Raw genomic sequence first — 72,089 nt, forward strand, 5'->3', positions numbered from 1 at the left:
GGGGAGAAACAAGATCATGTTTCTAATCTCCTTAAAGAGAAACTAACGACTGCACCGATTCTTGCATTGCCTGACTTTGATAAAATGTTTGAGCTTGAATGTGATGAGTCGGAAGTAGGGGTAGGTGCTATTTTGTTGTAGGATGGGAAACCAATCGCTTACTTTAGCGAAAAATTGAAAGGGGCTCAATTGAACTATTCAACATACGATAAGGAGCTGTATGCTTTGGTGAGGGCATTGGAGACGTGGCAGCATTACTTGTGGCCCAGAGAATTCGTAATTCACACGGATCATGAATCTCTCAAATACCTCAAAGGTCAAGGTAAGCTTAGCAAGAGGCATGCTAAATGGGTGGAATTCATTGAATCATTTCCCTATGTGATCAAGTACATAAAGGGAAAGGAAAATATTATGGCTGATGCGTTGTCTCGAAGGTATGCTTTGATCACTACTTTGAGTTCTAAGCTTCTTAGTTTTGAGATGATTAAGGGATTGTATGCCGAAGATTCTGATTTTGCTTCTATTTATTTAGCTTGTGAGCATGCTGCATTTGACAAGTTCTATAAGCATGAGGGCTATTTATTTAGAGAAAATAAATTATGCATTCCTAAGTGTTCTTTGCGTGAGTTGCTTATGCATGAAGCTCATGGTGGTGGTTTGATGGGGCATTTGTGAATCCATAAGACTTTGAAAGTTTTGCATAAACATTTCTTTTAGCCTAAAATGCGTGTTGCTGTTGAAAGAATTTGTGGGAGGTGCATAACTTGTATGCAATCTAAGTTTAAGTCACATCCACATGGTTTATATACACCTTTACCTATTCCTAGTGCACATTGGGAAGATATTTCTATGGACTTTGCTTTGGGTTTGCTTAGAACAATAAGGGGTAAAGATTCAATTTCTGTGGTGGTTGATAGATTTTCAAAAATGGCACATTTTATCCCATGTCATAAGAGTGATGATGCAACTCATATTGCTGATTTGTTCTTTAAAGAAATTGTTCGCTTGCATGGTGTGCCAAGAACAATTGTGAGTGATCGAGATGCTAAGTTTGTGACTAATTTTTGGCGTGTCTTGTGGAATAAATTGGGAACTAAACTTCTATTTTCTACTACTTGTCATCCACAAACCAATGGGCAAACTGTAGTAGTTAATAGAACTTTGTCTCAATTACTTAGAACCTTGATTCAAAAGAACTTAAAAAGTTGGGAAGAATGCTTACAATTTGGTGAATTTGCTTATAATCAAAGTGTTCATTCTGCTACTAACTTTTCTCCTTTTGAGGTTGTTTGTGGGTTCAATCCCTTGAGTCCGCTTGATCTGATTCCCATACCAATTGAGGAGCGCGCTAGTCTCGATGGAAAGGTTAAAGCCGAATTGGTGAAAAAGTTACATGAAAATATGAGACTCAACATTGAAAAGAGAATGGAGCAGTATGTCAAGCAAGCCAACAAGGGATGAAAGCAAGTCATCTTTGAGCCGGGCGATTGGGTTTGGTTGCATTTGAGAAATGAGAGATTTTCTTCTAAGAGAAAGTCCAAGTTGCAGCCTACAGGAGATAGACCGTTCCAACTGGTTGCAAGAGTGAATGCCAATGCTTACAAACTAGACCCGCGGGTGAGTATAATGTAAGTGCTACTTTCAATGTTGCTGATTTGTATCCTTATTTTGGTGATCTAGATTCGAGGATGAATCCTCTCGAAGAAGAAGAGAATGATGGAAATGCATCCAAGCTGCCCAAGGACATGAAGATGGATCCATTGGTTATTCGAAGTGGGCCAATTACAAGGGCTAGAGCTAAAAGGATAAATGAGTCCATGATGCTTTTGCTAGCTGAAATAAGAGCTCAAGTCCAAGACCAAATTACATTGGGTCAAATGGTGAATCTTGTGCAAGTTGATGTGGGCTGCCTAAAGGGGATTCGTTTCTATTACAAACTGCAGGCGTAACTGCAAACGGTTTAGAGCAACAAAATTCGTGCATATGGAAGTTACCTAATAAAGAATGAATTTACTTATTCACTATGTGTTAAATAAAGTGACTTTTGGAGACCAAGAGTTATAAGTGGTCATTAGTAGTTGATAAGTTGTGTTAAATGAGACTATTAAGAGTCTTAAGTAGTGGGGTTTGTCAAGAGTCATTTGCAGCCTATAAATAGGCTTGTAATCATTTGTAACAAGACACTTTTTTGATCAGGAACGAAAATTGGCTTTGCCTACTGTGAGTGAATTCTCCTTGTGGAGTATTTTACTTGAATCGAACTTATCATGATTATTGAGCAAGATCTTGTGGCGTTCAACCATATCAAGGTTCTTGGCTGCATATATAGCCAACGGGTCGAGGTTTCTAAGCTCTTGGGGGTGATCAAACTGGATTCTGGATCTAGGCAGACCGCTGCCTAACTCTTATACGTGGGGTTCTTGGATCTGTATATCCAACGGGTCCTTCGTCCGTATCATTTTTTTTAATCTAACGGTTATTTTAACTGAAGTTTAAATTTTTTTTTGCAATGGCCATAAACGGCCAAATTTGATTTTTTTTTCCTTTTCACTCCTATGTAAATCCCTATTTCCCTTTCATTTCTTTTATCCTTTTCACTCTTTCCCTTTCATTTCTTCTTCATATTGTTTTTCTCTATCACAAAATGACTCCGTGGTTCGATGATACTTCGTCTTCGTCCGATGGAGAGACGAAGGAAATCATGGACATCATCGTCCAATCGCAAAATACTGTTACTCAATTTTTCACTCCCCAACTCCAACCCCAACGACGGATTATTTCCAATAGAGGTTTCGTTCTCTAAATAATGAAATTTTAATTTCAAGTAATTGTATTATTTAAGTTGGTGCAATTTAAATTAAATGAAAAATACAAAAATTAAAATTAATGGATATAAATCAGTTGGATAGTCTTCCCATTGCATGCTAGTGACTCATAAGTAGTCTCTCCTTGAATGAGTCAGTAACTGACTCAGAGGATGTGGATGCTTTAGAAGCTGGGACAGAGTAAGTATATAATAATAACGATTTTGTTCTGTTTTACATGCCAACAAAATATATAAAAATAAACAAAACCCTCGTCATATTTTTTTGAATTTCGTATGCAGCTTCAACACATTTATACCGATCGAGATGGTTGACAATGTTTGCTATTTTCTCATTGTGACATTCGTTGTATATTGTGAAATTTTGACTTGATCTATTCACAAATTTTAACCCCGTGAAAGATTATCGTCATGTAATCAATAAGATTGAATATTACTACATTCTATTGTTATCTTTTCGAAGCGGCACATTCTTTTTTTTTGGGGGGGGAAGAAGCGTGGGGTTTGAACCCTAGATCTTAATATTCGTAGATAGGAGTTTGCATCGTTTGGTGTCCCGTTAGAGACAATAGCGAGCACATATTCTATTCCCACAAAAAGCCTCCAAATTCATGTGTGACGGAATATGAGTCGAACCCCATTGTTGGAAAAGAAAATACAATTTGATTTTAAAGTACAAAATGAGAGGCTTTATAATATGATGTGTGTATCGTATCACACACCCGAAAATCTGATACGGTTAGTGGAACAAGAATCAAGAGATATTCCATCACCAAATTAATCAATGATTCCATCTCAATAATATATAGTTACAAATGTGTGTCCATGCGTGTGGAATTTTACGTGGCACACGTTGGTATGGGTCCCTATATATTGGTAGTTTTCGAAAAGTGATAATTGGGAAAGAAAGATTGGTATAAGAGTTAAAATATATGAATATCATTTTTTATGACATGGTGAAATTTCATAACCAAGAGAACTCTTCTAAAAGGTTTTGACTATTAATTTATGAATTATTAATTATTAGGATATGAGTGTGAAAATGTTGAGGGAGGAATCTATTAGAATATTGTGAAACTTCTGTATAAAAATAAGACAAACATATACCGTCCTAAGGAAAAGTTTGTTAGCTTAAAGAAATATACTGCACTAAAAAGGCACAACTTTCTGTTGCTAAAGTTAAAGTAATGATCCACTATAGCATCAATTTAATTAAGAAATGCAACGTCGTTGACCATGGCACGACCATGCTAACTGTTACTTTATAAAAGATGCATTTAAATTATCATTTTTTTGTATTCAATCGTGAGCTATCAAATTTTATCAATTATTCTAGAAAATTATACAATTTTTTCACGCATAAATTTTTTAATACCTAAAAATTAATGCTTTTGGGAGTTAGTATATTTTTTCTTAGTACTTAAATGGATGATAAGGAATATATTAATCTACTGTCATAGATTGCTCTAGCAGAAATATATGGTGAGTTTTGTGAACTTTTATCAAGACTTGATTAATATTTGGTAATTGAATTAATAAGTTAATTACATAGATTTAATTGTAGTCATTATATTCTCTAGAGCCAGTATTTTCTTCCTAAGTTTTATCTGCGTTTTTATTTGCTTTTAATTTTGTTTTGTCTAGATTTAGATAACCTCATTATTTGTCTTTAGCCTGAATATGAATTTAGAGTCTACATCTCGTTATTCATTGTGGATACAGTACTCGATCTACTATTTATGCTATAATTGCTATGGTATTTTATTGCTAGTAGTATTTTAGTGATTAATATTATATTTAAAGTTTGATTTCAATATCATTTTTTTAACTAGGGGCACGACTAGACTAACATAAACTTAACATATAAAGTATTTTTCAAAAACTAGATAGCTTGAATATTAAATAATTCATAATTTTAAATAAATAATTTAATTTTGAGTTGTCATAATCCTACTCACTAAAAAGAATTTTTGTCCTCGAAATTTAACTTAGTTCATGTCTAGTCCTCTGAATTTTGACCAATGGTATTTCCCGACCACGTAATACATGCACCTTTCAATCTAGGATAACGCTTGACTATTCTTTATATGTTAGATCTTTGTTGATTTGGAGATGTTCATGATGGACGATGTGATTAGGATCATGCAAATACTTTCGCAATATAAAAGCGTGGAACACATTGTGTATAACAGACAACTCCGGCATCAAAGCTAAACAACAGGCAACAGGCAACGTCCCCTATACGTTATGTGATTTTATGACTTATTCAATAAGAAATTTGTTAATAGAGGAAAAAGAAAATTGTTAATGTTAATTACTTCCTTAATAAAATTTAATATTTTTAGATTTTAGAAAAGTTCGTACAAAATCCTAAAGAATTAATATGAAAAAAAATTGATTACATGCATGTGAGAATGTTAGAGAAATTATTTTGTAGAAAAATATTCACAAAAGTTTTGTAATAAAATATAAAATATAAAAATCATAAAATTATATGATTTTAAAAAAAATATATAAATAACTATGTTGAGAAAATTCTTCTGCTTTGATTAGCTACCAAAACCCCCTGATAATGATGGTTATCTAATGTAATAAGTCATTTATAATAGGCAACTTGCCTTTAGTTTTACAAGAATCTGTAAGGAAGAATGAGTAGCTGAAGCTTGTGAGCCACTCAAAGTTTCTAAATACTTTTTCAACTTAAAACAAGAAATCTACTGATAGTGTTGGCTGATCAACATACCAATTAATAGAGAAAGGTCACATGAAGTTCTTGAAGAATAAATTAAGTGAATGACACAATTAGTCGACCTGCGTCAGCTACCCAAGTCCTAACTCAAGAAAAATGTCGCAAACTAAAATTTAATAGCGAATAAATTGAAAAGTGACGAAAAATAATTATTGTTAGACAAATCTTTTAATTATTTTCTGATCAATGAGTTCAGCCATGGCCCATGGAGAATAATTAGTGAATTCCAATCTTAATTTCAAAAAAAAAAAAAAAAAAAAAACAAACAAACAAATGGAAATGAAAATTACTAAGCAAGTTACTCTTTTATTAAATAAATAAAAATTAAATATCTAGATTAACAATATTATGAGAACATAAGATAAATAGAAATAAAGAATGAAGATAATGTCCTGTAAGCACATGAATTAACATGGTGCTTTAAATTTATTACTAAATTAAATACAAGTATAAGATAAAATATATTCCCTTCATCCCACTTATACTATAAGTGGCTCAAAATTTTCGGCAGGGAAATTAAGAAAAATGTGTAAATCGGTTAAAGTGGTAGGGCCTATAATTTTTTAAGGGTTAAAATTTTTCATTTATAAAAACATGTCATTTATAATGGGACAATTCAAAATGGAATATATGACACTTTTAGTGGGACAGAGAGAGTATAATTTAAGAACTATATACTGAGTAATATTTGCAAAGAAAGGATAATTGAAAGATTTTGAAATAATGGGATTTGATGGTGCCACTGCCACATAGGATGACTTCATTTTCCTATTATATATAAGATGGATGGATGGATATTAATATAATCAAATGATTGTACTGTTTATATTAATATTATTGGTATGCTTGAGATGTGAATAACATTTTTTTCTTATTAATTTGTGATATATTTTAATTGTTAGGACATTATTATATTTATAAGACGTTGTTGACAAGGTAAATATGTTTTAAATATATAAGTAATCGGTAATACTGTATCGAATTTTGGCAATGACCAGTATACTGTAATTTCAGTATAAAATAGGTAGTTTAGATATACCGTTTATTTTGGTATATTGTTAAAGTGAGGTATATCCTGAAAGTGTAGTATACTAAAACTTGGTATGGTAATACCGAAATAAAGGTAACGTAAAAATATTGTATACTTTATACTGTAATTAAAGTATATCAACTTATGGTATATTGAAGGTAAAGATAAAGACAAAAATATGATATTTCTTTATAGTAAAGATAAAGATAAGGTAAGGGGTATGATAATTTTAATAAGGTATAATTTAGTGTCCACCCCTATACATGACAACAATTAAATTATTGGACAAATAGCGTCAAAATCCACCAAGTTTGAGCACGTTCTTATTTTTTCCATGACTTCCGAATTTCTTGTAAAAATTCATAACCGTGCAATCGATTTTTAATTTTCCCTTAATGACATTTTCCAACCGTACAATTAATGACGTGTAACTGACATGTCTTACTTATGTTGAGTAGATTAAATTATGATTAAACATCGTGTTTTTAAGACTGAATGAATTAACCCTAGTTTGATCTCAAATTCGAATTAATACAATAAGGGGGCTTAAAACTGAACAGTCGCTTCAGAGACTTACAGAACTTCGAACTCATCTGAGAAAGAACCGTTGATCCTTGAAGCTTAATAGTAAATATTGTTAGAGGTTTGGGGTGCACGAAGCTTCATTCATCACTGGCGATGTCTAATCCGTAAGTCTGCATTGATCCTTGATCTTTGATCCTTGAAGTTTAATCGTAGTTGTTGTTAGATGTCGACTACTGAAACTGCAACAGTGGCAAGGGAGAGGAATATTTCCAAGAAAGGAGATTGAGTTTATGTTAGTGGCTCAGGAAACATATATTATAGAGTAAGATATACCTCAAATTAGGTTATGAAGCAGTGTTCATTTGCCTCAACCCCTAACTCTCTATTAATCATTTGCAACGATCACCACTTCAAAGTGGAGTCACTCATGTGAAATGGGCTAGAGCTTCAACCAGCAAGGAGGGAACATCTACTTCAAGATTGGCTCAAACTCAAGAGAGTACAGCTGGGCACGAGGGATAAATGAAGATAGAAGTCTTATTGTAGATGAACCATTTTCTGTTTCAGAAAACAAGTCTACTAAATGGGGAATGTTCCTGCATTTATATTGTTTAGGTTGAAAACAATATATGGAGCTTTTGTTAAGCCTTTTTGTTATGAACATCTTTTTGGAACTTTGATATGATGTAAATGAAAACTGAATTTTGGGATACTTATTTACTTAGTATATATTGCAAGAATTAGAATACTAAACATGTTTATTCCACTCCATGAGAAAAACCAGTACATAACATAATGCTGATTGAATGCATCTATCACCTTACAACTCACATAATTTTAGTCATTTGAGTGCTTTTAATTACTTCCATGGTCGTGCCTCGTGGCACGGCAGCACCCGTACTATTGAAATGGTTCGTCAGTAGAGATGTTCCCACAGGTGCCCCTTTTTCCAATGGTACTATAATTCCTATTCCTATCCCTTCATTCCCTCTTTTGGTCTATCTACATTCAAGGAAATTCATACGCTCCACAGACAGAGCAAAAAGTAGAGTCTTGGTCACAGCAAGCCGTCCTATTCTATTACCAGACATAATTGGGAGAAGCTCATCCGAAACTAGAGCTAGAAACGCCCTATTTCGTTTCGTTCCCGTTCTTCATTTCCTTCTTCTCGAATCCAAGGGGGACAACTCATATTTAGAATCTTTCTGCGGTGTGCTCGGTTTACTATTCTTTCGTACTTTCTTCTTTTTACCACGCGATAGGTCAGCGAAGCGTGAGCGGGCGCGGAGAAGGAAAGGCCAAACACTTCGGCCTAACGGGAATAAGCAAGGACGAAATGAGAAGATGAGGTGCCCCGGGCACCCCCAAAGAAGGGTCGAAGCTTTTCGGCCTGTAGCTTTCCCCGTCCCCCCTTCGTCGTGCGGTGTAAACAACAAACAAGACTACAAAAAATCCAAAAACTCGATACATATACTTCAGTTTGAACCCTATTCTTGAGTTCATCTTGAAGCTGTTGCACCAAAGTCTTCAAATTTGAATCATCTTCTCTACAATCCATTTCAGTGTTTGTTTTTTTCCTTCAATTTGTTGTTATTGAGATGCTTTAAGGCATTGTCCCTCTAAAGCTTTAATGTGTTGAAACTTAGCTTATAATATGGAGAGAGCTTAGGGTCAATCCACATTCTTCCCACTATATCAAAAATTCAAAAAAAGCTTACAGAAATCCATATGAACACGACAAATATTACATAAATCGAAAACTTACTGAAGCATGAGGACATGTATGAAATCAACGCTCAAGATTTTTCTCTGTGTACGAAATTCGAATCACAGCTGAGAGCCCATGGCCACATAGTATTCGCGCGTCAGGATGAGAGCGAGAGCTTGATGATGAGCGTGAGGTAGACATGTGAACTCCAGATTCGCATTCAAGAGATTTTTAGAATTGAAAAGGAAGAACCCTAATTTAAAGAATACTTGTTCAATTTCTAATTCAATCCACGAATTTAGCCCAAAACGACGACGACGTTTAAATGTGAACTAAACGACGTCGCTGTACTCGCCGGACGACGTTGCTTACGTGTAATTTCTGGTTGCCAAGCAAGCATTAATTTGGGGGAATTTTTAATTTAAGCGAAAATTAAAAATTGATTGCACAGTTATGAATTTTACAAGGAATTCGGAAATCTTTGAATTCTAACTAGGGCTGTCAATTTTCGACACGATACGAAAACATGACACGGAACCGCACGAAATTAATGGGTTAGTAACACGCACGATAAGGTTTGGGTCCTTATCGGGTCGACCTGATAAGGACCTGATAATTTCGGGTCGGGTTGGGTTAGGTTCGGGTCGGATTTAGGTAACCCGATAGTGATATTATTATTTTTATTAAATATTAATTTTAATTTTTTAATTTTTGATTTCTAATTTTTTATCTTCACTTCAGTTTAGGGTTTCAATATCTTCCATTTTTTAACTATTGTTTCTTTTATTATACTTTTATGTTTCATTCTAAATTCCTCTTATGTCGATTGGATATGTTGAGCATATGTGATGAATCTTGTATTTTTTTTTTATTTTTTTTTTATTATTATTGTTGTGAATGAATCAAATCAAATTTGTGTTGTTATCAGGTCGTAATCGGATCGTGTCGTTATTTTATCGTGTCAACCCGATTCAAATCGTGTTGTTATCAGGTCGTTATCAGATCGTGTCGCTATCGTGTCGTGTCAACCCGGTTCAAATCGTGTTGATATCGGGTTCGTGTCGGGTTCGGGTTTAGGTGTATCAGGTCGGGTTCGGGTTGGGTTCGAGCATTCCCTTATTAGGTCGGGTTCGGGTTTGGCCTTATCAAGTTGGGTCGATATCAGGTCGACCCGATAACGACCCGATCCGCACGATTTGCCAGCCCTAATTCTAACGCTATTTGCCCTAAATTATTTTACATGCGATAGTACCAATTTAAAGAGCAGTAAAATAAATTAGAAAGAGTTTGCTATAGTAATAATTTTACTCGTAAAATTTATCGTTGAAACCATTCGCACTTTAAAATTTTCATTTTTTTTAGGTAAACTTTTTTAAAATTTTGTTGACAATAGAAATGATTGAAGTCGACCATATAAATTGGAATGAGTATACATGAGTGACAGACGTTTTTCCTCAACAATTTTTTCCAATGGATTTCTATTAGCTTGTTGATGATGTTAATTTAACGCAAAGAAGATATATTCTATTAGGATCTCAATTCTCAATTAATGAGATATAATTAAAGGTTTGATTAGATATTGATGAGGACTGTAATACTCATCAGCGTTGTGCTTAGCAATACATGGACATTTTATCTAATTATTATTATATATTATTATTATTATTAAGTAAACTAACCAGCGCAGGTTTAAGTGAAGACTTGGGATAATAAAAGGTCAACTGAGCGCCTGCGCAGCTCAAACAGACTATTCAACACGGATAAAGGGTGAATTCCACTTTCCAGCCGAAAGAGTAAAAGGACCCGAAGCCCTGCGCAGTCTAGAGGACCCGAAGCCCTGTGCAGTCGAGAGAACTCGTAGCCCCTGCGGAGTCACAAGATTACGAAGCTCCCGGCACTGAAGGCTCAAGTTAGAAGCTAAGGTTAAATGTACTAAGGCACTAAGGGGCTTTAGGCCCAATTATCTTAGTGAATGGGCTTAAGGCCATAGGGTTTACTCCTATGTCTATAAATAGAAGCTTGGTAGGGAGTTAGGGGGGAGATTAATTATTCTTTCACACACCACTTGTAAAATGTAAACACTCTTGATATAGTGAAAACACTCGAAGATCTCCCGTGGACGTAGGTCTTAATGACCGAACCACGTAAATATTGTGTCGTTTATCGCTTTATAGATTAGGTATTGATTTCATTCATTATCAGATATCAAAATCTTTATTGGAATATTTGATTTTTAATTTTACCCCAATGTAGATGATGAATTAAAGGTGTTGCCTAAACGAGTCAAGATAATGATCTCAAATGTTAATGAGATTAAGGTTGATTTGAAGATGTTGACATGTGGAGAAGCATAACTCAATAAGCAAGACTGAAGAAGCTAAAGTCAGTCTGACGCTTGAAGCCAGCACCCAATTTCCTAAGCTAATCAGTGCAAACGTCAATGCAACAGAATAAACAAAAGCCTGCCCCTCACTAAATTACCTTAACGTCTACGTCCATTACTGAGAATACGTACTCGTATAGCTGAGCAATAAAATTCAATTTTCGGCCACCCATCTGAAAAATATAAATTATAGCTACTTTTTATAATTTTGGTCTAAAATATCTTTTCCCGCGTACCTCTTCTCTCCCTCGCTAACTACCCCGTTGGATGACCACTATCACAATTGGCACGAATTGCACCAAATGTATCTAATGAATGACACAATTGGTACTAATAGTGTCATTTGTACCAACTGCCAGCGGCTGCGGGAAAGTCAGCGGCTGCACCTCTCTCCGTGGCCGCGCCCTTTGTATTGGCACAATTGACACTAATTGTGTCAAGTGTACCTAATGAATGACACAATTGGCACTAATAGTGTCATTTGTACCATCATAACCCGCGAGCCCAACCCGCGCACGTAACCCTAATCTAGTCCATCTAAATTAAGGGCAAAATAGTCCTAAAACGTAAAAAAAAAATGACCAAAATTTGTGTTTTTTAGATGAATGACCAAATATTGAGTTTTATTGCTCAATATGTCTATCTCACAATGTAATTAGAGAGACAACACTTTACACATTCTTAACATGTTCTGAAAAAGTAAACAATTTAATAGCACTCAATCAAAATAACGGCAAGATGATCTAGCCTTTGGCCTGACGGATTTGGACAGAGTGCTCTCAAATAATTCAAATTTTTAGATTTTCTTACACATTTATGATACAATCAAATATATGTAAGATTTTTCTCAAAAAAAAGAAGCAAAATCATCAATATCTAAAGGTATTTAAGTTCGTTCATTTAATTTGATCATAGGATGCTTGTGTTTATAAAAATGAGCATTATTTTTGCCTATTAACACATCAAAATTCTAATCTCAAAAGAAAAGGGATATATTCCGATGATGAAAATATCTCACAAGGAAATAATAAGAACATACATTCCTCTCTTTTCTTATTTTTTATACATGTCTAGTTTCTTGTTATTGAGTAAACTTTTATTATTTTATGTAGTTTTTATTTGCTTATAACTGTATTATACATGTATATACATACGGTAGACGCATATATCTTTAGTAAAATTATTGGATGTAGTTAATGGTGAGTGGATGATTAAGTGGAATTTTCATAAGATTCCACCATGAGTGGAAGAAAGGGTTGGAGAGAAACAAGTGGAGGAGGTACATGGACACGATATATTAGATTCTTTTTAATTTTGGTGTTTTATTTTGTATTTTAAGTTGGGGCGAAACGTGCATGATGTCATGTTACTATTCCGAATTGAATGCGGATAACCCACTTGATCAGAATGCGGGATTTAATTTCCACAAAGATTTGGACTCATCATATAGCTAACGTAACTATATCTAGTGATCTATCTACATGTCAGTCCGATTCAGCTTTCAATACATGGAAAAACTACGATAACGATATTTTATTAAAATTGACCTTTACAAACTATAGGATCAAAATAATTGAACATAGTGGGCCTTGCTTGTATTCAGCGTGCATTAGTTTCACTATATATATTCATAATCTATCTATCTATATATAAAAGCTGGTCCATTAGCTAAAAGATTTTCCCGCCTTTCTACTCAATCTATATTTAGAAGGTGGATTAATATATGGAACAGTTACAATTTTGAGAGCGGTTACAATAGATCTATATATAAAAGCTGGTCCATTAGCTAAAAGATTTTCCCGCCTTTCTACTCAATCTATATTTAAAAGGTTGATTAATATATGGAACAGTTACAATTTTGAGAGCGGTTACAATAGATCTAACAAAAGCTTATCTGTATAGATGTACATATTACCCCATTAATTATGCATGCGAATCAATACTAACTTTCATTATCTCATTAATTAAATTTTGAGTACTGCTAAATACACATAATATGTGCACACATAATTCCCTTGAAAATTTATTACCTAATTTAAAATTATTAACATTACTAAATTACCCTTAATTTACATTGGAAAGATTCTAAAGATTTTTTGTTTCTTTTTTTACTTCAACAATTTTGAAACAAATGATTGACATGCCCACTAATCACAATCTACGAATCTTTTAAAATATAATTTTTTTCACTAATCATGATCTATCCATGATATATTTTTTAAATAAAAATTCAATGATAAGATAATACGACTTATTGTTTTTACATATCTAGCTCGTAAAAAACATCATAATATTCCTCTAATATTTAATTGTACTTATAATACTTTTTGTTTTGTTTTTCTTTTCATTTCCTTTTTCATTTTTGTTTTAATTTGTTTTGTTCTTTTTTTATATATATTTTTACATTTTTATTTTCACAATTATAGTAATTCCTTTATATTTTATTTATTTCGAATTCATTAAATTTATTATAATGTCATTTGTTTGAGTAACTGAACGTTGTGCTCAACGTATGATATTATTTTCATAATTATACTATTTTTTAAATTTTTTAATTTGTTATATCAAATTTACTAATTTATTATATAATATATTGTCTTATAGTATTTTTTTTTAGTTATCGATTGATGTACTCAACATATGACATTATTCCGACAATTATAATCATACATTTATATTTTATAAGTTTTATTTTAGTTTCACTAATTTATTATTATTTGTTCATTAACCTATACTTTTATGAAATAATCAAAGAAAATAGTTAATGTATGATATTATTCTAAACATTTTACCTATCCCGTCGTATTTTATATTTTTTATTTCAAGCTCATTAACTTATTGTAATATAATGTCCTATAGTATATTTTCATTTAGTAATCGATCAATGTGTCAGCATATGACATTATTTTCACTATTATATTAATTTATTTTTATGTTTTAATTTTTATTTCATATTCACTAATTTATTATGATATATTGTCATATAGTATATTTTTGTTGAGTTATTGATCAATGTGCTAAACGCATAACATTATTCTCACAATTCTAGTCATTCATTTACATTTTTTTATTTTAATTTTAATTCCACTAATTTGTTATGATTTTTTTATTAACTTGTACTTTTATGAAAATAATCAAAAAGTGTAACTAACGTATGATATTATTCTAACTATTTAGGCATTCCTTCGTATTTTATATTTTTATTTCATTCCTTGTAATTTTTTCTTATATATTAATATATAACTATTTTAATGTTTGTTAATGTAAACAAATGATTAATCAATTCAACAAAAATGGATCCACATATTATTATCTTAGAAATATTCGCAAATATGAAATATTCTCTTGTAATGTGACAACTTTATACTTTTCCTCTTGACATAAATTAATAATTAATAATAATATGTAATTTTATGAAAAAAAATAAAAATTGCAGTCAATGTATAACATTATTATCACCGCTATTGTCATTTCTTTATATTTTTTAATTTGTTATTTCAATTTCACTAATTTATTATTATACTTATTCGCATAAGAATTATTGTGTGGAATATGTTTTGTTGTTATTATTGAGTAAGATGGTAAATGATTATAGTAATATGTGTGATATGTCATCGGTTCCACTTCTTTTGAAACATATGATTAAATTCTATAGTATTATTATTGATTTATCGATTTGATGTATTCAATGTCTGACATTATTCTCATAATTATAGTCATTCATTTATATTAATTTTTTATTCTTATTTCAATTTCACTAATTTAACATCATTGTTTCATTAACCTATTATTTTATGATATAATCAAATAATGTAGCTAACGTATGGTACTACTATAACCATTATAACAATTCCTTCCAATTTTATATTTTTTTATAACTATTACTTTTCATAATTTTTCTCATATGTAGCTAACGTATGATACTACTATATCCATTATAATTATTCTCAGATTTTTTTACTACTATAACTATTATTTTTCTATTATATTTTTTATTGAGTTATCGATTATTGTGCGCAACATTTCCATAACTAAAATCATTCACTTATACTCCGTATTTTTTTTTCTTTTTTTCAATTTCGTTAATTTATTTTGATTTTTTCATCAGCATATAGTTTTATGAAATAATCAAAGAATGCAGTTAATGTATGGTATTATCCTAACCGTTATAGTAATTCATTCTTGTTTTATATTTTTATTTTAAATTCGCTAATGTATTGCAATATAATGTCTTGTAACTATAAGAGTAACTGTGTTCTTCATTATATTGCAAATGTTACTATGGGAAAAGGCAAATGAAAATTTTAAAATCTTGGGACGTTGACAGTTCAAATTTCTTTATGAAATTATTATTATTTTTTGTTATCTTTTCTATTTTATTTTATTTTATTGCAATTTATTTCCATTAATATTGAGATACTTGAGTTTTTGTCTTATTATTATTTTTAATATATTTTTTTTCTTCAGAGATCCTATATTTTTTATATTGAGAGGGTGTTTGCCAAACACCTAATAATATTATAATATATTTGAATTAAAATTTTTTATATACATATTTCAGAGAAAAAGCGATTATCACTCATAATAATAAAAAAAGCATTCCTAATTTCCTATAAATAAAGACTTATGAAAAAAGAATTAGCATGAAAAAATTTGGCACAAATTTTTTCGTGCATAATAATAAAAAAAACATTCCTAATTTGGCACAAATTTTTTCGTGCATGAAAAAAAGAATTAGCACAAAATTTGACATTTATTAAGTATGAATTTGAAATAATAATTTAACCTCACTTTATAATTTATGCATTCCGATTTAGATTAATTAACGAAAAGAAATATTGTATGTTTTATAGGAATGCAATTTGATTCTTCCCGTAGGATTTGACTTCATGATATATTAATGTCTTCGGGAGATTGTTTCGGATACCTTCTGCACGATTGGGAATGGTGATACGATTTATTTTTGGAGAGATAATTGGCTCGGGTATCGGCTGATCGACAGACTTCATATTCCGGAGTTCATGACACCCTATTTTTCTCAGAAGATTTCAGACTTCTACTTTAATAATAAGTGGCACCTCACTTATAGTTTTATTCAGTCTTTCCCGCGCATTGCTCTCGACATCATATCTACCCCCATTCCTGGATTGGCGGACGATAGATCCTGGATTCACTCGGGTTTCGGGAAAATTACTGCTGCTTCGGCCTTTGCTCACATACGACCTCAGTTCCCTAAGGTCGACTGGGGATCCTGGATTTGGGCCCCTTTTATCCCCGCTCGACGATCTCTCTTTGTCTGGCGCACTATTGTTGGCAAGCTCCCTACCTTTGATATGAATCGCCTACTTGGTTTTCAGGGGCCTAACCGCTGCCCTTTATGCTCGGCAGCAGAAGAGACGATGGATCACGTTCTGTTGAACTGCTCCTTCTCGGCTTCTATTTGGGCGGATGTCTTTCGTTGGTTTTTGATTGAGCAAACTTTGCCGTTGGATGTGGCCAGCATGATTCGCTTCTCTATCCACCAGAAAAACAGCAAACAAGTTGGCAATTTGTGGAAAGTTGGGGTGGTCTCTCTCCTATGGAGTCTCTGGTCTCACCGCAACAACATCATACACAACAATTTAGCACCTTCGCGCCAACTCATTCTCAAGCAGGTCAGGGTTTTTCTTTGTGAAGCTGCCAACAATTTCGTCCTTGGCACTATGGCCAACTCGGTTACCGATCTTCTCATTCTTAAGAATCTTTCCATCGCTGGACAACCCAGGAAGCCTTTCTCCTTTATTTACGTTGCTTGGCACCTTCCCCCGCCGTCTTGGATTAAAGTTAATACTGATGGCTCGGTACGGGAAGGGAGGATTCATGCGGGGGGCGTCTTTAGGAATGCCTTCAACGACGTTCTTGGTTGTTATCATTTTTCAGGCGGCCATGGGGTTGCGTTCGAAGCAGAGCTTTTAGCTATTATTATTGCGATTGAATCTGCACATCGCGCAAAATGGGAGAGAGTTTGGTTTGAGTCGGATTCTTCTTACGTGGTTCAGCTTCTTCAGTCGCTATCTAAGACGGTTCCTTGGAGATTCAAGCCTCGGTGGCAGCTTGCTCTCTCCAAACTCCAGACTTTCACGTGGCGCATTTCTCACATTTTTCGCGAAGGCAACAGATCGGCGGATTTTTTGGCTTCTCAAGCTTCGGAGGAGGGTTTTTGGCCTAATGCCATTGCTGGTCTTAATGATTTTGTCAAGGAGGATGTTTCTATTCCCTATTTTACTCGTTTCGCTTAATTTATTGGTTTTTTTTTCTCTTGGTTCTGGATCGGTTGTGAGCCGGGAGGCCTAAGGGTAATGGTTCGGCCGGAATCCTTGAGACCTCCTAACTCAGCTCTGTCAACCTTGGTCCTTGACGAGTACTCTTTTTCCTCAGCTGTTACGAGGTTTTAACGAGGCTCGGCCCTTAGTCTGCAGCTTTGTGCTTTCAAGGGTTTTTGGTTCTCCGTTGTAAAATTTCTTTTCTTTTAATAAAATCTTATTTCAGCAGATATATTAATGTCTAAAAAATTAATATTTGTATAAATTAATTAGAATGTAGATAATAGGTTATTTCAATTTAAGGAAATAAAATATTTTAATATTAAGGAAAGATATAGCATTCAATGAGTTGTCCCTTCCTTAATTATCGCTAGAGGATAAATATGTAAATTACAAATTCAATTAAAATTTGATTATTTTCTTAATTTATGAAAATGTGTAAAATGACAAAAAAAATCCAATTATGTGCGCACATATTATGTGTATTTAGCATTATTCTTTTTTATGGATTAATATTTTATTTAATTACCCCATTAATTATGCATACGAATCAATACTACTAGAATTATTTAGTTAATTATCCATTAATTATGCATAAGAGTCAAAGTTACTACACGTTATTAATGTTTGAGGGATTGCATTGTTCAAAATACTATTTTGAACGTCAGAAAATTTGCATTGTGCGTTTTACTGTTATTTAATATACAAATAATACTTCTTTTTTTATAAAAATAATATACAAATAATAATTCAATCAATAATGTTTCAACAAAAAATTCTTAAACTAATAATAAAATAAGATACTTCAGATAAAAGCTATAAATTATTTTTTTAGTTCTTCTTCCCTCATCTAATTTAGAACACAACACAACGTCCATATTAGTCATTCTTCCAACTTTTTTGGACATTCTTATACTTTTGATAAAAGATTTTAGTCAGCCTAATTTTTTTTTGCCAAATCACACAAAAATTTCATTAATTAATTATGCGTAACAATCAATATCATACACTACTTAATATGTACTTCATAATTTCATAAATGGTAGTTGATTGATTTTTTATTTGTTAGATACATAGAAACTCAATCAATTTGGCTTATGATTTGTGAGGAAGTTATCATTTTGGAGGATCTATATATTGTGTCGTGTTTAGCATTATAGTTAGATTATTTGTTTCCTTATTTTATTTGTGCTCTATTTGACTTGGGCTAAGTTACCTTCATCTTACATTGCCAAAATCACGACAAAATTAAATTAACAGTAGCAAAAAGCAGTGGTCAAAATTAACAACTTCGATAAGAATTTTATATTGGTGTTTCAATATGAAAACAATTACCTATACAATCGTGTGACATATATGACACTGTACATCCAAGAATCATGAAGAAATTGTCAAGCAAGGTTCAAATAGGCAAAAGAAGGAAAGAAATTCTATGCCCTTAGACGGGTAATATTCCAGTTTATATATATATATTTTTGCTACCTTTGGGATTCGAACTCAGGACCATAAATCCATCCAACAGGATTACGAATCAACCGTAGATCTTAATGATCTAAGGGCTGAAAATGATTCTTATTTTATATCTTAAGAAATGCTCTTATTTTAGCTCTTCCCTATATATATATATATATATATATATATATATATATATATATATAGGGGAGGGCTAAAATAAAAACACTTCTTAAAATATAAAATATAAACAATTTTCAGCCCTTAGATCATCAAGATCTACGGTTGATTCGTAACCCTTTTGGATGAATTCGTGGTCCTGGGTTCGAATCCCAAAGGTAGCAAAAATTTATTTTTCACAATTCGTAACCCTGTTGGATGAATTCGTAATCATGTTGGATAAAATTCGTACATTAAAAAATGTTTATATTTATATTTTAAGAAGTGTTTTCACTGTAGCCCTCCCATATATATATATATATATATATATATATATATATAGGGGAGGGCTAGAATAAAAACACTCTTAAGTGTATAAAATATAAATGATTTTCAGCCCTTAGATCATCAAGATCTACGGTTGATTCGCAACTCTGTTGGATGAATTCGTGGTCCTGAGTTCGAATCTCAAAGGTAACAAAAATTTATTTTTCGCAATTCGTAACCATGTTGGATGAATTCGTAACCCTGTTGGATAAAATTCGTACATTAAAAAACGTTTATATTTTATACACTTAAGAGTATTTTTATTCTAGCCCACTCCTATATATATATATATATATATATATATATATATATATATATTGTTGTTTATTAATATAACTTTTTATTTGTTTGTATGCTTAAAATAGTAGAAGACTTTATGTTTTGAATATATATCATTAATTCATTATATAAACTTGCATGTTGCGTTTCAGGTATAATTATTTTCTTTCATTATCTTATTGTTATTTTCTCTTTAAGTTTTTAGTTTGAACGAGAACTTTAGTAATTACGTTTTCTTTTTCTTTCTTTTTTCTCATTACACTTTATACAGCCTTTTCAATTCAATATATAGTGTGCTTAGTGTTAGTTTGAATTAGCATCTCAGATTGTGCTAAAATCACTCTAAATAGTTTATTGTGGATATTTCATTAACAATCGAGCTCACTAAGATTGCTCGAATCTCTTCTTTTTTATTTATATCTGACTTGGTTCTAAGAGTTTAAACAGTGTCGCACATTTTAGTTGAATAGGTTGTATGATTTCAGAAGTTTATATTTTAATCTATAATATCCTTCTGGGTTTTAATTCTTTTAGATGATTGACTCCAATAGTAAAGTTTCTCTGCTTTTATTATATTTGCGTTAGTCATACATTTGAATGAGTTTAATAGATTCTAAAATTTGCTGAGAAATGACAATGGGATCAGAAGCAGTAGCCAAAATTATCAGCTTTATAGCTTGATATTGTATACTGCACCCAAGACTCTGGTACACATATTTTGGAAGGGAAAGTTCTCATAGGCCATAATATATGCAGGACATCCTGATATCAAGGATGAGACTGACACCAACTGATCCAAGACTACCGTTCAAGTTTGAACGATGACAGTTCCTTAAGCAATGAATATAAATAAAAGTCAAGGTCAATCACTTTCTCACGTGAATTTGTTTTTGAAGAAGCCTGTTTTTAGCAACGATCAATTTTATGTAGATGTTTCTAGAGTTACAAGCCGAAGAGGTCTGAAAATCTTGGTATGTGATGAAGACAAGGTAGATTGTTCGTCTACTACAAATATTATATATAAAGAAGTCTTCCCAAATTTGTAGTAATAAGATGACAAGTTTGCAGTTGTCTTTTAATATGTTATTATATTTACATTTTTTGAGGAATTTTAAAATGTTAGTCTTAAAATATATATTTTTTAATACTAATATAACTTGTATAATAAAATATTTTAGTATATTTATTTTAAAAATTATACAAAAGTGTGTTTCAAGTTTAATAATAAAAGCCTTAATTATTCTACGTCTTACTCAACTACGTATAAATGTACTATGAACTTTTATGTAAATAGATAAATTTTAAAATAAATTATGAATTTTTTAATATTTTATAACTTGAATTTAATTTTAATAACTTTCACAAATTTTATATTTATGTATCTTTTAAAAAATGAATTAAGCAGATGAAATTTCAACAAAATATGTATCCTCGTGCATCGCACGGGTGAAACACTAGTACTATATAAATAGGAACCCATTAAGATAGAAACCATCCAAATTCTAGGAATTATTTTGGTTCATATATGGATCTTCAATAATTAATAGATAGTCGGGATTGACTTTCACATGAATAATCCTTCACTATACTCCATTCGTCCACTAATTTATGTTTTAATTTATTGTTTTGATCAGTCCACTAATTCGTGTTCTAATTCACTAATTAATATATCGACTTTTAATTTACTAATCATGGGTCTCCTTCTCCACTCAAGAAATAAACAATACATCTTTTCTTAAAACTCGTGCCCTTTTCCCTATGACACGAAGTGGTGGACGGATGGAGTATATATATATGGGTGAGATTATGCAGTATCCACTTCCCTCATAGTATATAGGTCCAAATTTGAAACCACACAATGTGACCACGTGACTCACTAGGAGCACGACACGTGGCAGATGCCTCACAAGACATTCCAAGGCAAAAAACACGGAGGGGTAAAATAATAATTTTTTGAAATAATAAAAAAATTATTTATTTATTTATTTTACTGAAAATTCATTTTTTTCCCGCGGCTGTCATCAAAATTATGCATATAATTAAACACCAATATGCATAAAGGTAAACACAAATATGCATGACGTTGGATAGAAATATGCATGAGAAAATATCAGTATAACTCATCCATATATATGTATATATATGTGTGTGTGTGTGTGTGTGAATTGATTCAAATGATAATTTTAATTATTGTGAGAACGAAAAATTATTTTCAACTCTTCAATCGCCAAGATTTTTACAACGAATGCATTTTCTTAATAAATTAATACAACACCTAAGTTTGAATACCATGAGGCACATAAAATTCTTATTTTTTTCAAGTAGAGATATATAATTTGGATGGCGATATTATATTATCATAGTGCAGTTATTTTATACATTAAATGCATTTACTTTATACATTAAAATATTGTTCTCACAGTTCTCACGATAAGAAAGTTTTATCTAAACCTTAATTATTGTAGGAAAGAAAATCATTCTCAACTTCGATTGTGAAGATCTATGGTAAATGCATCACTTGAGTTCGAATTTCATAAGGATCGAATTTTTTTCGGGTGCAGTATATTTCACCATGAATATAGCAATTTTATAAATATAGTACTCCCTCTGTCCCAAACGAAATGACCTATTTCTTTTCGGCACGGAGATTAAGAAATGTGTATAAAGTAGATAAAGTGGGTTGGTGTAAATTATTTAAATATTAAGTGTAGAGAGAGAGAGTGTATTGCCAAAAAAGAAAACAAGACATTTCGTTTGGGACAGCCCAAAAAGGAAAACATGACATTTCGTTTGGGACGGAGGGAGTACAATGTTTTCAAATTTTCACGAAAAATGTAGTTCTTAAAATAACCAACGTGGATAAATATATAAATAACTTTATATTTATTATAGAATAGAAAAAAGTTCGCATATATTTAGTTTTGTAATTAAAAACTGGTAGAAGTTTAACAACTACCTGAAATATTTTACAAAAAAATTCAACAAGCCAGAGTAACCATTTGTAGATAATGTTCCATTTCAATACATGTAAAATGATGTATTCATCTTTACGAGCGGTTTCTTTTTTTCTTTTTCTTTTTTTTCTTTTTCTAATCACTACAAAAAAATGTTAAATTTCCGGCCAAAATTACCGGCGGCAAATTGCACAAAGTTATCTTACTTGGTAAGTTGGAAATCTTTTGTGATTATATATAGTGGGAATGTAAATTTGTGTCACTGGATTATATACAAGGACGGAGCCAGGATTTTTTTTGGGGACATTCAGTACATTTTAGACATTTTTATAATAATAATAATAATAATAATAAACAACATTTTCATAGATAATATAGTTCTAATACATTTGAAATAACATAGCTATAAAAGTTCAATACATTACAAATAACCAAAGAATAAATACTTGGTGAACTAGTTGTTTCTGTTTGAGAAAGTGATGACAATTGATTGCGACGTGTACTCATCGACTGAAAACGTTGCAATATCTTCTCATTATCAATTGTTGAGAAAATATCCTTTTCAATGTACACGATCAAACTGTCATTCATCCACTCGTCTTGCATACGATTTCGCAAATCACTTTTGACGAGCTTCATTGCAGAAAATGCTCTCTCAACAGAAGCAGTAGCTACAGGTAAAACCAATGTCAACTCAATCATACGATAAACTAATTGAAAAATTAAATGATTGCCACTTTTAACCATTTCTTGAGCAAAACTTCCCAAATCAGTGATCGTAGAAAAGCGAGGATGATGCCGCACAAGTACTATGAAATTACGGAGTTGTTGTGGCAGACATAAACAATCACCTGTTAAATATTTCACATTAATAAAGATATTATGAAATTATTGTAAAAAATAATAAATAATCACCTGCGGAGAAGTCTTCAGGATACCAAGTAGTAAAACGCATGAGTTGATTAATGTCGAATTGGGAGAAAGAATCTCTTGGATCAAGACATGCCATGCATCTAAGTAGATCGGTGCTAGCTTCAGAAAAACGATTATTCATCTCTTGTATGATTAAATCAACAACCTAACATTGCAAGAATAAATAATAACTTATTGTTAAGACATGAAAAATTAAAATAAATAAAATGAATTAAATATTTGAAATTAAAAGAAATACCTCTGTAAAAATCTCCACACGGTAATAATGATCATTGGTGATGCTCTGCCTTCTATAACCAGGTCGTGTTATCGTGTCTTCCATATCAATCAAAGAAATAACATTCACCTCACAAAATCTATTGACTTCATCACAAATTATTTTCCACCCAGTGTTTCTGAAGTCATGTAGTTGAGATTTCACTGCATCAATCAAAATCATGGCTTGCACAATATTTTGATCCCTTCTTTGTAATGCATATGACAATTCATTTGTGATTCCTAACAAATATTTCATCAAATGCATCACAAACACAAACTCATAATCATTCATCTTCCGAAGCAAACCTCTTGCAGTACTTCTAACCTCAGAGCTAGTGGTATCATCACGTATATTCTCCAACACTTTCTCTACTGAAGGCCACATAGCACATAAACGAAGCAAAGTCACATAATGTGAGCCCCATCGAGTATCTCCAGGTCTTACCAAACTTGTCTCCTGATTTTGGCCTTTTCCACTTGTCCTTACTTCATCATTGAGTTCTTTGACTAATCTCTCATGTTCTAACATTCTAAGCTGATCTTTTCTCTTACAAGATGCTCCAGTTGTATTCACTATCATGGAAACATAGCTAAAACAATCCTTCACAGCTATGATACTCTTAGCAACAACAACAACAATTAACTGAAGTTGATGTGAAAAACAATGAATGTACATAGCATAAGGATTTTCTTCCAATATTAAGGCCTTCAACCCATTGAACTCACCTCTCATGTTTGAAGCTCCATCATATCCTTGACCTCTCAGTTTTGATAGTGATAAACCATGTTTCACAAATAAAGCACTAAGAGCATCTTTAAGAGAATGTGAACAAGTGTCAACAACATGCACAATGCCAATAAATCTTTCAATTACACATTCTTTATCATTCACATATCTTAAAACTACCCCCATTTGTTTCAGTTTCCACATTTTCTTCAACTTCTACATTTGCTTCAGCACTTGCTCCAATAAAAGGTGTAATTGAACAACTTGAAGATTCACCTCTACGTTTTTTAGAAAAAAAACGTTCCATTTCCTATAAAATTAAATTAATTCAAATTAATAAATTGATTGCTAAGCTGAAATTAATAGATAAATAAGTCATACCCTATTAATAAACGAAATTAATTCACAAATTAATAGACGAAATGGAGAGTGGAATTAATTGAATGTCATAATCACAATTCTCAAATTAATAAATGAAATTAATTGATTCACAACAAAAATTAAGTCCACTGACTCCACCGTCCAACTGTCCAAGGTGGAATAGCAATTTTCAAGGTGGAATGTCATTATCAGTTTATCACAATTCATAAAATTGACTCCCATCTCTAAAATGGAAGGTGGAAACCGTGGAATAGCAAGGTGGGTTTCATCTCACAATTCACAAATAAAATTCGCATATGCTAATTTCAACAAACTCCCTCTTGATCTCTAAAATGGAAGGTGGAATCAGCATATTCAGCACAGTGGTGGTGCCGTGGTGAACCGGTGGTGCGACGGCGGTGGCGCGAGCGGCAGGTGGTGGCGGCGCAAGGTGGGTTCAAGCTGGGTGGGTTCTCGCGGCCAGGGTTTGTGAGTCTGTGACGCTGCCCCGTTTTTTGTTTTCGTTTTATATATATATATATATATATATATATATATACATATATAGGGTGTGGTTCTAAAGAGAACTACATTATTTGTGAGAACGGGAGAACCATCAAATTTAATGCGTCCACTGTAAAAATTAATGCATTCGCTGTTAAATTTAATGCACTAAAAAATAAAAAAAAAATGCTCCCATCAGGATTCGAACCCAGGATCTGCATTCATCCAATAAGATGATGCATCCACCGTAGATCTTGATGATCGAATGGCTGAAAATGGTTCTCCGGTCTTCTTTTATTTATGGTTCTTTCTTGAACCTCTCCCTACATATATATATATATACATATATATATATATATATACATATATATATATATATATATATATACATATATATATATATATAAATTAAAATTTGGAGCCCCCTCTAGCCCCTGGCTCCGTCCCTGATTATATATATATATAAGTTGGGTGGACATATGGTGCAGAATGGACATCAATGTCTGTACTATATTGAAGCAATTGACTAAAACAAAGCATGACATTAAAGTAAAATTTGACTCACTTTCCAATTTGAGATAGATCTTAAAGTACAACATGTCCAATTTTAACTCATCAAGTAAAATTTGTTTATTTTGATGTGTTGTCTTATAGGAACAGTAACTTAACTGATTTATTGTAACGAACACATTAAAGTTCAAATGTATATGCAACTTAGGAAAGAGAATATAAATTTAAATCCTAAACTATTTTCACGTTACTCGTTATATCAAATGTTGTGAATGGTATTATGGCCTCCTCTTTGGAAAAGCTAAAAATTTGAATAAATGGAGATTATAATTAATAGCTAATTTATGAATAAATATACTGCAAGGATATTCCTTTAAATATTGCAGGGCTGATGTGATGTGAGATGCCAACGGTGCTCAGGTCGAAGATGGCTGAAGATAGTTCTAATGTAAAGTAAATTTTGTAACCATGAGTGAAAGAATACAGTCAACCTGAAAAATTATAAGGCTGGGAGATCAACACAAGCGGTGAATAAAGGTGATAGGTCAACTTGTGGCAAGCTCGAATCTACCAAGCCTGAGCTGATCCGCGTGACGTTAAGACTAAAAAATTGTTACTTTGAAGATCTTGGAGATACGAATTTAGTTGGTGTAACCTAGAAAATATGGAGTACGAAAGACCTAAAAAGATGATAATATTCTTAGTGTTGAGAAAATTCTATATTTTGATTAATGACAAAACTCGCAAATCCTGATGGTGACAAAAACTAGCTAAAGTATCAGAAAATTCCCAACTGAACTGCAGTATGCTGCAATCTAAATTTAAGAAGAAATGACTTGGAGAATTCTATGAAGAAGTCGAAGGCTGCTGAAAACCTAGCTGAAGATCCAACTGCAAATGAGAACCGGCATACAATCCAACTGTTGAGAAGAACCAGACTGATGAAGATATTTCAGTCTGAAGGATCAGCTGATGACCAAGCTAAGCTGATTAGGTTTGTGCCACACCACCAGCATGAGTAAAGGATCTGAATTGACTGACTAAAGGATTTGAAACTGACACATAGTTAGATTTACCTAGGGCTGGCAAATCGTGCGGGTCGGGTCGTTATCGGGTCGACCTGATATCGACCCGACTTGATAAGGCCAAACCCGAACCCGACCTGATAAGGGAATGCTCGAACCCAACCCGAACCCGACCTGATACACCTAAACCCGAACCTGACACGAACCCGATATCAACACGATTTGAACCGGGTTGACACGACACGATAGCGACACGATCTGATAACAACACGATTTGAATCGGGTTGACACGATAAAATAACGAGACGATCCGATTACGACCTGATAACAACACGAATTTGATTTGATTCATTCACAACAATAATAAAAAAAAAATACAAGATTCATCACATATGCTCAACATATCCAATCGACATAGGAGGAATTTAGAATGAAACATAAAAGTATAATAAAAGAAACAATAGTTAAAAAATGGAAGATATTGAAACCCTAAACTAAACTAAAGTGAAGATAAACTTGGGTGTGCGGCGGAAGTTGGAAGAATGGAAGATATTGAAACCCTAAACTGAAGTGAAGATAAAAAATTAGAAATCAAAAATTAAAAAATTAAAATAAATATTTAATAAAAATAATAATATCACTATCGGGTTACCTAAATCCGACCCTAACCTAACCCAACCCGACCCGAAATTATCAGGTCCTTATCAGGTCGACCCGATAAGGACCCAAACCTTATCGTGCGTGTTACTAACCCATTAATTTCGTGCGGTTCCGTGTCGTGTTTTTGTGTCGTGTCGAAAATTGTCAGTCCTAGATTTACCTATGTCACATCAACCCTAATGTCAAAAAAGCAACGTGAAGTCAATCTTTAAAGCGTTTTAAACCAGCATGATTTTGTTTTAGGGTAATTTTATTCAATTTTGTACTCCCTCCATCCCATTAAAAGTAACTTGTATTCTATTATGGGTCGTCCCACTATAAGTGACCTATTTTCACAAATGACAAAGTTTAACCCTTTAAAAAAGTGTGGACCCTATCACTTTTAACATATTTACACATTCTCCTTAATTCTCGTATCGAAAAATTTTGAGTCACTTATAGTGGGATGAAGGATGTAGTATTTAGTACTCGACATATTTAACTTGTATATCCAGTTAAAATTAATTGGAAATATGAATTTTCATTAAAAAAAATCATGTGTACAGTTGCATTAAACTTCTTATATTTTCGTCAAAAGAAACCATTCTGAAAAGTAGACAAACTGAACTCCAAAAATTTCAGTTGCGTTGAACTTTTAGTTTCACTTTTCTCAAGATATGGGATTTTTAAATAAAATTTGAGTCGTTTTTCTAAAGAATCCCAGCCATGTACGAGGAGATCCCATCTCAATCAAAACACCGTATTAAAATTGAGCTTCAAATATTCGGATCTAGCAAACTTATATGTTTTTCTAGCAAAAGTTGCCAACCCTGTGAATGAAAATGATGTTTATTTTGAGATAAGAGCTGAATGAAAATATATGGATTTTATATGATAAAAAGGGTTGTTTAATATAAGAAATTCATTTTGCATGACTAATTTAAAAATTGTTAAAAGGGTAAAATAACATTTTTATCAACTTAGGATGCGTTTAGTTTCACACCTCTTGAGTGTGGGATGACTCGTCCGCCACGAAAAAAAAAAAAGAAGAAGAGAGAAAAGCTAAATTGAGATGGCTCATGGTCATGGTCATGGTCCTGTTTTATTCGATAACAATACATAATAATATTAAATTAATTAATTGAAGACTAAAACAACTATAAATCATCCTTCACCTCAAACATATACAATTAGCGGACATACTAAGAGGTCGAGGGCTTAAGCCGCCCTTACAAAGCAATAATTAATGCATTCACTGTAAAAATTATGTTGTACAATTTCCGTCGAGTTATTCCAAAGACTCAACACCTCATTTATTTTTACTATCAATTAAAAAAGAGAAATTTGAATTCCTTGCTGGAGGTCGATGGGATGCGTCAGACATCTATTGCTATAAATCGATCACATGATTCACATGGGTATTTTTGTTAGTTTTGAATAATCTGTGTTTGTTATTGTAATTATCAATAATTAGGAGTATTGTTGTTAGTTTTGCGATAATTATTACCCTTTTTGTCATAATTCAATAGGTCACAAGACCTGGACACAAATATTAAAAAATAAATAATTTATAGAAGACATAAAATAACCTTTCTTGAGGATTCTAGTGAAAACCACAATTTTCGTGAGAACATGAGAATCATTAAAATTATTGTATTTGCTATACAAATTAATGCATTCACTATTAAATTTACTACACTAAAAAAAAAAAATTTGCACCCTTCAGGATTCGAACTCAGGTACTGTCACACCCCAATTCTTGAAACAATAACTATAACTGGGGTATGACTAATCATCTAAATGAACAAGGGAAAATCCTTGTGAAATCCGAATAAACGGGATAACAATTGGGCTTAGCCCCTTTGGATGAAGAAAGACAGGTATTCAAATGATACGAATCAATCCACAAACATAACAACTTCAGGATCACAAGTTTAGTGTCATGCTTCAGATAACCAACATTCATTAATCGAAATACTTGAGAGTCAATAGTTTAGGCTTCAACAAAAGATAGATACGGGCTAGTTCTATAGCGGAAGTCAAAATAAGGAGTTGAACTCTAGCCTCAGCTCCGCCCCGTCATCACCCGCCATTAACCTGAAAACATTTGAAAGTATTTTTGGGCTAAGTACTAATGTACTTAGTGGGCTGCAACTTTAAAACATTTCATAATCTGAAGAACAGTTTATCCAATCATACTTGACATGACTTAGAAGGTTTTAAAGTGAAAGAACTTCTAAGCATGTTAAAACATTTCATTTATAGATACATATATATATATACTTAGTTTGCGCGCAGATGTCACACTCATTTCTGTTACTCGCTGTGATCCCGGACCTCTAGCCACCGACGGATCCGTTTATCCCATTTACTTGAACTGAGGGCGTAACCCAGACAAGTTTACTTTTGACCTCGGGACGCTACCCAGGCAGGCCCTTACATTCTATGCTTCGGAACACATCCAGCAAGCATCCTTATAACGCCTCTTAGTTAGTGCCCGAATGGAGATCAACCCACCGAGTCAGCTAACGGTGTACACAATTCTCAAATAACGTGTTAGACCATAAGAGAACCTCAATTGATTCGTTGTGGCGAGCCTTAAACAGAGCAGAGTGCACATAAACATTTTATTGGATAAACAGTTTATATATTACGAACGTTTAAGCTCATTAGCTCAATCATACATTTGGAAAATAAGCCCACCTGTATAGGCAAAGCCTGTCGTTTAACTTAATCTCTGAATCGGAATAGCAGTGCTAATCCTTCTGACGTTCAAAGCCTACAAGAAATCTATTCTCAATAGGTCTCCTTGAATCAAATCTTAAGTCGTTGTGAAGTGCTTAACATTCTATGATTCACTTAGCCGGGTTTTCAAAATTTAATGAATAAATAAATGAAAACATTTTTCTTGAGTTAAGAACACCAACAATATTCTTACTCATCTTTCTTTAATAATTGGAATTATAATTAAAACCAATTAAATCATAAATACTTTTATTGCAAAATATAATGCAATTTCATGTCATAACATGGTGTATTACTCCACTAAAACCCTTTAAAATCCTTAATACAAAATCAAGGTAAAATTTTCGGACACCAACAGTTCATCACTCTGTTCTGTCTCAACTTCAACGAATAAACTGTTTTAATTCCGAAATCTCCTGGACTCGAGACTTATACCGATGAAAACCTCTTTGAGTCTAGTTTTGTTTAAAAAAAAAAGTAGAGTTAAAAACTCCAAGTGGTTTAAGAGATATGGGTGTTTTCCCACAGTCTACCAGATTCGGCAGTTTGGCACGACCGGAAGCTAGGATTTTGAAAAATTAGCAAACGTTGTCCAATTGCTTTAAAATCTTACATGAGTCTGTATAACACTTGTATCTTTCTCCCATAAAAATTTGGGAGGCTGAATATTTTTGAAAGTCACTGAAAAGTGTGACTCCACAGACTGCTCTTCTAAATTTCCGGTGGAAATGCGCAGTAAAAGATTTATATTTTAAAAAGGTAGTAAAACAGGTTCAAATGACTTGAAATTTTACCAGTGTTTAAAAGACTCATATATATACACACCATAAAAGTTTGAAGATTTTTAGACAAGGAAAACCTCGTCGACTCATCAGTCCAGAACGTAAGAAAATTTCTGGAATGGTCGAATTTATAACATATACACATATCTTTTTAGATCCATGCTTTCACCATCATTCTCATGCATTTTCTTACTAAGAACTCATCATGCTTCACTTATCAATACATATATCCCTTTCAAGGGTTCTCAAGAAATATATCTCTTCCTCTCATGCATCTAACATGTAGAGGTGTATGAGCACATGAAGGTAGTGGAAAGTTGAAAGAATTCATCATGCTCTTCTTTTATCAAAATTTTCGAGAATTACAAGAGTAGAGAGGGGACTTTCATGCTTCAATATACATCAATATACATGCTTATATATCAAGGAAAATATATATATAATCATGAGAGGAGGATTGAGGTTGCTACCAACAAGATCAATGGAGGTGAAGTAGGGGATGATGCGTAGGCCTCTTGGAGCTTGATCTTGAAGATTGAAGTACACTTGATAGCTTGGTGTGAGGGTAGCACTTTTGGCTTCCTTAATCCTTTCCAAAAATGGTGAAACAAGGAGAGAAGTGTGGTGGAGAGAGGAGGGGAGGGGGCTGCCGAAGGGAGTACAAAAAGGAGAGAGGGAAGCTTGCTTTGATGAGCTTTGATGAGATGATGTGATGGAGTGATTGCTTCACTTAATGAGTATCTTGAATTAATTGTGTGAGGATGTCATCCTTGAGTGTGCAGGAGAGTGAGAAGAGAGAAGGAGAGAAGAGAGAGATGAGAGAGCCGAGCATGAGGGGGAGAGATGGAGATTTGTGCATGTGCATGGTGAGCTTGAATTGAGGGATCTTGTTGGCTAAACTAGGTTAGGCTTTTTAGAGCTCCTTAATGTGTGCATGTGAGTTTCATTGATGGTGAAAAAGAGAGTAATGAGGGAGAGAGGGGAGCTGCGTGAGGGAGGGTTTCATTTGGTTAATCAAATACTTAACTTAAGGGGTCCAATATAAAAATCAAAGCCCAACACATAAAATAATTAAAGTCCAATCATAGACTTTAATTTAAATCTTGTAAAAAAAAAATATTAATTATGTGTAAAATATTTCACATATACACATGCTCATTTTTAAATTAATATGCAATGCATAAAAATTTAAATAGCTAAAATATTTACAAACGTTTTTTGTAAATATTTTGTTGGAATTAAATAAATTCTTTTTCTCAATCCGGCGCGAATCATTTTAAATCTAAGTTCAAAATTATTCTAAACTTAGCTCGAGGAAACGGGGTATTACATCCCTCCCTCCTTAAAGAAAATTTCGTCCCCGAAATTACATACCTTGGTAATCTAGCTCGGGATACTTGACTTTCATTGAATCTTCAAGTTCCCATGTGGCCTCTTCCATCCCGTGATGGTTCCACTTCACTTTGACAAGAACAATGTTCTTGTTCCGTAAAACTTGAACCTTGCGATCAAGTATCTGGATTGGTTTCTCTTCATAACTTAAGTCCTGGGCTAGGACCACTTCATCGTGCTTAATCACATGTTTTGGATCAAACACATACTTTCTTAACTGAGAGACATGAAACACATTGTGCACGTCTCCAATACTGGGCGGCAATGCCAACCTATAGGCTACAGGGCCTATCTTATCTAGGATCTCAAAAGGTCCTATATAACGGGGTCGTAACTTGCCCCTCTTTTCGAAACGTATAACCCCCTTTGAGGGAGAAACTTTGAGGAAAACTCGATCCCCAACATTGAATTCTAGCTCTGATCGGCGTTTATCAGCGTAAGACTTTTGTCTATCTTGAGCTTCTTTGATTCTTTGCTTGATGTGGTCGACTTTCTCAACCATCTGTTGGACTAGTTCAGGACCTAACAACTTTCTTTCACCCACTTCATCCCAGTAAAGTGGTGATCGACATTTTCGGCCATACAAAGCCTCATATGGAGCCATTCCAATTGTTGCTTGATAACTGTTGTTATAAGCAAATTCCACGAGAGGTAACAAATCCTCCCAACTTCCACCTTTGTCTGCGACAATCGTTCGCAACATATCTTCTAGAATTTGAATCGTTCTTTCTGACTGCCCGTCAGTCTGAGGATGGTACGCTGTGCTGAAGTTCAGCTGAGTGCCCATTGCTTCTTGTAAACTTTTCCAGAAACGCGAGGTGAATCTGGTGTCACGATCTGATGTGATAGATACAGGTACACCGTGGAGGCGTACTATCTCTTTGACATATAACTTAGCAAGTTTCTCCAATCCAAATGTCATTTGAATTGGCAGAAAGTGCGCTGACTTTGATAATCGGTCCACTATGACCCAAATTGCAGTGTTTCCACGTGCTGACTTTGGTAGGCTCACTACGAAGTCCATGTTGATGTGCTCCCACTTCCACTCGGGGATTGGTAGTGGTTGCAGCATTCCATACGGCCTCTGATGCACGGCCTTCACTTGTTGACAAGCGAGGCATCGCTCCACAAACGACGCTACATCTCTTTTCATTCCTTTCCACCAGAAAATTTTCTTTAAATCCTGGTACATCTTTGTGCTGCCTGGATGTGCAGTGTAAGGAGTATCATGAGCCTCGCTCATAATCTCGTTCTTTAACTCTTCCTTATGTGGCACACACAATCTTTCACCAACCATTAGTGCGTTATCTTGTGCTTCAGTGAATCCTTTCGTTTCATTCGTTCTTGTAGCAAGACGCATCTTCTCCAAGAACCAATCTCCTCTTTGTGCTTGCACAATTCTTTCTCTCAAATCAGGTTTAGCTATCAAGGCAGCTACACAACCCGATACTGTGTTCGGAGGGTGCACAAACTCTAACCTGAGTGAGGCGAAGTCACGAATCAGTTCCTTTTGTTGGGTGACGAAAAACCCTAGCTTAGCCTTCGTCTTTCGACTCAGGGCGTCAGCTACTACATTCGCTTTTCCTGGATGGTAACTGATGGTGCAATCGTAATCCTTTACTAATTCGAGCCATCTTCGTTGTCTCATGTTCAAATCCTTTTGCTCAAAGAAGTACTTCAAACTCTTATGATCTGTAAAGATCTCACACTTAACTCCATAGAGGTAGTGTCTCCAAATCTTCAGCGCGTGCACGACGGCTGCTAGTTCTAAATCATGAGTCGGGTAGTTCAGCTCATGAGGCTTCAATTGGCGAGACGCGTATGCTATCACTTTCTGATTTTGCATCAACACGCAACCCAATCCTAGTTTCGAGGCATCAGTATACACCACGAATCCTTCATTCTCTTCTGGTATTGCTAACACTGGTGCAGTAGTCAGCCTAGTCTTGAGCTCCTTAAAACTTTGTTCACACGCTTCAGACCAAACGTATTTAGTCCCTTTCCTCAAAAGCTGAGTCATTGGCCTAGCCAATTTCGAGAATCCTTCGATGAATCTTCTGTAGTAACCTGCTAGACCGAGGAAACTCCTGATCTCATTGACGTTGGATGGTGCCTTCCATTCCTTGACTGCTTCGACCTTGGCGGGGTCTACTTTGATTCCTTCAGTCGACACGATGTGACCGAGAAACATCACTTCTCTCAACCAAAACTCACACTTACTGAATTTGGCAAACAATCTCTCATTACGCAGGGTTTCGAGTACGATGCGCAAGTGCTCTTCGTGTTGTTCTTCAGTCTTAGAGTATATGAGGATGTCGTCAATAAACACTAAGACAAAACTATCGAGATATTGATGGAACACTCGGTTCATCAAATCCATGAAAACTGCTGGGGCATTCGTCAGTCCAAAGGGCATCACGGTGAACTCGTAATGTCCATAACGCGTTCGAAACACTGTCTTTGGGATGTCTTCTCGTTTCATTCTGAGTTGGTGGTAACCAGATCTTAGATCAATCTTGGAAAACACACCGGCTCTTTTCAACTGATCAAACAGGTCGTCTATCCTTGGAAGATGATATCTATTCTTTATCGTGAGCTTGTTCAATTCTCTATAGTCGATACACATCCTTAGTGAACCATCTTTCTTCTTGACGAATAAGACTGGTGCTCCCCATGGTGATACGCTAGGCTGTATGAAACCTAGATCCAGCAGTTCTTGCAGCTGCACTTTCAATTCTTGTAACTCCGGCGGAGCCATCCTGTATGGTGCCTTGGACACTGGTGCTGCCCCCGGTTCTAGATCAATCGTGAATTCTAGTTGTCGGTTCGGTGGCATACCAGGCAATTCTTCGGGAAAAACATCTTTGAAATCTCGCACCACTGGAACTTCTTCGATTGTTTTCTTTGCTTCACGTTCTCCTGTCAAACTGACTAGGAAAGCCCGACATTCTCCATTTCTCATCATTTTGATGGCCTTCATCGCTGAAATTACTGGTACTCTCCCTCCCATTCTTATGCCATGAAAACTTGCCTTCTCCTTTCCAACGGATTGGAAAGAGATCTTTCTCTCGCTACATAGTATCGTGGCACCGACTTGAGTAAGCCAGTCCATCCCTATGATTATGTCGAATTCTATCATAGAGATGACGTACAAATCTGCCTTAAACGTTTCAGCACCTATGTTCAGCTCTAAGTTCGAGATAATGTCCTTAGCAGCCAATCTTCCACCACCAGGGGTGCTAACCTCTAAAGTTGTCTCAGCCAATTGTGGAGTCAGTTCTAATCTCTTACAAGCAGCATGTGAAATGAAAGAGTGGGACGCTCCAGTATCAAACAAAGCTATAACCGGCACGTCGAAAATATTAATCATACCTGCCAAGTTTCCTTGGTTTCCCGCTGCTTGATTTTGGTTAAGGGCATATGCCCTAGCATTTTGGGGCGGCCCCCGATGTCCTCCACGACCCTGGTTCTGTGGCTGTTGCGGTGCTCCTCCGCTCTTCCTTGGACATGCCGGAGCATAGTGCCCAGTTTCTCCGCAGGTAAAACAGACGTTCACTCCTCTCAGGCATTCTCCCAGATGGAGTTTCTGACACTTCGGGCAAGGTGTTTTAATAATTGCCTGATGCTGTTGGTTCTGAGGCTGATTCTGATTTTGGTTTGCAGCCCATGGTTTCTTCCCATTTCCATTTCCATTTCCAGGGTTTCCACCCGTTCTCTCGTTCCATTTTCTTTTTCCTTTACCACCATCTTGAGGTGGTACAAATCCAGACTGTCCCGGAGCTTTTCCTTTCTCCCTTGGTAGCAATGACTCAATGGTGAGAGCCCTGCTCAATGTTTGTGCGTAAGTGAAACCTCCCTGACTTGCTAGGGAGATTGATATCTCATGGCGCAGTCCGTTCCTGAATTTCTCAGCGCGCTTCTCATCAGTGTCCACTAATAGTGGAGCATATCTTGATAGTTGGTTAAAAGCCCTATCATACTCAGTTACTGTCCCAGCCCTTTGTTTCAAATTCCAGAACTCGTTCTGTTTCTTCTGTCTATAGCAGCCTGGTATGTACTTCTCGTACAATTCAGTCTTGAAATCTTCCCATGTGAAATTTTCCCATTGTTCCTCAGTCATTGTGCGCCTCACCGACTCCCACCAGAAGTCGGCTTCGTCTACCAGTTGGTATGTCGCGCAAGTCACTTTGTCTTCGTTATCGCAACGGATGTAGCCGAAGATTCGCTCTACTGCTCTAACCCATTTCTCGGCATCCGCGGGATCGCCTAGACCATCAAACGTTGGAGGCTTTTCTTTACGAAACTTTTCCTCAGCAGTACGCTCTGGTGCTACTTGAGGGATAGGCTGTTCAGGGATGAATCCCCTGCCGCGTCCGCGACCACGTCCTCGTCCCCTACCGCGTCCTCTTGGCGCATCTTCCATTCTGTTTTACTGATGAAATCAACACAACAGTGAGACTCATTCCGCATGTATACATACATACATACATAGATATACACAAGGTATATCGCTTCTATAGTATAACCCTGTGAAAGGCATACTTTATGTGGAAACTGATCTATTTTGGTGGAGTACTTAAGTGAATCCTTAATCTCATCTCATTGCTTCTACGTTATAACATATCTATGTTTAACGTCTCTATCTTACCAGTCCTTACTTAAATCGATCAAGCGGAGCTATCACGACTAACATTTCCAAGGCATTCTTGGGTGGTACTCAAACAGTTGTAAGAGGACCCTTCATTCTGATCGTATAGGCAGTAAACCTAAAACGATAACATAAACTTTCATTTATTCATTGGTGGCCGTCGTTTTCCACCAAATAATTCCTGCAATAGCTAAGAATTAATATAGTTAGTAGCAAGCAGGGTCGAACCACAGAGAACGGGTAATTGCAATCAATTTCCTAAAGATCTAAAATTTTTGGTGTAGCCACCACGCCTTAAGGTGATAGAAAAATTAATTAACTAAGAAAGCAAATTAAATTAAATAAAATAACACTAGAAAATAATCAAAGAAAAGGTAACTCGGCTCGAATAAATCCATATTAATTTAATGACTCTGATCCTCGACGCAATAATTAATTAATCCCTATTAACCAATTAGTTATAGGATACCGTGATACGCACTGACATACCCCAATTCCTACTTACTGTGTCGATAGACAGCTAGATACGCTAGTCTTGTCTATTTCCCTTATTCAAATATAACCTAGCTGGATACGCCAGACCTAGATTTAATATTCTAATAGCATTAAGATGAAGGAACCCAATTTATATCAATTATCCTAGATACGCTAGTAATAATTAATATACCAATTAATTCCTACTACCAACATGGTAGCTTTATCACTAATCAGCCCTATTCCAACAATTACGGATTGGGGGAACCAATTGACTGTAATCCAATTAAACCTAAGTTGGCCAGACTTAAATAAAATCAGAATTATCTTTAAACACAAGGAATTAATCGAAATCAATAGGAATCAATTTTATGCTCAATTAGGTCTCACAGATTATTAAATCAATACTTCATTATTCTCGCCGAATTAAAAATTTAGCTACACATAATTAAACTAAAAATAAGCAAAGGAATTGAAGCAATCATAAACACAAAAAATAAATAAACGGAAATCGAAAATAAATAAAATTACTACTAATTGAATTAACCGAAAACACGTCTGCTCCAAGTCTTGATCAAGCCGCCAAGTTCCAAAAGCAAAAGGCAAAGTCAAACTTGCACAACTCTAATGCTAATTAACGTGTATGCTTTCAAGAATTAAAACCAATCCTAACTTATATCTACTTAACTAGCGGCTGACCTAATCAACATAAAACTAATTCCTAATCTAATGATCCTAATGTGGCGGCTCCTTCTCTAAACAAGCATATATATAGGGATTAAACCCCTAAAGTCGCCGCCTTCTTAATCAACATGGGCTTCGGCCCCTAAAATATAAGTTCCAAACTAAAATAAGAGTTTTGGGCTCAATTAAATGTAAAATAAATAACTTCAAGCCCAATCTCTAATTCTCTTCCAAAAGCATTCAACTTGATCCAAAATTCCCGATTTTCATCATCTCCCGACATCTGCCATCTTCATTCTCCATCCACGCAATTCCTGCCCCAAAATACCAACAACTTGGGTAATATCAAATAAAATCACACGATAAATAACTCGAATCTAGACAACTAAATCACACACATCATTCATTCATTCCTTCATTCATTCGTTTCTTTTGAAACCTTTAAAAACACTTGGACAATAGATGTCCCATTCCTTTAAAAACTTTGCTTTTGCCGGAAAGATTCAAGGAATCTAACTCGACCATTCGTACATTGATTCGTTAAGGGCTCGGGTAGTCCCAAACACGAAATAACATTCATTGAGTCGTTATGGGTTCGGGTAGTCCCAAACATGACACTATCGTTAAGGGTTCGGGTAGTCCCTAACACGATATTAGCTTGGTTATATGAGCCGAAGACTCAAAATAACAATATGAAAGCGATTAGCAATTCATAACTTATAGCATATGGAAAGCGATAAGCAATTCACATAGCATCATTCATTGAAAGCGCGCACTTCTTGAAAACCTTCAAAACATTTAATAACTTTGAAACTTTTAAATCGTACCTCTTTCTTGCGGCAGTGTGACGGCGAGCTGAGGTTCAACAACTTTCTTAGAAGTCTAGAGGTACTAATCTAGACTCAACATTAAAAGCTTTTGGTTATCAGAGACATGAAAGAAAACTTATGCTCTGATACCATTTTGTCACACCCCAATTCTTGAAACAATAACTATAACTGGGGTACGACTAATCATCTAAATGAACAAGGGAAAATCCTTGTGAAATCCGAATAAACGGGATAACAATTGGGCTTAGCCCCTTTGGATGAAGAAAGACAGGTATTCAAATGATACGAATCAATCTACAAACATAACAACTTCAGGATCACAAGTTTAGTGTCATGCTTCAGATAACCAACATTCATTAATCGAAATACTTGAGAGTCAATAGTTTAGGCTTCAACAAAAGATAGATACGGGCTAGCTCTATAGCGGAAGTCAAAATAAGGAGTTGAACTCTAGCCTCAGCTCCGCCCCGTCATCACCCGCCATTAACCTGAAAACATTTGAAAGTATTTTTGGGCTAAGTACTAATGTACTTAGTGGGCTGCAACTTTAAAACATTTCATAATCTGAAGAACAGTTTATCCAATCATACTTGACATGACTTAGAAGGTTTTAAAGTGAAAGAACTTCTAAGCATGTTAAAACATTTCATTTATAGATACATATATATATATACTTAGTTTGCGCACAGATGTCACACTCATTTCTGTTACTCGCTGTGATCCCGGACCTCTAGCCACCGACGGATCCGTTTCTCTCATTTACTTGAACTGAGGGCGTAACCCAGACAAGTTTACTTTTGACCTCGGGACGCTACCCAGGCAGGCCCTTACATTCTATGCTTCGGAACACATCCAGCAAGCATCCTTATAACGCCTCTTAGTTAGTGCCCGAATGGAGATCAACCCACCGAGTCAGCTAACGGTGTACACAATTCTCAAATAACGTGTTAGGCCATAAGAGAACCTCAATTGATTCGTTGTGGCGAGCCTTAAACAGAGCAGAGTGCACATAAACATTTTATTGGATAAACAGTTTATATATTACGAACGTTTAAGCTCATTAGCTCAATCATACATTTGGAAAATAAGCCCACCTGTATAGGCAAAGCCTGTCGTTTAACTTAATCTCTGAATCGGAATAGCAGTGCTAATCCTTCTGACGTTCAAAGCCTACAAGAAATCTATTCTCAATAGGTCTCCTTGAATCAAATCTTAAGTCGTTGTGAAGTGCTTAACATTCTATGATTCACTTAGCCGGGTTTTCAAAATTTAATGAATAAATAAATGAAAAACATTTTTCTTGAGTTAAGAACACCAACAATATTCTTACTCATCTTTCTTTAATAATTGGAATTATAATTAAAACCAATTAAATCATAAATACTTTTATTGCAAAATATAATGCAATTTCATGTCATAACATGGTGTATTACTCCACTAAAACCCTTTAAAATCCTTAATACAAAATCAAGGTAAAATTTTCGGACACCAACAGTTCATCACTCTGTTCTGTCTCAACTTCAACGAATAAACTGTTTTAATTCCGAAATCTCCTGGACTCGAGTCTTATACCGATGAAAACCTCTTTGAGTCTAGTTTTGTTTAAAAAAAAAGTAGAGTGAAAAACTCCAAGTGGTTTAAGAGATATGGGTGTTTTCCCACAGTCTACCAGATTCGGCAGTTTGGCACGACCGGAAGCTAGGATTTTGAAAAATTAGCAAACGTTGTCCAATTGCTTTAAAATCTTACATGAGTCTGTATAACACTTGTATCTTTCTCCCATAAAAATTTGGGAGGCTGAATATTTTTGAAAGTCACTGAAAAGTGTGACTCCACAGACTGCTCTTCTAAATTTCCGGTGGAAATGCGCAGTAAAAGATTTATATTTTAAAAAGGTAGTAAAACTGGTTCAAATGACTTGAAATTTTACCAGTGTTTACAAGACTCATATATATACACACCATAAAAGTTTGAAGATTTTTAGACAAGGAAAACCTCGTCGACTCATCAGTCCAGAACGTAAGAAAATTTCTGGAATGGTCGAATTTATAACATATACACATATCTTTTTAGATCCATGCTTTCACCATCATTCTCATGCATTTTCTTACTAAGAACTCATCATGCTTCACTTATCAATACATATATCCCTTTCAAGGGTTCTCAAGAAATATATCTCTTCCTCTCATGCATCTAACATGTAGAGGTGTATGAGCACATGAAGGTAGTGGAAAGTTGAAAGAATTCATCATGCTCTTCTTTTATCAAAATTTTCGAGAATTACAAGAGTAGAGAGGGGACTTTCATGCTTCAATATACATCAATATACATGCTTATATATCAAGGAAAATATATATATAATCATGAGAGGAGGATTGAGGTTGCTACCAACAAGATCAATGGAGGTGAAGTAGGGGATGATGCATAGGCCTCTTGGAGCTTGATCTTGAAGATTGAAGTATACTTGATAGCTTGGTGTGAGGGTAGCACTTTTGGCTTCCTTAATCCTTTCCAAAAATGGTGAAACAAGGAGAGAAGTGTGGTGGAGTGAGGAGGGGAGGGGGCTGCCGAAGGGAGTACAAAAAGGAGAGAGGGAAGCTTGCTTTGATGAGCTTTGATGAGATGATGTGATGGAGTCACTACAAAATTCGCGAAAAATAGCTACGGAAATTTCCGTAGCTAAAAACATTAATTCCGTAGCTAAATAGCTTTAACTACGGATCGGAAACGGAAATCGTCCGATGGTATATCGCTCGTCGCTAAATTTTTAGCTACGGAAATTCGATCCCTCGCTAACGTTAGCTACGGATTTAGCTACGGAAATTCCCTCGCTAGAATGTGTCGCCGTAAACGTCGTCTAACGTTCAGCAACGGATTTAGCTACGGAAAATCCGTAGCTAAATGGCTACGGATTTTTCCGTAGCTAAATGGCTACGGAAAAATCCGTAGCGAGTTCGACAATAGACCGACGACAGGAGTTTCTTCACCAGCTATTTGGATTTAGCTACGGATTTTTCCGTAGCTAATCCGTAGCTAAGTTGCTAAAATTTTGTATTTTTTATTTTAATTTTTGTTTACCTAGATACAACCTGTTATATATTCGATTTCCAGCAAAACTAGGAACAATTACTATTATTTCAATATCCAACACACATACTCATTATCCCAAAATAGTCATAAACCAAGATAGTTTAGAAATCACATATAAGTATCTCAAAACCAAACACCTAGAAATAGTAGTCACAAACCCAAATAGTCTAGAAATCACATATCTAACAAGTATTTCAAAACCAAGCACCTAGAGATAGTCGATACCGAAATCAAAACACATGTATGATCATATGGAACATGTGATGGTGGATTTGGATAACTAGTGGCGGTGCTTGATTGCCCTTGCAACTGCTTGATAATCCCCATTGCAACTTTAACATGTTCTTCTAATCGAGATGTCCTTTCTCGCTCCGCTTGAAGCTGCTCCTCTACATTTCCTAGGCGAGTGGCATACAGCTCTTTGTCGATGTCGGACATAGCTGAAGTACTACTCTCTCCCGATATATCGGTCTTCAAGGTCGATGCGAGACTACCTGTGCCGAACAATCTTTGCTTTTTATCTAAACCGCCTCCCAAAACATTTAGATAAATCTTGTTCATATCCACGGGCGTATCAGGATTAGATTGGCCCATCTCTGCACCAATTTCTTGTATCTCCACCTAATTCATAAAAAATGTTATATAAAACATATTAAAAATGGTTCTTAAGCATGATAACCAGCTTACCACTTGGTTTCAAAGGCCCCCTCGATTTCATTTTTATGCTCATAAACGAACATAACATTGTGTGCACACAGGTGGGTATAACTCGATCGTTCAAAATCAAAACTCTTTTTGTGAGCTATACCCCTTTCTTGACATGATCAATCCACATAATATATCATAATATGAAATACTCCAGACTCATTCTATGCAGCTAGAAGCAATTGCAGCTTCAGTTCATTGTAATGCTTCACTCCTATGAAGGTTAGCAATATCAGATTCCATGCTATGCATGTCACATTTATTAGTATCAGTTTTATTGTGACGAGGATTCCTTCATGTGCGTGTGAGTTCAGGGTATCGGGAGGAACACTATAGTAATTGAAACTAAAGTTCCAAGTGTAAGAATCAACAACAAATTTCTCAACCTTTGATTTCCCTCTAAATTAAACTGAGATAAATGCAAATTTTGCAATCGCGGTGAACAACAAACAGAAAAGACTACCAAATATTCTCATATTCGCCATGCATTTTCATAAACCAAAGGCATAGCATCTCAAACTGATTCAGAAAAATAACATCTTCATCCAGTATTTGAACTAAGGGTCACACTGATCCACCACATTTTAACATAACTTGGATTGCAAAACTCAACATAAGTGGACAGACAACATTGATAAATTTCACAATGTGGATGGCTCTTTAACCTAAAAGATGCAAACAATCTGAAAAAACAAAAGTACGAACGGCAATTCAACAACACAGCCAGGATTAAAAGCAGATCAATGAATACGAAATCGATAACAACAAACGACACAGATTACCGGGAAAAGCTCAGGTTCACTTCTTGGTCTTATATTCACAATGTTAAGAATCTCTGCCTTGGCCAGTTCAAATTTTTGACACTCTTCAACAAAGTTATCAATAGTTTCCCTTGTTTGATTGCAAGCAACAGTCCCGTCTAGATAATCAAAAACCTAAAGGAAAAACGAAAAACTAAAAATAGGAGAGATGCAATAAATTTTAACATAACTAGATGATCATAACTACGAAATTCCCAACCTTGAACTCAGATTGAGATACGGTTGCAATAGCTCGAGACGCATCCTTTCCAGCTCCTCTTGATCTCAAAAGGTCAAGCACTTCGAAATTAGTGAGAGCACCATCACTGGCCTCAACTCTGAAACAAATTAGAGAAATAGATTAGATAAAAAGGTAACTGCTTTCTATGTTAATTCTCTATTGAGTAGAAACTCTCTACATACACTTTCTCATCAAGTGAAAAGCTATCAAAAATTTGTGCCTTCAACTGCTCATCCAACAGCACATTTGATGACTTGAAATCTCGATAGATAACCTGAATTTCTAGGTCTTCATCCAAGGAATTAGGAATATATATATATACTATTACTATAGTTACTCACAACTTACTTTTTCCATCCAAGATTGCTCGTATGGTGAAGGAAATTGACATCTCTTTTTAAAGTTGAGAAAGTGTGGATGAGATCTGTAACAACAAACTCTCAGACTCTTAGTATAACAAGGGCTAGGGGCTGTCAAACAATTCATTCCCAAATCTATAAGCCCAATTAAACAAGAACAAAAATGAGAGGATAATGAAGTAGCTAGTTATAGGAGATAGTAAAGGTAAGGGATTACCATCTTGAGTGAGCAGAGGATAATCCAATAAAAGGTGCAGCAACAAACTCAATTTGTAATTTGCAATTAGACGAGAAAATCGCCACCTGCACGAATGGCGGAACTGGAAAAAAAATACAAATTCAGAGAGAGGGAGTCAAGCAAAAGTAATGTCTTCTTTTGATTAGCATTCTATTAAAGAACACCAAGCATACGAATTCAGAAATCAAAAAAGCGAATAAAACTAAGAACTCAGATTTAGAAATAAGATAAGCAAAGAATACACACAAATTTGAAGTCCAAAACACAAGTTCAACACCCTCTTCGAATCAGCCGCACTCTTTAAGAGGTTCACCACAAGTAACTCATCTAATCTTTCACAAATTCTAACGACTATATATCTCAATCAGTGTGGTCCAATGAAAGCTTGAGACTACTTCACAATTTGAAATTAAACTAAAAATCAGATGTGATTTCGGGCAGTAGGGAGCAGGATTAAAACAAAAACTAAAAAAAAAACCTGCTGCTGCCGAACGGAGGTGGTGGCAAGGGCTGCCGGCGAGTGCTGAGGAGCGGCGAGATCGGGCGGAGGCGCTGCGAACGAGAGCAGCACGACAGCGGAAGAGCGAGATCTGAATTGTGACTGCAATTCAAATGACACAAATTATAATCTCGCAACTGAATCGCGAGATCTGAATCACGAATTTCGAACTCTGAATCTCAGCTGCTTCAATGAGTGGAGAGGAGAGAGAGAGAAGGAGTTACCTAAGGTGGGGAAGACGGTGGCGGCGCCGGTGAGAAGACGGCGGTGAGAGAAATGGAAGAGCAGCGCGGCTAGGTTTGTAATTGGGGTAAAGTGAGAACCGCGCGGTTGGAGCAGTGAGAAAGAGCCCGTTAGATTTGAAAATCGGATTTTGCTACGGAAATTCCGTAGCTAGTAAGTCACAATGATTTTGCTACGGATAAAATCCGTAGCTACGGATTAAATTTTAGTTTAGCTACGGATTTAGCTACGGTTATTCCGTAGCTAACGATTTTTAACAAAAAATAGCAATTTTTTTTACTTTAATGACGGAATACATCCGTAGTGAAAGTATTGCTACGGAAATCCGTTGTTAAATCCGTTGTGAAATTTAACAAAATATATCCGTCACAAATCCGTAGCGATTCCGTCACAGAATAGCTACGGAAATAAATCCGTAGTTAATTCCGTAGCTAAAATGAGCGTTTTTTTGTAGTGAGTGATTGCTTCACTTAATGAGTATCTTGAATTAATTGTGTGAGGATGCCATCCTTGAGTGTGCAGGAGAGTGAGAAGAGAGAAGGAGAGAAGAGAGAGATGAGAGAGCCGAGCATGAGGGGGAGAGATGGAGATTTGTGCATGTGCATGGTGAGCTTGAATTGAGGGATCTTGTTGGCTAAACTAGGTTAGGCTTTTTAGAGCTCCTTAATGTGTGCATGTGAGTTTCATTGATGGTGAAAAAGAGAGTAATGAGGGAGAGAGGGGAGCTGCGTGAGGGAGGGTTTCATTTGGTTAATCAAATACTTAACTTAAGGGGTCCAATATAAAAATCAAAGTCCAACACATAAAATAATTAAAGTCCAATCATAGACTTTAATTTAAATCTTGTAAAAAAAAATATTAATTATGTGTAAAATATTTCACATATACACATGCTCATTTTTAAATTAATATGCAATGCACAAAAATTTAAATAGCTAAAATATTTACAAACGTTTTTTGTAAATATTTTGTTGGAATTAAATAAATTCTTTTTCTCAATCCGGCGCGAATCATCTTAAATCTAAGTTCAAAATTATTCTAAACTTAGCTCGAGGAAACGGGGTATTACAGGTACTGCATTCATCCAATTCATCCAACAAGATGATGCATCCACCGTAGATCTTGATGATTGAATGGCTCAAAAAATAGTTCTTCGTTCTTATTTTATTTAGTGGTTCGTAAAAGAAATAGAGGAGAGAAAGAAATATATTCTTTTTTAAGTGAAGAGAAAGATAATTATTTGTGGATCATAATGACATTTAATGTAAAATAATGAATTATGTGTGGTGTTTATTATGCATTGATTTTCCATTTAGGAAGTGATCTATTAAAGTGAGACGTCTAAATAAAAAAATATGGTATATTGAATTTGGACGAATGGAGTATGTTTTTACTATCAATAGTTATGGGTATATTTGTTAAATTAGCAATAATTTAGGATTCGAACTATAAATTTCCAATTTGATAAATATATTTTCTTTAAGGATATTAAGTTAATTAATAATATATCAAATGACCTCACATTCATCTTTGACAAATCAACATATACTGTTTCGTCCAAAATTGTTGGGCCACGAAGCAAGTGCAAAGATCTGAGGATTACCCAATTATATTTGAGAATTGAGATCACGTACAAAGGTACGCACACACAACTTTAAAAATTAAGAAGAACGATTCTGAAAAACATAAGACGGAAGAATAAAAATTATACTATTATTTGGGGCTATAGGCTATTTAATTTAGGGATTATTGAATATAGGGTTTTAATTTGGGGGCTATGGCTAAAATAGTAAATTTATAGTAATTATTATTTTAAACATGAGGTGAGGCTATACTGAGTAAAATGGGGGCTACAAATAGAATTACTCTTAGGAAAGCCTAGCATTTAAGTGGATCTTGCCCAATAGGCACTTTGAGAGGTGGCTGTGATGAGGCCCAAATTTAAGCCCAAAAGATATGAGCATATATAATAATAATAATAATAATAATAATAATAATAATAATAATAATAACGTAAAAAACAATCGTGCTCAAGTAAGAAAAAGAGATGAGCCCATTATACCACTTTAAACTTACGCTGAAAACTCATAACTTGGCGAACTGATTATTCTTTTTTGATATATACTGAATGTTTAATATGTCTTTTCTTTTAAAACCAGAATGTTGAATATGTTAAAACTAATAAATACATCTCATGTTTACTTTGATTTTACTTACAATCAGGAAACATATAGAATCATTTTTCACTTCTTTACGTGACATGCATATCACCAAATTATTTTACTTACATTTAAAATAATCACAGGTCAGGACTATCGTAATCCGCTACAAAAAATATAAATTGGACATGGTTGGACAAATTAATCATTTTTATTTTCAAACATTGAATGTTAAGAGTGACACAAATATATGTGTGTACTGTGTATAGACTATAGATATATAGATATCTCAAAATGGGCTGGACCTAGCTTGCGACCTTGTCAGTGTACTTTCTCTAATAGTTTAGACGGAATATCGCTTCACGCTATAATTTACAAATAGAAATTATAAAAATAATTTTATATTTGAATAAAATTCTATTATCTAAAATAGTTGGTCATGATAGGGCATGACAATGAACCAAAACAGTAAGGTTAATATAATTCAACTATCCACACTCATATAAAATCTAGGGCAAATGTGCAAATAGGCCCTTGAACTTGACACCCCTTTGAGCGTTTATCCCCCCAGGATCGGTCAAGGAGCGTTGACCTCCCTGAACTCCTAAAAAAAAGAGCAATTAAACCCCTCCGTGTAACGGAGGCCAGACGATGTTCGCTCAAAGGCGGAGGAGTCGCCGAAGTTGGGGTGGCGTCGAAGGATGACTGCCCTGTGACCGTCAAAGGTGGAGGAGCCGCCAGCAATGGCGAGCCTTCAGGAGAGACGTGCGGCGGCAGCGGTGACCTGCGAGTCTGTTTCTCGCCGGATGGAAGCGGAGGAGAATCCCAGCGATGATGACGACTCGCGGAGACTCACCGGAGAGAACCGACGCCAACTGATGAGGTGAGACCTCGCTGATCTTTGGAACATCTACGGCGGCGGCACTGTTTGAGAGGAATTAAGATCTCGGTTGGGACGAAGAGAGAGAAACAAGGAAGAGGTGAAGTGAGGCGCGACTTCGCTGGTCCTTCACATAGAAGAACAGACATAGAACGATGACCTCTCGCCGAGCCTCCAGCAACAGCGGCGGCGGTTTTAATGGTGAGAAAGATTAGGGCTTCTTCTGCTCCTTCGTTGTTTTGAGAGGGAAGAGAACGAACGGCGACAATCAGTCACCAGAATCTTAGAATCTCGCCGGCGGATTCGAACGGGAGAAGAGACCGACCTTGTGCGTCTCGAAATTAAGAGAAAAGCTAGGGCTCGATCTTTGTCTTGTTGGAAGGAATCAATGGAGATGCGAGGTGAAGAGAGATCGAGGGGCGCCAGATTTCAGAGGCGAGGCGCGGCCTCGGCGGTGGCTGGACTAATCAGGCGGCGGCAGAGCTCGCAGAGAGAGAGGGAGGGAGAGAGAGAGAGAGCGAACGGCGTCTGGCCTCTGTTACACGGAGGGGTTTAATTGCTCATTTTTTTCAGGAGTTCAGGGAGGTCAACGCTCCTTGACCGATCCTGGGGGGGTAAACGCTCAAAGGGTGTCAAGTTCAGGGGCCTATTTGCACCTTTGCCCTAAAATCTATATACTCATTTTCATCTAAAAAACAATTAAAACATAATTTTATTACTCGCTCTAGTCTCAAACTTGTACAACATTACTCACTAATTCTCCAAACTCGTTTGAATCTATAAATATAATTGTTACAATAGTTAAATATTTATTGCAATAACAACCCAAATATTTTGAAGTAAACATTACAATGTAAGCATTAATAATACATAGTATTATTACTCGCTAATTGCACATTCTCATCTCAAACCCGCTTAAGAATCTCGATGACTCCCTAAACTCGTTGAATTTATAAAAATAAGTTATTATAATAATTGGTTATCCGTTTCAATAAACGCAAATATTTTAATATTAATGCTCATCATGTCTACCAAACAAAATACTCATTTTATCATCTTAGTTCGTTCATAAAATAATTACTTATCCGTATTATATTTTTTAGAAAGTATACCCTACTAATTATAATTGTGAATATTTCCCTTTATTTATCAACTAGTACACCCACATGTGCGATGCACGTGCCAAAATATATTTATTTGTTTTTAAAATTTTAAATTATGTAAAAATGTCAAAGTATTTTTTTTTATGAGTGGTAAAGCATGAAACCAACACCTAAATCTAAACGCTCATAACAAGACATAAAATCTATGTTGCATAGGTACGGGGGTGCGGATGCGGGGGCGATACGATACGAGTACGGGGATACGGATTTTTAAAAATTATAGGGTGCGATTCGGCAAGGATACATCTAATTATTAAAATTTTATGATATGTAATGCTTATAAAATATATACAATTTAAATTTTCTTAAATTAATTATATGTAATTTACATTTTATTTTACCCAAAAGTTAAGCATTTTCAATTATATAAGTTAATTGAGCAACAATATAACGATTCAAATATTATTAGTCCAATATATAAGTCATAACTGAAAATAAAATTATCAAAATAACCTTGTGTAGGCCTTTCGTGCACGAGATACGTGAATTTCGCCTATGGAATTTGCGAATCCGGTTTATTTTTATAAATTGTTTTAAAAGATGCGCCGCGTGGCGAATCGGGTGCGAATCCGACGAGAATCCGAGAGAATCGCACCCTAAAAGAATCTGATTCGCCGTACATGCTAATTTTTGAAGAATCCGTGCATCATAGCATAAAATTGACCTGTTGATGCAAGAATCTCAATGTAAACTTCGAACTTCAGGAAACTTCCAAGAACACTCAAAGTAAATATGACTGCTTCTATTATAATTTTCTTCCAGAGAGCATTACAGATGAATACATGGGTTTTTATAGAGATTACAAGGGCAAATGGTATAAAGGTCTTTTGACATTTCTCACGTACTCTGCATGTACCGATGTGGTCGGCGGTCACTGTCTAACAAGCTATATTATTCTAACTAACTTACAGCTTTTTAATCTAAGCACGGCGAGTTGATACTGCGCTGGCGGAAACCTTGAGTGTCTGCGCAGGCCTTCTTTACTCTTTCAGTGAGATTCGTCATGTTGGTTCTTTCCATGTGACTGCACTGTCAGGCCGGGCGCTAAAGGCTCCGCTTGCTTCTCCAACTGTCCTTGATGTGGCGGCGCTGCCACTCATGCCGCACATGATCTGCTCCTTCACACTTTAGTTCGTGGAGGTGACTCATATACCTGCATAATTAGCGCAGGTCCGGTATTAGTAATCATGGACATAAATATATAGTTTCTTTTGACTGCGCAGGCAATTATAGCCGTGCAGGTTCACTTCCCTTAGCATGGGTCTCCCGGTCTTTTTGATTAATATATTTGCGCTGTCAATGCACTCTGTTCTACATGAGTATGGGCACGAGTAATCATTATTTCACGTGTCTGCGTTGATGAGGTTCTTATCCCTCATCAGCTACTCCCCCCAGTCCATGAAAAGAGGTATGAATTTTCATGGATGACACGTTCTTGAAGCCTTCCAGCGCTGTCAAGGCGGCGCAGGTAGTACGCGACATATGTCTTGTCATATTTATGATTCTGACATGTTCCTTACGTATTATTCGCATTTTTTAGTACGTGGGCTTTTCGGTTTTCGAGTTGGTTTGATCTCGACCTTCTATTCATAACCGCCAAATTTGGAAGCAATCCGAGCCGTCCTTTTTTCTCGCACGATTCCCAACCCTAATCATCGCTCCCTCCTTCCTCTCTTTTCAAATTCCCTTATAAATACTCCATAACCGCCTCTTCTTCTTCTTCTTCCTCCTCTCAAACTTGCTGCCGACACCTTCTGTCCTCTCTCCGCAGTCCACCGCCGTCGTTCACTTCATCTTCTTCATCTGTCTATTTCCTCTACCAGGTATTAGGTTCTCTTCCTTCCCCCCTCTTTTTTTTCTCTTACTGCGTGTTTCTCCATTGTCTTCCTTTTTCTCTTCCTGTTCTTTTCGATACGCTGCCATGGCCACCGTCGGAGCACGTCAACAACAAATAAACCAAGATGAAGATATGACCTGCATTATGTTTCCTCAGTCTATCATTACCGCCGTCGGCATGATGAAAGTATGTCGGGTCCTCCGCATTCCCCCTAATGATCTGAAGTTCAAAATTCGGATCCAACAAGTCACCGGTGATATGCCGGACGAGGAGCGTGGCCCTTCACCCGACACTATTCCGATGTGGGTTAAACAAATCGAGGTGGGACTTCGACTGCCCCCTTCACCTTTCCTTCATGATGTTTGTGATCGATATAGTATCCCTTTTTTCCAGTTTTCTCCCTCTTCTATCCGTTGAGCTCATATCTTACACATCGCATGCGCTGTCAACAATTATCCGCACAGCGCAGAGCTTTTCCACAAGACCCACATTTTGAAAAAGACGGGACTGTCATTACAATTTTACCTCCAAGCCTGGCAGTTGTATGAGCTTTATGGGGAGCCTAAATTCCCTTGATAAAAAATTCCATGACAAGTATTTCTATATCAAGGTGCGCAATAGGACTTGGGCATCCATTGTCGATAACTCAGATGTAACATGGCATCGCCTAAAACATAGCCCTTCCCCCAATAGAAACCACATCTCCGATCTGGAATTTTCTTTGCTCGCGTATTTGAAAGAGGCTCGTTGTAGTGGTGTTTTCGATGTTGTGCGTTTGGTGACTCACCCTACTGTCTTGGCCGGTGCTGGATTATTTTCTCGATATCCAGCCTCTTCTATTGGTATTACTTGTTTGTTGTTGCTGGTTTTGTTTTTCCTTTTTCTTTCTTTTTATGTACATGACTACGCTGCTTATAATTCATGTTCATTCTGTAATATAATTAATTGTTTACTTCATGTATTTCCTTCGCAGGCATGTGGAAGAGTGCCTAGCACGAGGAAGTGACCAGCTTTTCCTTCACTACCTCTCCACAACCCTTCGAGGCTGCGCAGCCCAGCAAGTCGATGTCAGCTCCTTCAATCCGGGGCAACCTCGATCTGCTGTGGTTACCCGTGAGCCTCCTCACCCCCGAGATGGAGAAACTGCTTCAGAGGAGGAAGAGGGGGACGATATCCCTCTCATAGAAAAGAAACGCAAGTAGGCTCAACATGACCCTATTTCTCGTTCCCAAAAACGCCAACAACAACCAAAAAGAAAGAAAAAGTCTGCGTCGGAGTCTCCAGTGCTGGTGGATGAAGACGACTCTTTTGAAAGACTTTTAGCTAGCTCTCCCCCTCGCTTCGATGGTGATGATCTCCCGGTGGGGCCTATTGTTCCACGTGCTCTGCACGACTTGACTGGTGAGGAATGCCGATCCCAGATGGAGTCTCAAATTGCCTCCGCTGACCTTCAAAAACATGATTCTATAGATCCGATGGGCCTAGCCAATGATCTCTGCTTCGCCATAGAAACGGTATCTCGTCTTTATCTTGTTTTATTTTTCATAGTTGTGTATTTGGTCAAGTTTTGTGATTTGTTTATTTCCTATGATCATTTCGTCTGTGCAGACGAGGGTGAAATGCTTGGCCTCTTCCCGCTGTTTGGCACGATCCTCGTCCGTTGTCCAATCCAAGGACACGGAACTTTTGGTTGTGCTGGCCCGCTATAGTGATCTGGAGGAGGAATTGCGCCAGGCTAAGGCGGAGGGTGCGAGGATGAAGGTTGAGCGTGACTCTCTGGAGACTGAGCTGTCAAGAGTTGAGAGGGAGATGAGGAGGGCCGATGAGAACAAGAAGAAAGAGGTGGACATTGTGCGCTAGGCTACAATTGCGGACTATGCGGGCCGGATGGGGAGGTTGAAGGAGGGTATTGTGGAGCGGGAGAACCGTGCATTTGACTAGGGGATCCATGAGCATCGTACCCGCTACTTTCTTTCTACGAAGGGTCACCAATTTCTACGGATCATGCTGATAGAGACTCTAGAGTCTTTCATTCGGACTCTTAAAGTGCTTGCGGCTGTTGCTCCCGACTTGAAATTCCTTATCGAAGATGCATGTCGGGTGGTATTGGACTTGGTCGAGGCCACTCCGGAACAACGTGAGCGGTATGTGACTGAGAAAGTGGTTGATAATTTGCGGGACGATGAGCTCGACCAGCTCCTAGGCATCAATAGCCAGGCACCTCGGACGCCAGCCTGGTGGGCCCCTATGCTTGACAAGACTTTGAATTTATTTGTGAATGGGATCTGCGCTGATCCTGTGCCTGTGCAGCCTTTCATCCGCACTCCCTTCCTGGACCAACTTCGCCAGAAGTCCATCCGATCCCCGAGGGGTAATTATCTTGGAGGGAGTATTTGCTATCCCCCAGCCTCTTCTTCTAGTGCCGCGCCGACCACTTTGCCTGCACCGACTCTTGTACTTGTGCCGACTCCTGCGTTTGCATCGACTTCTGTGCCTGCGCCGACTCCTCAGGTCCATGCTTCTGTGGTTCATTCGGCTGATCCTGAGGACGCGCGGAGTACTTCGTCTCCTGAAGAAACGGCCATGGATGACCCCTTCACCTCTCAGCCTCCAACGTGACAAATTATGAACTTAGTTTTTTGTTAATCTCTTTATGTTTTGCAAAATTTGTAAGCTTCTGATTTGGATGGTTGTAGACTTCAGATGAATTATGAAAATTTCTTCTATGTTTCATAATGTTATTTTCAATTCGCTTATCTTTATTTGCCTCTTAGTGTCGGGTGCTTTCGAATTTTCGTCGTAATTTTTCTTGACTTGGTTGGTGAAGGGCATATGACGTGAATACTTTGCCCGGCTCGTATGATGTGTGGAGATTCCCAAATTGTAATATCGGATTATTCATACTGTGAAACTTTCTAAGTAGATATTGCGCTAGGTTAATATACCTATAAATACCTATGTTACTTTTTGGTGGATGCGAATTTTCTTAAGGCCATTCTCACAATATTAACCATGTATCTTGAGTTATCACTTAATATTTCGAACATCCGCAGTGCGGCTGAGTTTCCACTTAAGGTTCAATATCCGCAGCGCTGCTGAGTTGCCACTTAAGGCTCAATATCCGCAGAGCGGCTGAGTTGCCACTTAAGGATCACTATCCGCAGAGCGGCTGAGTTGCCACTTAAGGCTCAATATCCGAAGCGCGGCTGAGTTGCCACTTAAGGTTCAATATCCGCAGAGCAGCTGAGTTGCCACTTAAGGCTCAATATCCGCAGCGCCGCTGAGTTGCCACTTAAGGCTCAATATCCGCAGCGCGGCTGAGTTGCCACTTAAGGCTCAATATCCGCACATATGCATTTTGAAACAAGTAGCCAGACAAGGTTGGTTTTTCTAAAACCATAGATCTTTTATTAATATGACCATGGTCCCAGACCTCATTAAAACCCAGTGGGAAAAAAGAGTATCTGGTCTAAGCAGTGTGACCTGCGCTGATAGTTCATACATAGAATTTTCTCAAATCAGTAATTTTCATCACTCTCTCTCGATTCACTACGCACTACATGTAAATTATTCTCTCCATAATTAAAGGATGAAATTATCGAACTCATCAATTATTTTACAACTTCTTCATACCATTTTGCTCTTGAAAAAATGGATCGTAGCTTTGCAAATTGGTGGAGCAACTAACCAAATTCGTCGGAGATTTCAACTTTTTCTTCGATAGGCTTTTCGTCATTTTCTTAAGGATCACTTCAACGCGGTGGGTCTTGAGGGTATTAACTTGAACGACACTCAATTCGTTCAAGATGATGAAGTACCGGAGATTCCTTCCATCCAAAGACGACGGAGGAACGCACCAGCTACACCCTGATAGAGACCGAGCTTATTTTCTCACTTTGGGTCGAAGGGACCCACAACGTCATGAAAGATGCCGATCAAAAAGCACTCGTCTATTAAATCACCAAAAAATTGAACGAAGGTCGTCCTTCCGGAACTCCGACATGCGACAACAAACGAATCAAGTTGCACGTCCAAGTCCAAAATGACGTCAAGCTTTGGGAGGCCACCCACAAGAAATGCCGAGCCAATTGGTGGAGCGGCACGAGTGATGACCAAATCACCCAACAAGCTCAAGAAAAAATATATAATCAACAACGGGACTCCATTCAAATATTTCGAGGCTTGGTGTGTTCTCCGAATCTCAACGATTCGCCTCCATTGGTGACGGCGTCCTTTCATCGCCGAGGGAGGATACACGATGACGTCCTCCGATCCAAGCATCACAACTAGGCTTAAAGGCGACAAAGTGTGACAAAGAAAAAGGCAAAAAGATAGAGTCGTGGTGCAAGGGGAAAAAAGGGAAAATACTACAAGGCAATGGATAAAGTTGCAAATTCCATTGAAGATTTCAATCGGACGCAACGCGAACTAGCTGACGCTTAAATTATTGGAATGGACGAATTAAAAATGAGCCCGGAAAAATTCGTCATCCACAATGTAATGGTTGCAGAAGTTTTCCAACGTCGAGGATGAAATAAATTATTTATTTATTTATTTTAATTTTGATCTAATTTGTAATTTTTTAAATTATTATAAACAATCAGAGTATTGTATATAACAATTAGAGTATCGTATCCACATGGACTGAAAAATTAAAAACACGATGAATAATCCTAATAAGTACTAATGCAATATCCATGGAAACAGAAATATGATGGAGAACAAAAACTAAACTCAAAACTGAACAAATAAAACAAGATAAATAAAAGACTGATTCTAGGGAATGTAAATTCATTATCAAATCCTCACAATTAACCTATTAATCCTAATTACTAGTTTAATCTAGTCCTGAGGAGAGATCACAAAAAATAATCATACACTCTCGCTAGAGTAGTTTATGATAAGTAATTAGTAAATTCTCTATCTCCGCTAGGTCTCAAGAAAATCTACTAACTCCTAAAACACATAAGAATAGCTCCCTATGATCCACTTATCTCCGTTAGGTCTCAAGAAAATCTACTCAATCATATCACACATTTCTAAATCCGCTAAAATGTTATCTCCGTTAGGTCTCAAACTGAATAACTAGACATGCAACTTATTCGTCAGATAATCCACAAGACATAAGCACCAACAATTATGAATCAGAAACTGAAAGGAAAAAAAGTATCAACAAATCAATCACATAAACTTAATCAACTATTTACAAACCGTAAAATCGGATAAAGAACTAGCAGACATAATAAAATAAATAAAAGACATAATTAAAATGAAAGCAATTCAAATAAATAAAATTGATAGAACCCACAAATAATTCTGAATGAACAGCTTGAATCTTGAATCTTGCAGAAAATAAATCTAATTTATAAAAGCAATAAATTCTAAAGCTAAAAAAAACTGAAAAATATGAAAAGATAGAGAAGAGAGGATTAGAGACTCTAGAGATGTCTAATAGGTCAACAAAAAAAATCTATATATATGCACAAGAGATAAATAAAGTACAGAACTTGAAAATACTGATAAAATCCTGAAAATTCAAAAAATTCCCGAAAATTCAAAAAATCCTGTCGACCACTATACACTACTACGTGCGATTTTCTTGTATCGGCCATATTTCCCTCGTCCGAACTTCGATTTGCGATCCGTTTACACCCACGAACTCATATTGAGATGATCTACAACTTTAAATCAAATCATAATTTTAAATTCAGCTTCAATATTTTTGTAGATTTCACCAATGTACGAGCAAGTATCATATTTCATAAGATAAAACAATTTAAGCATAAAACAATCATCAAACACTCAATTCCCTATAAAATGAACATCATGCGAATATTATAAACCATGAAAAAGTGAGCGTTATCAACTAACTTTTCCAATTTTTCATACATGCGTTAATTGTGTAGTTGAAAATAATTTGCGATCTACCAAATGAAGTGGTGGGAAAAGATGATGTAGCTCAACACGATGATGATGATGATAGAAGACTAACTTTTCCGATTTTTCCTACATATATTAATTGTGAAGTCGAAATGAATTTGCTCTACCAAATGAAGTGGTGGGAAATAAGATGGGAATCTAGCCCAACTCTATTTTATTTTTGTGAATAATTTTCACAAAAATAAAATAATAATAATAATAATATTAATGTTATTATTATTATTATTACCAACTCAATCTCAAGTTTCACTTGATTCATTTATATATAGAAGGGCATTATTGTTATATGATTTAGTTTGAGGGGCAATCTCATGGTCCAAGCATTACGTAGGACCAAGTGATCTTTTTTGCTTTATGGCCGCTTTCTTTGTTGATGAACTTTAGGAATACACCTCCATTAAGCTATTCTCTTCCCAAGCCCTCATTGCCTAATAATTTCGCCCACATCTCTCATTCCTATAATCTAATGCGACCAACATAAACTCAAAAAGGGATAAAGAATAACAACAGCGAGGTTTAGACTAACTCTTGGGGTCCGTCATTTCGAGATTATGAAAATAAGAAAAGGACTTCTTAGAATTGGATTATCTTACTAGAATTTGAGCGAAAATGCTTTTACAATAAAGGCAGTGAAATAGATGGGCATTATAGTGTCCATTCACATACTCATGTTTTGAAAACTTTCTTATGCCACTACGCCAGATTCGCTCATAAATTGCCGTAATGTATAGTGGTACTCATGTTTTGAAAACTTTCTTATGCCACTACGCCAGATTCGCTCATAAACTACCGTAATGTATAGTGGTGTAATGTATATGGAGTTTATACATAATGGAGATTTAAGCGTTACCTATTTTATTATACATAACGATTTTCCATAAATATATAACGCTTGATAATAAATATATAACGCTTGATAATCCATTATCTAAATAATTATACATAACGATTCCAACCCGTCAAGAAAGTTAAACTTCACCTTATGTATACACATATACATAACAGTTCTTTACCGTTATGTATGCCAACTATAGCTTTTAGCATATTTTTAATACTTTTTCTCAATTTTTCTGTTATTTATCTAAAAAACTGAATAAATGAACTTAAAACAACAAAATGATAAAACCATCAATAACATATATTATATATATCACAAAACATTCATACATAATGTTTTGAGCCCAACTAAAAAAAATAAAAAAATAGGGCTTTCGTTGCCTTCTAAAACCAGCACCTCTTTATAAGCTATATAATCTTGTATCTTGTCCTTCAACTATATAACTGTTGAGCTGCTCGTGACCGCAGAGTACCTCCTGAAGCTGAGTCCAGTTGGGGTTGAGAAATATACAGCTGCACAGAAATAAACAAAAAATGAGAGATGATAAAATTAAGCAATTCTTGCAACTGTTATAAAAACACATTTCTAAGAAACTTACATCACCATAGAAACATCAATGGTGGAAAATAAACATCTAAATTCATTAAGTAATCACAACCATTAAAAAAGAATAATGAGAGAACTGACTATAAGATAAATTCCGCAGTATATGTGATCCCAATATTTATAATCACGTCAAATACAGAATTCTTCTAGCTCAAGTTTAATCACCTGCAAAGTGTCAGCCGCCTTGTTTAGATCAAGTTCACCATCCTCTGCATGCTTTATCAAAGCGATAAATTTCTTAGTCAATAAACCTGAGAAGCACTGCGCATACCAATCATCATTAAACTTGTATGGCAACAATCAAAAATAGTCGTGCAAATACAGAGTATGGTATTACTCAAGGAACTGTCATAGCGGCAGCTAGTAGGCGTGAGAAAATTTCCTTTTTACACTGCAGAATGTCAACATTATCAACCCAAATCCGAAAAACTAGCAGACATCTGATCAGTTTTACAATTACAACACTAAGTATCATCAAGAAACATCATCTTTATCACAAAACAACTAATTAATCCATCTCAACAAGGGGACTTTACTCCTCAACATTATCAATCGCTAATTATCAAATAACAAGGCAAAACAAAACCAGTTAAGCCACTCTATATGACAGAAAATTAAAAATCCAAGATTCATAACCAACAGTGATGTTAGAAAAAGGGGAAATTACCTAGCACTAGAAGGAAAAACTAATGATGTTAGAGACAAAAATATCTAAAGTATTTAATTAAATAAGTACTTGGTTTCTACATTTTTTTTTTGTTAGTTCAGGCTGTCATAGAATAGATGGCTCACTCCTCAAATGTTCTCTAGCTAAATGACTTTTAATTGACACAAGGCTAATAAGAAAGCAGATTTACTAGCTTGTGATACAACATAGTGCCAACAAGTCAACTAGCAATGATCCTCATCTAACTCACTTTGTGCCTATACTCAACCAAATATTATCTTAACAACAATCACATACTCAAGCATCTTTGACTGAGCTTTCCATATTCATTAGATCTATCAAAAATAGTAATGACAACATTTTCCAAAGTCAAATACATTCTCTTTAGTATGACCAAGTCCTAGATTACGAAGCCAAGATGCATCAAAATAAACATAGCAGAAAATCATAGAAGGTGAGCAAACAAGAAAATCTCTATCAATATACCACTAGTGCTTAGTTTAGTAGATGAGGAAGCAACCATTAGATTCTTTATAGCTCCAGTAGTTCTGTCAAAATTATGACTCCAGAGCTCCAATGTTCCAACAATCCACAACACAAATCCAACTTCTCTTCAATTTAGGTCAATCAATTACATAACACGTACAAGCAATTTATTAAAGCTTATGACAGTAGCAGAATTAGGAGAATTTTAAAAAACCAAACCTGATCGTCTTTGATTGGAAAAGTGGTTTAATGATGGAGATAGTGGAGACGGACGGTGGCGGGGTGCTCAGTGGCGTCGGAGATCAGCGCGTCGAAGGTCGACGGAGGGAGTAGTTTCATCGGTGGATTTAATCTAAGGAATTCTGATGTTAGGGATTTAAGGCTCTAAAATTGAAAAAAAGAAAAAGGATTGGGGTAGTGGGCTGCCGCTTTACCTGGCGGCGTTGGAAACTACTGCTGTTGCGAAGCCGCCGGAGGGACCAACGGAGGCGGTGAGGCTGGACTAGGAGGAGTGGTACGATGGGGAAGGCTGGTCGAGCAGTCGTACACTGAGGCGCGGCGGATTGCAGGATGCTTCTGGCTTGCCACGGGGGCGATTTCAAGCCGCCTGGGCGCTGGGCGACGGCGAGGCAGGGGCCTGGCGGCGCTGTGCGATAGAGAGGCAGGGCTTGGGCGACGGCGGGGAGCAGCCAGCGCCTGGGTGACGATGTCGCGGCTGGGAGGATCTGGGCCACTGGGCGAGGAGGTAGGAAAGGGAGGGGCCTGGCGCCTGGGTGACGGGCCTGACGGCGTTGCGGGGGGAGGACCTTGTCTGGGCGGCGGCGAGTCTCGGTGCAGAAGCGCCGGCAGGGCCTCGGGGCGGCGACTGACGGGTAGAACCGTAGAAGGAAGAGGGCTGGGCGGCGGATAGGGATGGGGGTGGGAACCCTAGATCAAACACCGGTTGTTCGATTTTTGCTTTTCACATTTTCTTTCTTCTTTTCTTTTTATTTTTGTATTTATTTTTTTAATACAATATAATATAATAATTTAATTAAAAAAACCTTGGAAAAATGAAAAAAAATTAATTCTCATAACAGTTAATTAAATTTCTAATATGAAAATTTATAATAATGTTTAATTTTAATCCATTAAAATGATAATTTAAAATAATATTTTTTCTTATTTTTAATGTTTAGATAAACAAGTTTTTGATTAAGAAAATAGATATATTATGGTTTTCTAAAAATAAATTGATAAAAAAAACTTTTTTTAAAAAAAAGATGCGCATACATAACAGTCCTCATAACGGACGAAATAACTGTTGTTAAAAACATACATATATAACAGTTCGCATAACGGTCCAAGCTTAGCGTTATGTATCCATGTTCTTACATAACAGTTTCCATAACGGTAGAAATAACCGTTATAATAGATGCACATATATAACGCCTTTCGTAACGGCTCAGGAGTACCGTTATCTTTGTGACTAATAGATAACGCTAATACATAACGCATTACTTAAAACCGTTATCTATGCATATACATAACAGTACATAGATAACGGTTTTCGAAAAAACCGTTATCTATGATGTATGTGCATATATATACTCTAGAGTTGATTTCCAACGAATTATTAGGATGCAAAGTATAAATATATGTAGGGAATGAATTCAACCATAAGGGACGTCGGTTACGTTTGGATCGATAGACATTAGCAATCTGAAATCACAAACAATATTATTTGTCCTCCAATGAGCACTGGTGAAAGTGTCGACAGAAGGGTCTTCGACACTCAAATTAATAAAACAATAAAGAAAGACTGACATATAAATGCAAGTAACACGTAAAATAATAAACATGGTAAAAATGATATCTAATATATGATTTATCCAATTAATCAGGCTGATTCGGGTGAGCAGAGCAAGAATAACTGATCGATGTAGAATGAAAGGTGACAACCATCCAGACTATCGGCGCTAGTCGAGAGATCGAAAGCCTAGAGAATTAAGAGCGTGAAAACGGGAGAACATGGGATGTTAGAGTGAGAGATTGCGTGTTAGTGGGAAATTGGAAACTAGTGATTGTGGATGCTCCTCACTGATTTGTAGGGTTGAGTATATAGGTGACAGGTGTGCGAAACGGTGGCTAGGGTAAGGGCTTCTTTGGAACATTCGTTCCAGCCCTAACTGCTAAGATTATTTAGAAACGGGTCTCCACGTACTCCAGTTTGACTTTGTAGCCAAATAATAGTTATATTTAGGGTGCTACCTAGTAGAATCACGTGTGTCCCCTGTGTGTGGGTTTAGCTTTGGATCTTTTCACATAGATGTAGTATGGACCGCTTGTCTAGATAGACCCTTTGAACCAAATAACTTTACCTATTTAGATTTATACAGATTTTTTTCGACTACACTATGATACCCTTTACAGATTGTTTGGTACAAAATACGTTATCCTTTATTAATTACAAGCAAAAAAATATTATATAAATTTGTGTGATTTTCTATACCACCTCCAAAAATGGTATATGTATACAAATCATAATTATAACAATTAGTAATTATATATAATTTTAACACATCATTCCAAATAATAAATTACATATTACATAATTTTAATACTCCCTCCGTCCCAACGTAGTAGAATCGTATTCCTTTTAGATCGTCCCAACGATGTTGAGTCGTTTCATTTTTTTAACAAAAAATAGACAATTCAAAGCCTTAATTAACAAAACTAATTACACGCCTTACTTTTACTTAACTAACCCAATTAGTCCAAACTCGTTGTCGTCCCCTTTCTTTGCATTCTTCTTTCACTTTTTGTACAGATCACTCAACCCGAGGACCAGCAAACAAGAACCGCATGCTCCTTCCATTTTCGGCGACATTGTCGCTGCCCCAACCATAGCCATCATGTATAGACCTCTCATCCCTCTACCTCACTTTCCTCGTCCCAAATCAAATGCGAAAAATAGAATTCCCAATTTCTAAAATTCCTAAAAACTTTTCTTCATCTTTTTCGGTGAGGGAGAAGCTAGGCTGGAAGGCAGCGTCGCTAGTGACGTAGGTGCGAACGATGAATTCGAAGTCAAGAAAGGAGAATACGTGGGTGAGGACACTGTCGGGGAGGCTGCTGAGGAGATCGGGGTAGGATTTGTCGATTGATTCCTTGATTTTTTCTGGATCGTCATCCCTCTAGTTCAGAGCATCTTATCCTTCATTATCTACAATCATGTTGTGCATGATGATACATGCCATCATAATCTCTCTGAGATGCTCAATATACCAATGTCGGGCCAGACCTCTAATGACTCCCCATAGAGCTTGAAGCACTCTGAAGGCTCGTTCGACATCCTTTTGTGCCGCCTCTTGCATATTCTTGAACCCCGCATCTTTCTCGTACCTCGTTCCTCGTCCCTAGTGGGATCTTGAAAAATGTTAGCCAATCAGGGTAGATGCAATCACACAAGTAGTAGCTCATCTGATAATAGTTGTAGTTTGCTTCAAATATCACAATCGGCGTCAAATAGAGGCAATTGGTTGAGAACATTTATATCGTTGCTCATGCATTTAAAACAAGCATGTGATGTCGCCCGATGAAGGGCGCCGGAGATATTCGGCCTTATACGCCGTGATAATTTCTTTTCAGAACTTTTTGAAGCATAGCCGACCTGTAATGTCCACAATCTTCATATACTCATCGAAAGTATCTACTGAACCAAAAATAGCTAGTTTCTGAATAGCTACCATACATTTTTGCAACGATGTGAGCGAGTCCTGGCCCGTAGCATCTTGCCCCATTCGGAAATATGAATCCATCCCTTGAACACCATCAACAATACGCAAAAACAACTCATTCTTCATCCGAAAATGGCTTCTAAAAAAGGTTGGGCCGTATACTGGGTCGTCGTTGAAATAATCTTGAAGATGTCGTTGATGGGCGGCCTCACGATTGTAGTATACAAAGCCCCTCGTCGAGAGACCTCTTTGGGGTGCTTGGTTCTTGAAAATTTCTTGGATAATCTTTTGCACCTTGCAACCATTTCTGCTACTCTATCCGAAGAAGAGTAGAGTGAAGCCACTTTGAGAGAGAAAAGAAGAATTGATGGAGAAATTATGGAGAAACGAAGAAGAATGATATGAAAAAAGTATGTGAGAGATGCGATATAAATAGTGAGAAAAAGTGAAAAAAGGGAAAAAGAAAAAAAAAGTGGTAATTAGGTGTTGATGACCGTTGCTTTGATTTTTTTTTCAATTTTTATGTATTTATTTTTTTAATAGAACGCGTATAAGCGACACACTTTTTGAGTGAATGAGCCGTGCCTCGAGTTAAGGAGCCCTATATCGGTTGGCTCATCCAAGATGCCAGATGCTCTTAAAGCTTTAGATTATCATCATTTGGTCATTTTAAATCATTTTTTACGTATCATATATTAAATTAAAAGTCTTTTTATTACTCCCTCCGTCTCACGAATTTTGACACGTTTGATTTCGGCACAGAAATTAATTAGTTGTAGATTAGTGTTTTAAGTGTGTAGGTAATAAAGTATAAAAATAATAAAGTAGGAGAGAGAATGTAATAAAGTGATAATGTAGGAGAGAGAGAGTGATGAAGTAGGAGATAGAAGGATATAATTGTTACTATATTTAGAAACGTGTCAAGATTCGTGGGACGGCCCAAAAAGGAATACGTGTCAAGATTCGTATGATGGAAAGAGTATCTTTCATCCAAGACATATTTATTCAAAATATGATTAAATGAAAACGAAAAAAATATGATTTATCTACAAAATAAGAAGAAAAAAATGAAGAAATTTAAAATTTCAAGAGTAGTGACAGTTAATTGAGGGGTGAATCAACGGTAATTTGATTTTTATATATTGATTTTAAATTTTACATTTAAGATTTCCTTTTTAATATATTATGTATTATGTATGACCTAATTTTTGGGCCAAGCTGCTAAAATGGTTTGACCTAGCTCGACCTTTTGGAGGGAATTGTAAATATGGTCCGGAGCTAGGCTTGAAATTTTGACATGAAAAGTTCAAATCTAGGGTGGATATGTAAATTTATTTTGTAAATTATAGGGAAAAATACTAAATCCGTCCCACTAAAAGTAACATTTATTCAATTTTAAATTGTCATATTATAAGTGACATGTTTCATAAATAACAAAAATTAACTTTCAAAAAAATATAGGTCTTGTCATTTTTAATCAATTTATATCTTTTTAACTCGTGTATCCAAAAACTTTGTGTGACTTATAATGAGATGGAACAAATATACTCTCTCCGTCACGCGAAATTTGAGTAGTATTTTTTTTTTTTTGTCTCACGAAGCTCGAGTACTTTCCTTACATGGCAAAAGTTTTTTCCTTTACTCACATTTTCACTTTTCACCTACCATATTTAACACACAAAATACTAACTCCTTAAAACCTGTGCCCAAAAGAAATTGTTCAATCTTCGCGGGATGGAGGAAGTATTTTTAAGGAGTTATGGCAAAAAAATACATGAACTTTGAAAAAAGTTGCAATTTTCACCTAAACTTTCAATTTAGCCCCAAAATACATGAATTTATATTTTTGTTGCAATTTTCACCTAAGTTTGACTTTCAACGATATTAGAACTTAATTGACGGTTGAAATTAAGTCAAATATATTAATTTTTGCCTTCTTAGACCTTTGGCTTCTAAATACTCATCACATCATCATCATAATAAGTTAGACCAACATTAAGTGAATTTCCGACTGTCAATTAAGTTCTAATTTCGTTGAAAGTCAAATTTTTATGAAAATTACAACAAAAATATAAATTTATGTATGTTGAGGCTTAATTCAAAATTTAAGTGAAAATTACAATTTTTTTCGAAGTTCATGTATTTTTTTTTTTTTTTTGCTATAACCCTTATTTTTAAACATCAAAACGAAAATGCAGTTCCAAACACATTTGCAGTTCACGCCTAAAAGTGATTTTTTTTATAATTTTTAAAATTTAGATAATTTCTATAACTCGTTGTAAACGGTATGATGACTAGAAAATCGAAGCACAAAGTAAACAGTCGATATCTCATATCTGTGGCATATCCGAAATTTGGAAGAATAAGAGGGTCAATATCCTAGGCACGTCGTATTATGCTTTTCCTTTATTTTGCTTTATTTCATTTGTTTGTTTTTCGGCCTTCCTTTTGTAACCTTTAAACAATTTTTTGACCGTTGCTTTTCCTCCCAACCAACGTCTCTCTTTCTCTCTCACACACACACACAACTTCGATCAATCAGCTAGAAACAACTTCTGTATTGCGGTACGTGTGTTCCCTCATTCCATTCTCATTTCGGAGCTGTCATTCTTGTTCTCTTCTATTCGGCTCATTTGTTGCTGCAATTTTTTCGCTTTGCCATGCTTGGTAGGCTCCGAATAGACTTAAGATTCTTTCTTTATTGTTATTTTTTTTCGGATGATTTGCATGGATTGAACTGTAGAAGGTAATTGGTTTCTTACCAGTTCTTCAAAATCTAGTATTTTGGATGGTTCTTGCGCATTTTCTTTGTTGAATTGGTTGAAACTTTTAAATATATACACCGAGGGGTTTGGTCTTATGGAGGTTCATTTTATCATATATATTATACTTTAAGTGTTGCATTTTTCGTGAAAACTCTCGTGAAAGTTCTTGTCTCATGTTCTTCACCACCTGCTCGCGAAATTTACTGAGAGACTGGCGGTTCTCTGTTCTTGATGTTCATTGGCAGGTGCCTGGCTCTTATAGAATAGGATTTAGTGTTTTCATTTTTCTCTTTTTTTGTTTATTGAGACATCATCTTCTCCAATAAATCTAATTTTCGACTTTATGCCAGTTTGAATAAGCGTCAGAGTTTGGGATTCAATGTGGTTGTGGAGTTTAGAAGCATTGCTTTAGGCCTTTAGTTTGTTTACTGTGTGCTCTTAGCACCTTTACTGATAAAGACTGTCTGCAGCACATTAGCGTATATATGCTTTTCTAATTCCCATTAGTAATCTTGCTTTTGAAGAAACACTAGTTTTTAGCTTTGCTTCCATTCTATCGAGGTAAACTCCATTGAAATTTCAAGTTTTGTTACCCTGGTCTTTGTTGTAATTGCAGCTTCATCTGGTGTTTGGTTGGTTGAAAATTTTGGAACTAGTATGCTTTGAGCACATTGAAAATTATCCTTTGCATTTCCTTTTATTACTACATGAGTTGAGTTTTCAGCTTTCTTGGGATCAAGGTAAAGGATTTTCAAGTCCTTTGATAGTTTGTTATTGGTTAGCCATGTTTTTGTCTTTTCTTTAATTCCATTGCTTCCTAGTGATTATGCTGCACATATTTGCTTTCTTTTCTCAGAGAGAATTTCCTTATGAATCTGGTGGGAATAGAGAGAAAGCTGCTTCTTTGTGATTTCCAATTCGATTCAAGCCTGAAAAACTCTTAGAGGTGATATAGAGTGGGGAGAGGGTAAAGTAGAAGCCAAGAGATGGGATGTTCTACATCGAAGTTGGATGACGAAGAGGCCGTCCAGCTTTGTAAAGATCGGAAGAAATTTATTAAACAAGCCGTTGAGCATAGGATGAGATTTGCATCTGGACACATTGCTTATATCCAAGCCATGAGAAGGGTCTCTGCTGCGCTTAGAGAATACATTGATGGAGACGGGCCTCGTGAGTTTATTTTGGATTCATTTGCAACACCGACATTCACACCTGTAAAGAAAACAAGTCCTGGTTTCATCTCCATATCCCCCAATTCCTTCTCTGTGACACCAATAAAGTCTGAAACAAAGTCGTCTTATAAAATAAATTACTACAGGTCTGGTGGGAATTCTTCTGTTTCGGTCGAGGAGAGACCACCTCATTCACCAGATACTCATAGAGTCGAAGCTTATTCTCCCATACACCATTTTGGAATGGACAGCATGTTTGCAATGCAGTCCTCTCCCATGAGCTCTTCTTTTTTCCAGTACTCTCCCAACAATAGGCCGAACTACCCTCCACCTTCGCCTCAAACATCTCAGTGGGATTTCTTCTGGAATCCTTTTTCTTCATTAGATTACTATGGGTATCCCACGAGGGGCAGTCTTGATCAGGCAATGCTGGACGATGAGAATGCAGGGCTGCAACAAGTCCGAGAGGAGGAAGGCATACCTGAGTTAGAAGAGGAAACAGAATATGAAGAAATTGATGAAAGGATGAGTAATAAAGAAGAGAATTGTAAACCTAACACCAACTTTGATAGAGAACATGTTGTTGTAGAAGATATTAATGATAGCGATAGTGACAGTGATGTTGAAACTGAGACTGAAGAAGAGCATGAAACGGATGAACATATGGAAGAACCACCATCTAAAGAACATGAAACCATAGAAGTGGCGAAAGCTCAAAATATGCGTCAATTAAGTAAAAAGGAAACAACTGTTGCTGATGGTGAATCAAAAGAGGAAACACCTGGCTTCACTGTGTATGTAAATAGAAGGCCAACAAGTATGGCAGAAGTTATAAAGGATCTTGAAGATCAATTCACGGCTGCTTGCGACGCGGCTGGTCAGGTGTCTTCCCTTTTGGAGGCCAGCAGAGCTCATCACTCACCATCAGCCAACGATGTGACAGGTTTCAAAACAATCTTCAGTTATCTTGTGTATTTAATTGGAAGTTATTGCTTCTTTCGATTGTTCTTTAACCCTACATCCAGGAGCATAGTTAAATGAATTATGAAAAAAATGCTTGTTCGTGATGCAAGGTTTTCGTTAAGTCCTTATTATGTGTTTTAGTTCATCCTGCTATATGTGGAAAACTTTGAAGTCCATTATTGGTGATGCATTTAACATTTATGAAACAACGACTGTGATATGTTATAACTGTAAGATATTAGTCATAGTTTCTTGAGGTTAGTTCACCAATTTAAGATGAGATGACACTGTTCTTTCTTTTGAAGGCTTGAATTCTTCACTATCAAATGCTGTCACAGGCACAAATGAGGATGAGAAAGGACTAGCCATGTGCTTTAACAAGCTTTACCGAATGTGCATTACTTGAATTAGTTTGTTTTGAGGTGTATGTCAAAATATTTACCTTTCTTAATGTGGTCTGACATATTGGTGATTTTAACAAGCTTTACTGAATGTGCATTACTTAAGTTAGTTTTCAATTTTCCTGCTCAAATGCTCTGTCTAGCATATCAAGTCATATTTTTCCTACATTGATGTATAATTTACTACTGTTTTCTTGTCCGTAGCAATGAAGATTTTGAATCCAGTAGCATTATTTAGGTCGGCTTCATCTCGATCATCATCATCAAGATTTTTGGTCAGTGCTTCAACTTCAAGAGATGAAGGCTATGAAAGCAGCAGTGACTTCTCTGAGGGATCCTGCATGTTTTCTGGGAGTCACCAGTCGACCTTGGATCGATTATACGCATGGGAAAAGAAGCTTTACAATGAAGTTAGGGTATGCATCTGAAACCAAAGAACCACCTAATTATCGTGGGTTCAACTTTTATTGTTGAGTTCGTAGCTGGTACAGCTTAAGATATATGAATGCTATATGTCACCATGAGTTGCCCAGAAAACACATTGAAATGCACCATCTAGCTAGAAGTATACTTGGTTTGCTTACAAAGATGTTAAGCCAAGAAATTAGGACAATATGCTTAGATTCTCAGTAGATTTCGAACAAGCAACGCTGCTTTCAGTCAAATCTTTCCCAAATCACCCATGAGGAACATGCTCTTCCATGCTTTCACATAACATGAAAACTTTAGGTTTACCCATATCAGTAAAGTATTGCTGTATTTCTATCATACAGGCTGGTGAGCGTGTTCGGAGAGCTTATGAAAAGAAGTGCAATCAACTAAGAAATCAGGACGTGAAAGGTGAAGACCCTGTTTTTGTGGACAAGACGAGGTCTGCCATAAGAGACCTTCACACACAGATAAAAGTTTCAATACACTCAGTTGAAGCTATCTCAAAGAGGATTGAAACTTTACGGGACGAAGAACTGGAGCCTCAGCTCTTAGAATTGGTGCAAGGGTATGTTTCAATAACTCATTTCTTACAAAGCTGGTAGCCCTGTATATAGATCCACCTTCCTTCCATTAAAGAATCTTGTTTACCGTCTAAGGAATTGCTCAAAATGTTTACACCAATCATTTTTCTAGTACTCTCTAGTTTAACAATATTACTTATAATCAGAGGTGAAGGATATCTAATAAGTTTCATTTGCAGTTATTTAACTCCATAAATTGTGGTTTCTTCCCCTCTGAATTTGGGCGATCTATGTGACTTCCACTTATCATATTGTAATTTAAGAGAATTTTTGAGGCAATGATGAACTGAGAGAACTCAAAACTGTTGAACTAATTGGCAGGTTGGCAAGGATGTGGAAGGTTATGGGAGAGTGCCATCAACTGCAGAAACGCACGCTCGATGAAGCCAAGATTTTATTGGCTGGAACACCTTCAAAAATGTCGGGGTCACGGAAATACACAATAATGTCACCTTCCGAACCACACAGGATGGCGCGCTCTGCAGCCAACCTCGAGACAGAGCTGAGGAACTGGAGGTCCAGCTTCGATGCATGGATCGTCTCTCAACGATCCTACGTGCATGCGCTGACAGGGTGGCTCCTGCGCTGCATCCGTTCTGACCCCGACACATCAAAGTTCCCATTCTCCCCCCGCAGGTCCTTAGGTGCCCCGCCTATGTTCAACATCTGCATCCAATGGTCCAGATCCCTGGATGCTGTCCAAGAGGCCCCGGTGCTCGATGGACTTCTTTGCGGCAGGGGTCGGCTCCTTGTATGCGCAGCAGCTGAAGGAGGACTCACGCCGCCTGTCAGGTGCATCAAGGAGGTTTGGAGGGGAAATGGAGGTGGTGGAGGCAGGGCACTTTGAAGAGGAAGTGGTGACGGCGGAGAAGATGGCTGAGGTGGCTATCAGAGTGCTGTGCGCAGGAATGTCTGTTGCGTTGAGTGCGCTCATGGAGTTTTCCGTCAGCTCAGCGCAAGGATATGCAGATTTGATCAAGCAATGGGAGAATAATAGCAAAGAGCAGCCGCCACAAACACTGCATGGAACAGAGAAGTAGAGAGGGAGGGTTAGTGTAGAATGAAAAATCAATGTAAATCTTGAACTGATTATTAACTAATTATTTGTATTGGAATAGATTAGTTGCTTTTTTGATCTTTTAGTTCAGTAGAAAATAATTAGTTTTGCTCTGGAGATGAAATATGAGAAGGAAAAAAGGGAGTAGGTACAAAATGATTGACATTTTAACTGAGTGTATTTTCATTCAATGGAATTCAATCTAGCATTGAACCCCTTAAAGAGGCTCTTGGGATATGGCAGATCTAACAACCTTGTTTTGAATTACTAGCTAGCTAAATGTCACGTTGATGCATATTAAGTTTTTATTTTCTTTATTTATTTTTATTCTTATTTTTTTAGGAATGATGCGCCTAAAGACAATGTGTATGTTGGAAAGAGTAACAACATATTGGGCGTGCCGGCTTGGCCCGGGGTCCAACGGACTTTGGACTTTTATAGGCTCAGTTTAAAATTGATTGGACTCAAATTTTTGTAGGCCATCTACTCTTATTTGAGCTATTGGACTAGTGTCAAACCATCTTAGTGTTGATGAATAAAAGTGTCAAATCCAATTTGAGTGTCGAATCAATCGGACTGAATCTGGGTCGGGTCCGAGCCGCTGTGAACTTAACTTAAATATATTATAGAAAGAGGTATTTGCCAATAAATACATTAACTTTCCCAATTTTCTAGAATTTAACACCATCTTTAGTTTTTGCCTCATAATACACCAACTTTACTATTCTTCTGATATTTCCCATGAAGATTTTCTGAAAATTCTAAACTATCCCCAACATAATAAAATTGCAGAATCACCCCAGCATATTCAAAACCAAGACAAAATACCCTTTTATGAATTCTAAAACAGTTTAACAATTAACCAGGCCCAACATGCTTCCGTAACACTTCAAAATAATTCTTAAATTAAGCCAACATTATACCTTCGTCGACTGGTCTTCTTCAGGAGTCGGTCTTGTTGCGTTTTACGGCTCGTCTGCCCACCCGGCACGCACCAACCACACACTCGCAAGAGATGGTTGCAACCCTTCTCCTTCACTAAGTG

General features: G+C 36.1%; 3 protein-coding genes, 1 long non-coding RNA gene and 1 pseudogene across 4 annotated transcripts; 2 read left to right on the forward strand and 3 right to left on the reverse strand.

Annotated features, from left to right (window-relative positions):
• The first annotated feature begins 7,987 nt into the window (after positions 1–7,987).
• LOC131023360 (cytochrome c biogenesis CcmF C-terminal-like mitochondrial protein) lies at positions 7,988–8,625 on the forward strand. Its single transcript, XM_057952900.1, has one exon. The coding sequence runs from the start codon at positions 7,996–7,998 to the stop codon at positions 8,623–8,625; it is 630 nt and encodes a 209-aa protein (XP_057808883.1). The 5' UTR covers positions 7,988–7,995.
• Positions 8,626–23,054: 14,429 nt separating this feature from the next.
• Positions 23,055–25,523, reverse strand: LOC131021343 (uncharacterized). Its single transcript, XM_057950507.1, has 3 exons — positions 23,864–25,523; positions 23,608–23,770; positions 23,055–23,543 (listed from the first exon to the last, which is right to left on the reverse strand). Exons 1-3 carry the CDS (start codon positions 24,812–24,814, stop codon positions 23,056–23,058), a joined length of 1,602 nt encoding a protein of 533 aa, XP_057806490.1. The 5' UTR covers positions 24,815–25,523; the 3' UTR covers position 23,055.
• A 16,837-nt stretch (positions 25,524–42,360) lies between these two features.
• Positions 42,361–45,676, reverse strand: LOC131023361 (uncharacterized). Its single transcript, XM_057952901.1, has 9 exons — positions 45,659–45,676; positions 45,360–45,511; positions 45,212–45,237; positions 45,115–45,179; positions 44,616–44,718; positions 44,388–44,463; positions 44,019–44,136; positions 43,781–43,933; positions 42,361–42,914 (listed from the first exon to the last, which is right to left on the reverse strand). The coding sequence occupies exons 1-9, from the start codon at positions 45,674–45,676 to the stop codon at positions 42,468–42,470; spliced, it is 1,158 nt and encodes a 385-aa protein (XP_057808884.1). The 3' UTR covers positions 42,361–42,467.
• Positions 45,677–58,474: 12,798 nt separating this feature from the next.
• Positions 58,475–60,929, reverse strand: LOC131021344 (uncharacterized). The gene is made up of 4 exons (XR_009100921.1): positions 60,389–60,929; positions 60,174–60,306; positions 58,967–59,062; positions 58,475–58,707 (listed from the first exon to the last, which is right to left on the reverse strand). It is a non-coding gene; the product is annotated as an uncharacterized LOC131021344 (long non-coding RNA).
• Positions 60,930–66,259: 5,330 nt separating this feature from the next.
• Positions 66,260–71,122, forward strand: LOC131021345 (protein ROLLING AND ERECT LEAF 2-like; annotated as a pseudogene).
• The last annotated feature ends 967 nt before the right edge of the window (positions 71,123–72,089 follow it).

This window comes from Salvia miltiorrhiza, chromosome 4 (assembly GCF_028751815.1).
Source record: "Salvia miltiorrhiza cultivar Shanhuang (shh) chromosome 4, IMPLAD_Smil_shh, whole genome shotgun sequence".
Taxonomy (NCBI): Eukaryota; Viridiplantae; Streptophyta; class Magnoliopsida; order Lamiales; family Lamiaceae; genus Salvia; species Salvia miltiorrhiza.

What these genes read in the sequence shown, in the direction of transcription:
- LOC131023360 (XM_057952900.1), top strand. Translation starts at nt 7,996, where the DNA reads ATGGTCGTGCCTCGTGGCACGGCAGCACCCGTACTATTGAAATGGTTC.
- LOC131021343 (XM_057950507.1), bottom strand. Translation starts at nt 24,814, where the DNA reads ATGTGGAAACTGAAACAAATGGGGGTAGTTTTAAGATATGTGAATGAT. An exon ending in GTGTGGAGATTTTTACAGAG is followed by an intron (nt 23,771 to 23,863) that starts GTATTTCTTTTA and finishes TTGCAATGTTAG; the next exon opens with GTTGTTGATTTAATCATACA. An exon ending in TCCTGAAGACTTCTCCGCAG is followed by an intron (nt 23,544 to 23,607) that starts GTGATTATTTAT and finishes AATATTTAACAG; the next exon opens with GTGATTGTTTATGTCTGCCA.
- LOC131023361 (XM_057952901.1), bottom strand. An exon ending in TCCTCTGCTCACTCAAGATG is followed by an intron (nt 44,464 to 44,615) that starts GTAATCCCTTAC and finishes TTGTTGTTACAG; the next exon opens with ATCTCATCCACACTTTCTCA. An exon ending in TATCTCAATCTGAGTTCAAG is followed by an intron (nt 43,934 to 44,018) that starts GTTGGGAATTTC and finishes TTTTTCCTTTAG; the next exon opens with GTTTTTGATTATCTAGACGG.